At 43.6% G+C, this 58757-nt stretch overlaps 1 pseudogene; it reads left to right on the top strand.

Moving 5' to 3' along the window:
* Positions 1 to 424: 424 nt before the first annotated feature.
* LOC135549934 (protein MTSS 1-like) lies at positions 425 to 57060 on the top strand (annotated as a pseudogene).
* Positions 57061 to 58757: the final 1697 nt, after the last annotated feature.

Below are 58757 nucleotides of genomic sequence, written 5' to 3'. Positions count from 1 at the left end.
AAATGTAAGCAAGGTTAAAATTATTATGTTTTAGTCAAATATTATATCTATCGGTGTTTATTGCGGTCAATTTGCAGTCTACAAATTATTTGTAATTATGTTCTGGCACCTGAACATCCGCTGAAGAAAAAATAGGGCACGACTTAATCTACTGTATTTCATGAACCCTGATGTACACAGGCCTACTATGCGTTTATGACATGTGAAATCTAAATCTCACATGACATCTATGGATTACTGACTGTATTAGATGTGATATAAAACATATATACTGTTTAGTTTTTTCCACACCCTTTGTATTTTATTATGATCCACTCACCACCATGCATGGAAGTACAGTAGCCTAGTAGACTGCTAGCCTCAAAAGGAGGGGCGACGCGGACGCGCGCCCAAGTTTCGCATGCTCACGCGCATGGGTAAAACACTTGCAATTCGTATGTCAGCTGTGGCAAGAAACTTCATGAACCCTCGAATATGCCGTGATAATCCTCGAATTGTTTTCGTTTTTGTCTCACGTTTTTCAACACCTGGTGTTTTCTCTGAGTTCATATTTTTATTATTCTTTCAGTATGGTCTTAAACGCAAAAACATGGAATTTATCTCTGTGTGGAAACTAACGTGGGGTTTATATCTCATCGCTGTTTTGCTTTCCATCGTTCGGGAGTGCGGCATACAGGATACTGCAGCAAGTCTTTGAAAGGATATTTGCCATTAAAAGAGACTTGACCATTGAGTTTCTTTTTCAGTCAGTATTGGAGAACAGAAAACACATTTTCACTACAGTTTTGGCAAGATAAACAGTCCATACAGTGCTGAAAATGGAGACTGTCATTGAAAGAGAATGCAGTGCACTCGGAGGACTTTTTCAAACAGTGATAGGCGACATGAAGGTAACACCTTGGGGACTAATTCATGAATTGTGTATTTTAATATTTATTTAGGCTTCGTAGGGTATTGTTTGTCTTTTTTATGTTCTATAGAATAATACGTTTTGTTATGGCAGTACGTGCCCTTATATGTTGACACCTACTGTAATCGGTGTGACATTGACTGTGATAGATAAATGGCATGCAATTACATTTGATGTTGCAGATAACCATATAAATTCAAAGAGTGTCAGTCTGGGAAATTATTGTGTACAGCCTAGGATGCATGCTTTGCTAATTGTACATTTAGGCTAGCTATTAAATTGCGCTCACTGAGGGACTGCATAGAATATAGGTCCGTCCGCATGGTGGGTGTGTTCTGATTCATTGACATTGAGCGGGTGCATATAAACGGCTAAATGATCCAGGACATGGATTAGAATAGAACGCTCTAATCCACGCCAAGCAAGTAGCAGAAAATGCATGTCCTACGAAGGTTTGTTTCCCCTTGACTCTTGTTCTGGGGAAAGCAAGAAAATATGTATCACTGTTGAGATCAGGAACTAATTTAGGCTACGCACCTCTTTTATTTAGCTTCCTCATAAACTCAACAGTTAGAAATTAAATACGTAATATTTTTGTCACAATGTCATCTCAGAAGAAAGCATGACAATTGGTATTTTCTATGCTTAGCCTATTAATCAGTGATAAAAATAAATAAATTAATGAGCAGATTGGCGATTGTGCACCCAGTCGAGTGCCTATTCACACCTGTTCCCACCTGTTCCTCTGATAACGGAATGCGGGGAAATGGTGGCAGATGACTTCAAAAGGGTGTGAACTGTGAAGTTTTGCTGAGTACAACAGAGAGCCACCATTTGGGTTTGTGGTAGAAACATGTTTGATGTAGGATAATAGAGTTTTAGATTGGGAATCCAACCAACTGAAAACCATGATGTCCATGATCTGGTTTGAGACATTTTTGCAAAGCCATGTAATCAAGTCTGCTTAACAAAAAATTACTTCTGAGAAATTAAGGGCAGACCATTTGAGAAATAGGCTACTTTTGTAGATTTTGATGACAACAAATGTTTTTCAATTGTCTAACATTAGGCTGAAATACAGTGCATTCGGAAAGTATTCAGACCTTATTCTAAAATGGATTAAAGTCATGTTTTTCCTCATCAATCTACACACAATACCCATAATGACAAAGCAAAAACAGGTTTTTAGAATTTTTTTCAGATATATAAAAATACAAAACAGAAATACCTTATTTACATAAGTATTCAGACCCTTTGCTATGAGACTCGAAATTGAGCTCAGATGCATCCGGTTTCAATTGATCATCCTTGAGATATTTCTACAACTTGATTGGAGTCCACCTGTTGTAAATGTAATTGATTGGACAGGATTTGTAAAGGCACACACCTGTCTATATAAGGTCCCACATTTGACAGTGCATGTCAGAGCAAAGACCACGCCATGAGGTCAAAGGAATTGTCAGTAGAGCTTCGAGACAGGATTGTGCCGAGGCACAGATCTGTGGAAGGGTACCAAAAAATGTCTGCAGCCTTTAAGGTCCCCAAGGACACAGTGGCCTCCATCATTCTTAAATTTAAGAAGTTTGGAACCACCAAGACTCTTCCGAGAGATGGCCGCCCAGCCAAACTGAGCAAAAGGGAGAACCTTCCAGAAGGACAACCATCTCTGCAGCACTCCACCAATCAGGCCTTTATGGTAGATTGGCCAGACGGAAGCCACAGCCCAGTAAAAGGCACATGACAGACCACTTGGAGTTTGCCAAAAAGGACCTAAAGGACTCTCAGACCATGAGAAACAAGATTCTCTAGTCTGAATGAATCCCAGATGTAACTCTTTGGCCTGAATGCCAAGCGTCACGTCTGGAGGAAACCTGGCACCATCCCTACGGTAAAGCATGGTGGTGGCAGCATCATGCTGTGGGGATGTTTTTTAGCAGCAAGGACTGGGAGACTAGTCAGGATCGAGGCAAAGATGAACAAAGAAAATTAGAGAGAGAGCCTTGATGATACCTGCTCCAGAGCGCTCAGGACCTCAGACTGGAGTGAGGTTCACCTTCCAACAGGGCAACAACCCTAAGCACACAGCCAAGATGACGCAGGATTTGCTTTGGGACAAGTCTCTAAATGTCCTTGAGTGGCCCAGCCAGAGCCTGGACTTGAACCCAGTTTACCAAATGTATTTCTGAACACATCAATGATGTTGCTCTTGCTGCTGGTGATTCTCTGATCCACCTCTATGCAGACGACATCATTCTGTATACTTCTGGCCCCTCCTTGGACACTGTGTTTAACCTCCAGACAAGCTTCAATGCGATACAATTCTCCTTCCATGGCCTCCAACTGCTCTTAAACGCAAGTAAAACTAAATGCATGCTATTCAATCAATCACTGCCCGCACCTGCTCGCCTGTCCAGCATCACTACTTTGGACGGCTCTGACTTAGAATACGTGGACAACTACAAATACCTGGGTGTCTGGTTAGACTGTAAACTCTCCTTCCAGACTCACATTAAGCATCTCCAATCCAAAATTAAATCTAGAATCAGCTTCCTATATCGCAACAAAGCATCCTATATCGCAACAAAGCTGCCAAACATACCCTCGTAAAACTGACCGTCCTACCGATCTTTGATTTCGGTGATGTCATCTATAAAATAGCCTCCAACACTCTACTCAACAAACTGGATGCAGTCTATCACAGTGCCATCCGTTTTGTCACAAAGCCCCATACACTACCCACCATTGCGACCTGTACGCTCTCGTTGGTTGGCCCTCGCTTCATACTCGTCGCCAAACCCACTGGCTACAGGTTATCTACAAGTCTCTGCTAGGTAAAGCCCCGCCTTATCTCAGCTCACTGGTCACCATAGCAGCACCCACTCGTAGAACGCGCTCCAGCAGGTATATCTCACTGGTCACCCCAAAGCCAATTTCTCCTTTGGTCGTCTTTCCTTCCAGTTCTCTGCTGCCCATGACTGGAACGAACTGCAAAAATCTCTGAAGCTGGAGACTCACATCTCCCTCACTAGCTTTAAGCACCAGCTGTCAGAGCAGCTTACAGATCCCTGCACCTGTACATAGCCCATCTGTAAACAGCCCATCTATCTACCTACCTCATCCCCATACTGGTATTTATTTATTTATTTTAAACCTGAAAATAGGTGTGCAGCGACGTTCCCCATCCAACCTGACAGAGCTTGAGAGGATCTGAAGAGAAGAATGGGAGAAACTCCCCAAATACAGGTGTGCCAAGCTTGTAGCGTCATACCCAAGATGACTCAAGGCTGTAATCGCTGCCAAAGGTGCTTCAACAAAGTACAGAGTAAAGGGTCTGAATACTTATGCATTTTTTATATATTTGCTCTAATAAAATAAACTGTTTTTGCTTTGTCCTTATTGGGTATTGTGTGTAGATTGAGGGGGGAAAAAACAATTGAAACCATTTTAGAATAAGAATATGGAACAAAATGTGTAAAAAGTGAAGGTGTCTGAATACTTTTCCTTAATGCACTGTATGTTCATTCATGATAGCCTTATATAGCCATTTCAGACATGTTTCTCTGGACCTGTCTAATAAACCATTTTTGTAGGTGGAGGGCTTTTCCAAAGGGCACCATGAATTACACTCTTGTCTACTGGCGCATGTTTACATGTGTGGGTGGGGATTGTCTGTGTGCCTATATTTGCTTGCCAATATTTGTGCTTAAATTGAATCAGCGTGCTGGTTGGTGTGTGTGTGAGTGTTAATACATAATTTAGATACTGTTAACACATCTCTTTGTGTAAGCAGACATATTACCATTCATTTGGTAAACTGGAACCAATTTCCCATGCTTTTTCTGAGCTCCAAGCGTATTTTAAACAGTATAAAAACTGCAGTATGAATGACAAAAATCATGGAATTCAGTGCTAATTGAATAATGTCCGAATATAAAGGTTCTATAAAGTTTGACATTTATGTTTTATTCATGAGTTATATGAACATGGGCTGGTTTCTGGACACAAATTAAGCCTATTCCATGACTAAAATACATAAGCTACTCAATGGACAGTCTATTTTTAGTCTAGGACTAGATTTAAAACGTGTCTGGGAAACCAGCCCATAATATGATATGATACGATACAATATACTTTATTGTCCATTTACATGGAAATTTAGTTTTTTGATGTCAGCGTACAAATACACTTGCAAATACGTACATGCAGTATGGAAAACTAGAAAGTTAATACACAAGTCACACACGAAAATTTCCACATATTCAAAGTCTCTGCAGCGTACTGTCCAACCGTGCATTGGGTCAACATCTGTCCTATGTCCCACTGTTCAGCAGCCTGATGGAATGAAACTTGCCCTGCTCCTATTCTTACTGAACAGTGGGGACTCTTAATCTCCTTCCGGAGGGCAGCAGCTCAAAATGTTTTATTCTCTATTACCCATTCAGTGTATACATGTTTGAGCACCATTACATTATTAATCTGTTGGCTCGAGGTTGAAGGTAATGCTATTGAAAGCATTGGATGAAGGCTTACTTTAGTTTATTAATCAGTATTTGACGGGTCATCATAATCACTCTGGCTAAAATAATCCTCTCACTGAGGGGGGATGAAATTACTAGATGAACCATAGAACGGAAATGGATAGAAGAGATACAAAGCAGAGCTCTATGGTTTATGACCATACGTTGATGGATCCATGAGAAGTCTTGTTGAATATGGAGCCATGTTCTTTCTACCCATTTCTGAGATGAGCACCATGCATCAGAAGTGCCTGAATCAAAGCCTGATCTTTTTGTTTGCATGATTCATGCGTTTAAATTCACTGCGTTTATACAGTCATTGCATTGAATCTGAAATGTCATATGCAATGCTAAAATGATCTCTCAGTAGGAAATCAACACATACTGTAAAAGCCATATTAAGTGGGTGGCATGGTGAATTCATGCAGTACGTATGTCATGGTATTCCTCGCCCGGTGATGTAAATGATGTCGGCGGGTGCCAGGGAGATTGAAGTGCAGCGTCATTGCCTCCGTCCTGTTGTCACGGTAACCACAGTGGAGGGCTAGTGCTGTGGAGGAACAAAAGGGGCCCGAGTGGGGCGCACGTCACACGTATTACTCCTCTCCGGGGGGTTGGGCTCGGGCACTAATCAATCACTCAAGAAATATCACCTTGACAATGACAAGTCTGACGGTGTTCTATCTGGTTAACCCCACCGCCCCATAATCTGATTGTTTGGCCCCATTATCAACTCATGTTTGCTATCCTGTCCGATCACAGTAAAAAGGCCTATAGTAAGCATTACCTACTGTGTTTTCTATGTTTAAAACCGTAGGGTTGGGGGCAGTTATTTGAATAATTCAGAAAATGAATTGAAATGCTGATCTTGAATGTAAAATTCGCCATGTTCATGTATTACTCAAAGAGTGGAGGAAATTGAGCTGGAATTGAATTAACCCACCTAAGTGGTTTAACCCCTGTCGTCCTGTGCAGATCTCTTCATCAGTCATGGACACACATACGTGCGTGCGCACGCACGCACACACACCTAAGAAGACACTTGTGTTTGCCCACTCAGCGAGCATGTCACTTCCAGATAGAGGTCGTTCGTTACCTGTTGACCTCCACAGCCTTCCAGCTGTAGTGAGGCCTTGTTTACCTAGACCCAGACTGCCCTGGTGAGATGTTTTCTACATGGCCCCCCAGACCATAGCTGGCTAGTGACCGCTCTGGCCTTTAACAACCACAGCCCTGCATTTAGATGTTAGAGGCCTGGGAAGAGAGGACTATGCGCTTTAACCGGAGGCCAACAGGTCTTTAAACAGGCAGGCTAACCTACTGGCAACCTCTGTGATGATGAAAAACTAAGAGAAGCGTCTTGAAGGCTTTTTATGATGTTTGAAGTCTATTCCACTTTTTAGAACTTTTCAGTTTACAGTAGTTCAACTTTGCTCATGGTAGCCTACATTCTCAACGGAGATACCGCAATGCAGTACTAGGACTTTCAATTGAACCCAATTTGATCCTTACTGTATCATATGCATGTGGGCTATTGTTTACGTGGAGTGAGAGTGGGGTATACAATCTCAGTATGGGTCTATGGATTCACTTTATTGATCTCTCCCATTGTTGCTCTTTTATCTGAGATTTGATCAGATATGAGCTTGCGGACATGTTGCATTATAAGTATGTTTGTGTGTACACTTCATCCTCACACTTTCTCCTTTTATCTCCACAGAGCAGTTACCCAGTGTGGGATGACTTCATCAGCAAGGCCGGGAAGCTACAATCACAGCTCAGGTAAACAAACAAACAAACAAACACATACTGTGTGTCTCTATTTTTCCGAATACACACACACGCATGCACACATTTACCCAACCTCCTCATAAAAAACCCAATCCCTCTTCAAATGTTCTTCGTTATCTGTCTAGAAGATTGTCACACACACCCCGGCCTGGTCTTGTCTGTGTGTTTCTGGATCATTGGGCTTGGCACCGGCTTACAGTTGTGCACAGTCACAGCTGAAGGTCATGCGAGAGAAAAAATAAATTAACCTTTCATCAACTTAGATTAATGATCAAATCATAAAGTCATTATCTCGGCACGCTAGATCAGCGCAGCGCGCCAGAAGCTTTTATTACAACCCAGGGTTACACCGGGTTAACCCGCTGAAAAACGTCTCTACTTCGTCGTCCCGCTGAGGTGTTGTGGGAAAAAAGTGTTCCTGAGAAATCCTACCATTTACTCTCCACAGGTAGAGCAAAATATTACAAACAGTACATGCATTTTTCTAGTTGAATATTCTTAACCACATGGTACACTTTTATTTGTTATTTTACTAGGCAAGGCAGTACTGCACCATGCATGTACGTGCTTACGTGACACCCACCTCTGCAATCTAAAACAGTAGCAGTGCACCAATTGCATGTGAAAGGAAGTTAGTTCCGGTGTGCCAAAGGGCAGATGTCCAAACGCTCTGCAGTTCCAATTGTGTGCGATCTAGTCTGGGTGTTTTCCTAACATCGCTTTAAAGGAGAATTTAGCTTTTTTAAATGGCATCTTATAAAAGGGTCCAGACACTTTTTTTTAGCGATTCACTTCCTCATCCTCGTTGTGCAGTACGGGGGTTCTGAAAAAAGCATGAATAAATGCTACAAAAACACCCACATATGTCCTTTTTAGTTTCTCAAAAACGAGTGCCTGGACCCTTCTACAACTTGCCATTTTCATCAACAATTTTAATTGGGTGTAAATAAAACCTAAATGATTTTTTATGTACCTCATCTGAATGTAGAATATACAAGCCTACACTTTAGGTTACCGTGCTCTGCTTTAAATAACTAAGAATTGCATGCCTCCACTTAGCCTTGTGTTTTTCTGAGCTCAAATGAGTCATTACTTCATTAAGAATGAGAGAAAAGCAACCTTTCGATTGCACATTGTACAAAAGAGTACCATCCTGCAGCATGTGGCTCAGTTGCATTTCCTGAAATGATTTATGACATCAAATTGGATGATGATACCTTGCCTACCTACTGAATTCAATTTCAGCTTAGTTTCTTGTCAACAAAGGTCAGTCTCTACTTGATACAATTTCAAGGTCTGGAACAGACGATTTACAAATGGATTTGTTTCTCTGACTGCATGATAATCTCAAAATACAGAAATGCAAGAGCATAGAGGTAAAAAGGCCCCAACAATAATCTAGGTTAAATCTATCGTGACCCCTTTATCCACACTTTTGTACCCCCATGCAGTGTGGTTGCTTTTGGTTACCACCTAAGGGGGTTTGAAATTGTGTAAATATGGGGATGGTTGAAGGTTAACATTTTCATATTGTTGGATGGTGAATACTCATAAAAGGTAAAGCAAGAAAGGAGAATCTAGGTGGATTCAACCCCAGTCTTTCCCCTAGTTCATTTTCCAGGCGGGGCGCAAAGACCCCCAAAGCAACATCCGTCCCGCCATCCTGGCCCTCTGGCATCAAATTGTAAATTGAAACCAATAGAAACCCATACTCTTTTAGGTGTGTGGGGGAAGGACCCACCCCACCTATACAATTATAGGGGAAACACTGACCCAACCATGACCAGCCTACTAACCCTTTCCCTGAGCGTATGGGGCTACTAGTGAAGTGATTCAAATATGAGTGTTGTATGTTTGTTGGCCTATATTGTACATATGGTATGTTCTGCTGTCAATAACAATCAGAATGGTGACCAGCTGTGTCTATGTCATCTTCCAGGACGACAGTTGTCGCGGTAGCCGCCTTCCTGGACGCCTTTCAGAAAGTGGCTGATCTGGCAACCGGCAGCAGAGGTAAGCAGATGTGCCTCATAGCCGGGGGGCAATGAAGTGTGTGTGGTTTGGAGGGCGAATGGCAGTGAGGTATTGTGGGGGCTGCTTGTGATGCTAAGGACACGTGTTGCCAGAGGAAATCATGTTTTCTCCGTGTTGCTGTTGTAGTCTTTCATGTTCTATACATGAGTCTGGTTGTCTTGATCATTTAGAATGATTTCCAAAGATTCACATCACAAGATCCATGTCCCTCTTTAGCCAGCTCTCTACTTGGCCTTTCATTTGGACTTAAAAGAGCAGAGCCACTAAGAGTCATGCTCACTCACCCTCCTGTTAACCTCTTAACCTCTAACCTGACATGCTGGCAGACACTTGAACCCTGAGGCGTCCACATCATTGATGGATGCATGTACATTATATCAAGGTTTTGGAAACAGATGTGTACATACCCAGTATCCTAATACACTATGGAAGCGTTTTTGTCAACAAACAGCTAAATGTCAACATAACTGGAGCTGCCTTGTCATTTCTGAAGGCATGATACTACCTAACTGATGATGTGGTGAATATTTTGGCCATACACACTTTTATGTGGTAATAGTGAGCGTATTACATTTATGACAGGCTTACGAATGCTTTATGAATGTCTTCTTAAGGAGTAGCCTCGCTCACTTTCAACAATCTGAACTGTCAAGCTTCCATCAGCAGGAATGGTGGTTATAAGGTGGTTGACAGAGTGGTTGTAACATGCAGGAAGGGGTGGTTTGTGGCTAGGTCAGGGTTGGTCTGTCTGCCTGCCCACTACCAGAGCCCTGTCATGATCACTGACTGTCACAGTGAGAAAGCGAGCCACAATCAGGCAGTCACTCATCACTTAGCTAATTTAAGGGCCAGTAGGTCAGTGGAGCGTTGTCATGTAATGTGAAGGGTGTCACATTTTAAATTGGCGCCGAGAACTGTCATGTTCCCTCAAACACTTTAACTTTTTCCAGTGTAAACATGAGAAAATGGTACAAAAACACGACCGCACCTTCCTGGGCGGTTGAACCGCGAACTGTGGTTGTCGTCTCTTCTGTGACGGTGCAGGTTTGTTTTGAGACCACTTTTATGTGTTGATACTGAGCGCCTCAAGAGAGGGTTTACAGTTGAAGTCGACAGAGAGTGCATGTCCTGAATAGAATGGACATCCTTTGGAGACTTTTGTCACTTTAAGTGGTAAGGTGGGATACACGACAATGGACAGAGTGAAGTGTGAATGGTGACCTCCTTTTCCACTCCTCTCCTCCTTTTTCCCCCTCCTTTCTCTGTCAGAGCCCAGGCTGTTTCAATAACATGTAGACAGACTCATACCCGCAGCGATTAGTAAAGTTTTAGGCCATAACAAAGGAAATACATTGGCCGTTAATATCAATATGTAAAAGAAATCATTTCATTATTAAAACCCCTCTGATTCTTCTGTAATATGATCTCATCCCTTCCGATCCAAATACATGCTTTTCAATACCTCACTCACTTTATTCAGTCCTATAATGTTTATTGGTTCTGGCTGCCATAGTTTTAGTTTAATCCTACATAAGCTACATAACCCTATTTATACATGTCCACGTATTTATATCCTCTACTGTGTATTATCACAGCCAGTCAGTCAGACGCTCACAAGTCAAAAGCCACAGTTGGAGGCCTTTCAACACAAAGGATGAAAGGTCAACATCTGACAATACCTTTCAACTGTGTAGGTGTACGGGGATATCAACCCAGCGCAGGGAGGAGTCACAGCGGAAATAGCCAGCAGTAATGAATAAAGCATTTTCTTATACGGAGCACCTCAATCCAGTTTGTCTATGTGATTTCTTTCAAAACTCATTTTTTAATAGGCTATTGTAAGTCTATTGTGTAGTATTGCCTAGGAGAGAGATTCTGAACTGGTGGCTCAGAAAAAGGGTTTGAACGTGTCACGGTTGTCTGAGTAAAGAAATGACATAAACTAGGTAGGACGTGTGTAGGAATGTAACTTACGTTTTTAAAATCATTTCATCTCTGAACAATTTCTCTTCAATCACAGTATTTTCAAAATAGAGCTATTGTATTAGCAGCTCTGTTTTGGGTGATTTTGTGGTCTTTGTGGTTTATTAACGTTCTTCGTCAAGAATATGGGCAAAATTGTATTATTGACAATGAGAGGTGGGGATGTTGTTCCCTTGTCATATAATACCAATAGAGCATAAAGAATAGTTTTCCAGATTGCATTTAGGCGATTCTTTTTCGCGATGCGAACTTTGGGTCGCGACTGAGACAACCTGGTTCAATTTGGGTCCCGAGGCAAAACCAGTGGAGAACCACTGGCCTAGGAGAGTAGGTTGAAGAATGAGATTGTCTGCCACAGCGTAGTCCAAATGTGTAGTCGGCATGTGTATGTTTACAGATGTCTTTGTTGTGCGATAGGTCCGTCTTTGCTCCATGTCAACAGGCATTGTCATATGGACATGAAAACGTCATTATGGCAGGTTCCATAGATGCGTCACACTGCACCGTGATTAACCATTGGCTGTCTTTGTGTGCAAGTCCCTAGACGGGGGAGATAGACTGAGTGTAGGGAGGGCCATTTCTCAATCTAAAGTGGAGTACACCTAAAATAGCAGAGCCTTGCCCTCCTTCTTTTTTATTACTCGGTCTGACTGCCTGGGTGTGGTGTGAGACAGGCCATATTATGACCACGTACGGTCAGGGTGGTGACCGCGGTCAGGGCCCAACACAACGTCCAGTCACGGCTTTGTTGATGGGACACACAGGGCCACTAATGTTTGTCTTCTTTGTGCCCTTTGTTTGTGCCTTATGCGTCTTACATGGTCATTTGCTCCAATGCGTGTTACCTATTATCCACTTATGCAGTCACACAGCCTTTGAGTAACTATAAGGTTCCTAAAGGATAGGCCTACAATTGTCAGTGCCCAGCCCAGATGGTCTAAACTACCAGTTTAAACAGTCACACTACTCAAGTCCACACCTCTATCCTTTATCCTTTATCCAGGATGAACACTCCTTTAGTAAGCTACGCTATGCCCCAAACTCATTTTCATATCTATCTGCGTCTCAGAGGCCGTCACGAGCGGGTGGCCATATCTGCTTGGCTCCTGTCCTGTCCATCCACACAGCAGCTAGTCACAGCCAGACCGGTGCTCATGGCAACAAGTATGGAAATCAGGAGGGCTGGTCCCACCTCTGGAGCCATGCTGCAGGAGTACTTAGCTGCTCAGCAGTGGGATGCAGCATAAGCAATAGAAGTAGACCATTATGAAGTGTAGTGTATGACATAAGTGTGTTATGACACCTGACATAGGACTTTGTTTATGTTGATGAGCCCTTCAGTGTGATGGAAATGTGATTTCAATTTCCAATGGATCTGAACACCAATGTTTGTGGAGGTGATGATTTCTTGCACCAGATCATGTAATAAGCCCTTTGTGTTATTTAATGGACATTTGGCACTCAAATCGAATACTAAGTGCACCATAGAACTAGAAGTTATAGAACAGTCATCACTTCCAAAAGCAAGTATTAAACATATGTTTGCTACTCTAACACACTCACATTTGAAATTTCAGTTTGCATGCAACAAGCATTCAACAGCTAAATCTATCCTACTTCCTCTGACGCAGCACTGCTAATGCCTTTATATGAAAATCTGGAGACACAGTCATTCTGCCTGCTCTATTTCTATATCCACCTATTTGCTATGTACTGTGTGGGTGTGGTTGCCATGGCTCCCCACTGCCAGGAAGGATTCCTTTCTTGAAAGGCTCGGGGTGTTGTGGCAGCAGCCGCGCCAGATGTCAGCAACCATTCTGTGTTGCCTTTGAGAGGTTTAGATCATGCAGGTAAAAAGGCTAGCCTGGTCCCAGATCTGTTTCTGCTGCCTTGACAGCTCATACATGTGAAAAAGACTAGGAGTGGCCAAGACAGCACAAAGACAGTGGCGTAGCGCAGTTTCGCATGGCTCCCTGCAAGGTCCGAGCAAGGCCCCCCATGGGGCAGAGAAAAAACTGTGAAGTATTATAGATTATTTTATGCTATTTTACACATTTTGCCCTGAGGCTGAGAGAAAATGTTGCTGTTTTAGAGCTTAGAGGTCCTTGAAAGATGGAACAATCTCAAATTTTCCTACACAAATATTAGTCTTAGTATTACCAAAATGTTAAATTATATATTTTGATAGCTTATACTTTGGTCTATCACACCATGTAAAGGAACAACCTCCTAATTATTATACATTTTTCATCAAACGCAACTAACTGGATTTTTGTCAACTCCGGCAGACACCATGAAAGTCATTTCATTTTGACAATAATGGTCCAACAAGTGTTTAAAGGTCTTGATTGTTTAATTCTAAAATGAGATGATTGAAATAAGTAATAGAAATCTCCAAACATACTTCTATTTTGTAGTACTCTTAAATGTTCCAGGGCTAGTTACATTTAGAACATAAAACAACATTTATAAAGCAAACATTATCCCTTAGGTCTAGCATAGCAAATCGTTTAAGCATATGTTGCAGGACAGTGGTTACAATATTTTGAGTCTATCGGAGTTGACAACAGATACGGAAAACAGACATTTTTTACTCCAAAAATAAAAGTTCAATACAAACATCTGTAAAATATGGGAAATTATTCACCAATTATTCATTTGAAAATCCCCAATAAAAACTACCATTTTATCACATCTTTCAGCACTCTGACGGAGTTGACGTTAGACAAGAATCTGACAGAGTTTATGTTTTAGGGAGACAAAAATGTCTGTTTTCTTCTTCATTCAAGTGGTATACACAGTAGCAGTTGAATTGCTTTGTGGCTCTAAAACGTAATTAAAAGTAACATATCTTAACCAAAATTAATATTCTATCAGGCAGACAGTTTAGGATTGTGACCATGGTGATTTCAAAATTGTTTGTTTAAATCTATCAAAGCTAGAGAACTTTACAGACCATGAGTGGTCTTGTTGCACTACATGTAATGAGGACATGAATAAGGGGTCTTTATGGTATAGTTGACCCTGCTCATTCCTGATTCATTTAGGATTTTAGACAAATCTGACAGACTTGACCAAATCTCGGGACACATATTTTAGGAATCACAGTTTTGAGAAATATTATTTCAAGTCACAGAGGGCTATCGCAAGAAACTACATAAAATCATTTTCAGTTAATATCCATTATTGCCACTTTTTAGAATTTTAGTGAGAGAGGTGAAAAGGTTTGATGATTCACTAAGATATGTACTGTATGATGGGGGGTGTGGAGAAATTACTGTTGCAGCAGGACTTGCATCAACGTCACATGCAGTGGTTAAATTTGAAGGGAATGGAGTTCCACCTCCTTAGGTTTAGAGACAACCGTCAAAAATGGTAATTGAAAAACAAGGCCTACTGAGAATATGAAAATGTGAATATCCACATCAAACCATATGCTAGGCCCTAATTGATGATTGTAAAATGTACTACAACATACATAAAACCTTCAGACAGATGATATGTAGTCATTATGTAGATTAATTGGTGGACCACAGTTTCAACACCGGCCCATAAGCTGATTTGATGTGGCCGGCCAAGGCCTTTTTGTTTATGTCCCCTGGAGGACATGCAAGTGGGCAGATCACCGGAGGGTGCACAGTGAGTGGTCCCCATACAGACAGAAGGACAGGCATGCCAGTCAGTACGAAAGGCCTTGGTGTCATCAACAGTACAGATGGACTCCTTTGGCAGCTTCTGCTTTTATGATTTCATCTCTGCAAAAGAGAGAGATCAAATTCACTGCATTGCGAAAGACAAAGCATTGTTATCTCAAGAGATTTTCATTGCAAATGTTCACTGTAAAGGGGTAGATTTGTTGAATTGTTTGTGCTAGTGCAAAGGTAGAACCAATTATTTTCCAAAGGGTTAATCAAAGGGTTTACGATAATATCAAAGGCTTACTAAGGGAATGCCGGAGACCTAAAGGTAAAATGTAAGTAGAGGCAACCTCATGTTTTAGCTTTGTGCTTTGTTTTTGTTCGATTTTTTTAGGCCCTTTTGAAAATATCAGTGCAAATTTTGACCAGGTAAATCACATACTAAACTTAGCAAAAAAAGAAACGTCCTCTCACTGTCAAGTGCGTTTATTTTCAGCAAACTTAACATGTGTAAATATTTGTATGAACATAACAAGATTCAACAACTGAGACATAAACTGAACAAGTTCCACAGACATGTGACGAACTGAAATGGAATAATGTGTCCCTGAACAAAGGGGGGTCAAAATCAAAAGTAACAGTCAGTATCTGGTGTGGCCACCAGCTGCATTAAGTACTGCAGTGCATCTCCTCCTCATAGACTGCACCAGATTTGCCAGGTCTTGCTGTGAGATGTTACCCCACTCTTCCACCAAGGCACCTGCAAGTTCCCGGACATTTCTAGGGGGAATGGCCCTAGCCCTCACCCTCCGATCCAACAGGTCCCAGATGTGCTCAATGGTATTGAGATCAGGGCTCTTCGTTGGCCATGGTAGAACACTGACATTCTTGTCGTGCAAGAAATCACGCACAGAATGAGCAGTATGGCTGGTGGCATTGTCATGCTGGAGGGTCATGTTAGGATGAGCCTGCAGGAAGGGTACCACTTGAGGGAGGAGGATGTCTTCCCTGTAACGCACAGCTTTGAGATTGCCTGCAATGACAACAAGCTCAGTCCGATGATGCTGTGACACACCGCCCCAGACCGTGACGGACCCTCCACCTCCAAATCGATTCCGCTCCAGAGTACCGTCCTCGGCGTAACACTCATTCCTTCGACGATAAATGCGAATCCGACCATCACCCCTGGTGAGACAAAACCGCGACTCGTCAGTGAAGAGCACATCTTGCCATTCCTGTCGGATGTGCCAATCCTGTGCAGGTGCTGTTACATGTGGTCTGCCACCGCGAGGACGATCAGCTGTCCCTCCTGTCTCCCTGTAGCACTGTCTTAGGCGTCTCACAGTACGGACATTGCAATTTATTGCCCTGGCCACATCTGCAGTCCTCATGCCTCCTTGCAGCATGCCTAAGGCATGTTCACGCAGAGGAGCAGGGACCCTGGGCATCTTTCTTTTGGTGTTTTTCAGAGTCAGTAGAAAGGCCTCTTTAGTGTCCTAAGTTTTCATAACTGTGACCTTAATTGCCTACCGTCTGATAACTGTTAGTGTCTTAAGGTGCATGTTCATTAATTGTTTATGGTTCATTGAACAAGCATGGGAAACAGTGTTTAAACCCTTTACAATGAAGATCTGTGAAGTTATTTGGATTTTTACTAATTATCTTTGAAAGAGTTTAGTAAATCACTTTTTGTTAATTAATTCAATTTTTGGGTTAGCTTTTGCTGAATCTACTTTCCTTAGTAGCTATGCCTGACAGTCTTACCTGGCAGTTTTGGCCACTGTCCAGTTTTAACAACATTCAACCTAGCAGCTCACCCTCAAAGTAAACTTCCCTGTAGTCCCTGCAGTCTCTCTTTCTAAGCCCATAGCTTCACCTCAAATCTTTGTAGCTCTATGAAGCTCTACTCCTGACCCACCCACCGCTACCCTGTGGGTGAGATCTACAGCAAAGGGTATGTTTCTTCCAAATAATTTTACATGAGTTGTTTGCCACAAGATCATAATTTATTCAATTAGAGAAACCTCAGTCGATTCCATTAGATAATTAAGTAATGGTTGAGGGATAAATCCTAGGCGTTGCACTCGACCTAAAAGTTTATTCTCCCTGCAGTTCACGGAAAAGTCGGTTTGTGGCAATGGTGTGGCCAGGTCTCTTCCTGTTACGTGCCTAAACTGCCCTATAGTGTCATGGCTGGCTCGTTCCCCCCTGAACCCATGTCCCATAATGTACTCTGGGAAACAGGAGACCACTATGTATCTACTCTACTCTCAACTCAGTGGCCACGTTCCAACAATCTCATATCCTCCTAACCTCATCTCTTCTTCTTCAGTGCCACTGATCTGAAAGGACTTCAAATGTCTCAAATGTCTCAAATGTCCTCCTACCCTTGTCTCCTTTCCTCTACTTCCACTGATCTGAAAGGACTTGTTTCAAATATCCTCCTTCCGTCTTCTCCCATCCTTCACACCTTCTGGTCTGAAAGGACTTCATATGGGAATGTATCAAGGCAAAATCAAATTCCATGCATTCACATGTCGGAGGCCACGAATGAAAGGACATGAGGAAAGGAAAGTCGAATGTGTTCCAATGTGTGTGGTCTGGCAGAGTTGATAGGGAAACAAGCCCCACCTGTCCCCCTCCATATAGATTATACTGGCATTAATTGAGTGTGTAATAATGTAAATACAGGCAGGCTGATGTGGTCTGTAGCATAGCAACAGCAGGCGGAGTTCCTGACGTCACTGGGCACTTGATCAACTGTCAGTATGTTTGGAGGGGAGGGAATGTGCTCTGCTTCTCTAGATGCATACATGAAATGCCTCCTGCAGATTCAGTGCTATGTGTGTGATGCAATTTACATGGTTGGCTAGGCTAGTAGAAGGATCTGAGGCATAAATGACAAGTATTCTCAGACTGCCTGTGATGTGTGAAGTGGTCAGTGGTAGCCTGTATGAAAGATAGAAGTGTTGACATAAACCCATAGCTTATGGCACCATATCATATACTGTAAGAAGGTGGTATAACGACTTCTCTCTCTCTCTCTCTCTCTCTCTCTCTCTCTCTCTCTCTCTCTCTCTCTCTCTCTCTCTCTCTCTCTCACACACACACACTTTCTCTCTCTCTCATCCATGCATGCATTTTGTTTAATCCAGTTGTTATCATTCAACACCCTCAATTGTGGCATTCTCAAACATTTTGCTATCTAATTCTGATGCATGCAGTGTGTGATAGCTGGGTAGCTGGCGAAGCACGCTCAATCGATGTAATAAAACAGTGACTGTCATTTTTTGTTACCAAGATGATCGTGGAAATAGCTAAATACCTGCATCCAACTATCCACGTTGCCCTTTCTCCTGTAGCGTGTTTGGCTATGTTCTCCCCCAGCTGACCGTACAGCCAGAGTACATGCTTGAATTATTAACTAGGATCGCCCAGCAGGTGAGTCTCTGTGTTCTTTCATGTACTTCACATCACCGCCACCCCCGTTTAATTAGTTATGAAGCCCTGCTCGCCTCTGCTCGTTAGTGTGAATCAAACAGCATAATTTACCGACCTTACGTCTGTTGATATCTACAATAAAAAATGTACTTACTATGAATGTGATGTGGTTGTCTCACTTAGCTATCTTCAGATAGAATAAGAGCATCTGGTAAATGACTAAAATGTAAATGTAAAAATGTTGGTCTGTTACCAAGGCCCAGTATAGCCCGATAGTTGTAGCCACAATGGAGTAGATGGTAGAAGTTGGTGATAGAACTGGTCCAGGGTCAGATATTGTATTTTGCTTCCTAATGGTTAAGGTTGGTGTAGGGGAATCTGATCTGTGGTTAGAGGTGTAGATGTATGAGGATCTCCATGGTAAAAACCTCCTAAGAATCAAATAAAAAATCAAATTTTATTTATCACATACACATGATTAGCAGATGTTATTGTGAGTGTAGTGAAATGCTTGTGCTTCTAGTTCCAACAGTGCAGTAATATGTAACAGCAATCTAACAATTCCACAACAACTAATACAGACAAATCTAAGTAAGGGGATGGAATAAGAATATATACATATAAAGATATGGATGAGAGATGACTGGGCGGCATAGGCAAGATGCAATAGATCGTATCGTATAAAATATATATATATATATATATATATATATATATATATATATATATATATATATATATATGAGTAATGCAAGATATGTAAACATTTATTAAAGTGGGATTATTAAAGTGACTAGTGATCCATTTATTAAAGTGCCAAATGATTTCAAGTCTGTGTGTAGGCAGCAGCCTCTCTGTGCTGGTGATGGCTGTTTCACAGTCTGATGGCCTTGAGATAGAAGCTGTTTTTCAGTCCCTCTGTCCCAGCATTGATGCACCTGTACTGACCTTGACTTCCGGATGGTAGCGGGGTGAACAGGCAGTGGCTCGGGTGGTTGTTGTCCTTGATGATATTTTTGGCCTTCCTGTGACATCTGGTGCTGTAGTTGTCCTGGAGGGCAGGTCATTTGTCCCCGGGGACGGGTTGTGCATACCGCACCACCCTCTGGAGAGCCTTGCGGTTGTGGGCAGTGCAGTTGCCATACCAGGCGGTGATACAGCCCAACAGGATGCTCTCAACTCTCTACAAGATCTTTCAATCGCCAAGGGCACTTGTCATTGTCATGAAATGTGAAGCCCACGTTATGAGATACTACTCTACTTGTTTATACACTATTGTCCATTGTCTGAAGCATGTCGTCAAAAACAAATCAGCAGTCGACTGGTGGAGTCCAACTGTGAGAGCCCACAGGGAGAAGAGATGCCAGGGAGAGTTTAGTGGTCACCAGGGGAGCAGAGCATCTAGTAAAGGTTGAACAGCTCTTCAATAATTCACACTCAATAATTCAATAATTCACACTTGGTTGTAACTTTTGAGTTGCGGGATTAAAAATAAAAAAGAATGTTGAATTTAGGTCAAAACAAAGTTGATAGGTCACTGATCTCTTGATCGACTCCCAGTTTCACCTATCTTTTTGCCAAAACATGTTGTCATTGAACATGAACCGGATGCTCGGCTAGCCAATGCTGGTAGCAACAGAAGTAGTCTTTGTGTGGAGTGTAAAAGAGAGCAGCTACCCTCTCCTACCTCAGAAACACTATGTTCCATTTAGAATATGTGGGATTCGAATCCCGCATTGTGACAGTTTACAGTAAACTCGGTAGTGTTTGTGTTAACTCTCACTGTGTACCTATTTCCATAAATGCACTGTTGTTGTCTCACATTAGCCTAAATATACAATGTTCCTAGAACACTGCAGCATAGCATTTTAAAATGAGAGTACCTCAGGAAGGGACACGGTTACTGTATGGAAGGGGGTAGGGTTGTCTGACAACCTTTTCTCAGTGCTTTGTTGCACACCACAGTTAGAATACATCCATCACTGCTTTTGTGGTACTTGGTGCACAAACAACACACACCTCGTCCGACACAATTTCCACAAACAGCGCCACTCACATGTTGGCAAGCCTTCAGGCAGCTAGCTAGAGAGAGCATGATTCTATAGATACTGCAGATTGCCCTAGATCCAATATATACTAGATAGATAGATCGCTATACTAGATGCTATCGTCAGATCAAAGCCACAGGTTAGGCAGCGGAGGCCCAAACATAGAGTGGCGCTTTGCCTGAAGCAGGCTCTGTGTGGTAAACATGATGGAACGGTAATATGAATCACAGTGTGCACATTCTGGGACAGTCAATGAAGACGTGTGCGTTAGTATTATATTAAGTGCTTTCTCTGGTTGCTGGGAATTCAGAAATCAGTTGAGTTACTTTGTATGCATTTAGTTTTCTTCTTTGATGGGACTACATATAGGGAAACATGTTCTATTGCTTCAGAAACACTGTAGTGGGATGAATTGGGTACTTCTAAAGAGGAGTAACTGAGTTCATTTGATCCTAGGAGTAGCCGTAACCTATCAGGGCGTAGATGTTGCACTGTCATACTCCCAATGTTCTTCATTTCCAAGTTTTATCCAATGTTTATTGAAGTGTTATAGAGCATGGCCTCAACAGGCTTCAACCATGCAGACCACGCACACTTTGGCTGTGGCCCAATTCTCTTAATAGACATAAAATAACTTGAATACAAAACACCCCTCTCTCTCTCTCTCTCTGGTCTGATATGATGAATTCATGGCTGGTTTGTTTAGTAGGTGTTTCGAGGCTAACCAGGGATCCAGAAGCCAGCCAGTCAGAAGAGTTCAGTCCCGCTCCGGAAATTGGGCCTCATTAAATCCATGCTACCCTGAGGGCACGATCACAATGCACGATCGACCCCGATGCGCTAGCCTGATATTTCCATATCAGACACACATGAGCACATGCATGTGTATGAGAAAAGACATGACGATAGGGCAGGAACTGATTAGGAATCTATCAGGGCTGAGTGAGAGTGAGTGAGCGCAAGCAAGCACACTGGATAGCAGGATGTGACCTACATCCTCCTCCATCCTGCTTCTCTGTCTAATTTCAAAGCCCCAACCGAATTTATGAAACAGACAGGATGATATCTTGCTGCACTAGAGGATGTAGGAGGGAACTAGGAGGACGAGGACAGTGCCACATTCAAAGGATCCTCTAATAGAACCGTTTCCATTGGGATCATTTTTGGTGTGAAACGAGTTGGCTGTTGTCTTCATTGTGTCGGAGGGCCTTTTAATTTCTACCTCTCTAAGAATTACCTCAATGTTTTTTTCAATAAATGAAAGCTAATTAAAGGCGAGTGGGGTACGGGAAGTGGTCCCGTCGGTAACGTTACCCCCACCGCCTCACTCGCGTTTCAAAGTGAATAAACACCAATTAACCGTCTACCCAAAATAAGCGTGCCACACACCAGCCCCTCGTATGGGGAGATAAGGTGGGTAACAAAGCGAGCGGCGCCTCACCAAATAACTATGCTAATCACAGCTGATTACGAAGGCTAGGTACAGTACAGTGGAATTGTCTAGGTTTTAAGAAGAACAACCTACGTTTTAAGCGCTCTCCTTTCTTACCTCCATTACTCCCTGGTCGTCAAGGTTGTAGACGCTTTATTTTGTCCTTCATTTCATCATGGCTCTGTTTTCTCCTGCCCATGAACTTTTACCTGACGATAGCTCAACATAGGCTTATCATCATAACGGTGTCCCTTCTTGTTCAGATTTGGCCTGGTTATGTGGGTAGGCCATAAAAGACTTGAGTAAAATGGGGATTAGGACCACATTTATTTTAGCCCTAGATTTCTTTCAGCCGCGGTCCGGGTCATCTCGCAACTAGGACTAGACGGTGTCACATTGTCGCTCATTAAATCCGGTGAATAATCCCAGACCCGGACCCAGATATGTGTGTCAAAGACTGAGGGATGAAAAGAAGAGAACTAGGCCTCTGTGGCAGGGGGCTGGAAGACGACAAATGGAGTGAGAACCAAATGAAGAGATTGAAGAGAGAGGTGTGTGTGTGTGTGTGTGTGTGTGTGTGTGTGTGTGTGTGTGTGTGTGTGTGATGGATACTCTGGGGCTTATTCTTTCAGCATTCAGCTGCAGTACACACACAGGAAACAGAGCCATGAGTGTAATGCCAATGGGTAGTAGTGACTGAGGCTGCCAGTGGAAAAGTGTTTTCCTTTCCTCACTGGTGGCTTTAGCTACAGATTACTGCTCCAATGAGGGAATTGATTTTGGTTAGAGACTACTGACAAGAACTGGGTCATATTCATCTGGCCATACCGTAGCAAAACATTTTTGCAACAGAAAACAAAACAAAAACTAGTCTTTCTTATTGGGCAAGTTCAGGTAGTCCCTCCCTGTTTCAGTCCATTTTCTTCTATTTGATGTGTAGTTAATACAACCCTGGAGTGGAATACAATGATGGGAGGGATGTACTGGATTAATACATAATGCTGTCTTGATTGTTTGACCTGCATAGTTATACTGCAATTAAGAAAAAGAAAACAGAATCCTGTCAAACTGAATGTTATTTGAAACCACACCCTAACTGCTGCACTAAACATCAGTTGAATTTCATATTATATTTCATATTAGTCCAACAGTCTTCCATGTGGCCTGCTTTGGTTTTCACAAGATGTGCCCTCAGTTTGTCTTAACCTCACAGTTTGCGAGACACTTTCTCTCTCCCAGTCGTCTCTTAGTAAATAGAGCCATCCTCAAAAGCCCTTATGAGGAAATACCAAGAGGCTGTGATGTCTCTTCGAACTCCTTGGCCCAGCCAGCCCTACCCGTCCTCTAGGGCTTTATGTCTGCCTGCATTCCTATAGCCGTCCTGTCTACCATCCCTACTCTCAGCTGTCAGTAAGTAGTCCAGTCTCCATGCCCCTCCCCCAGCCCCAGGCAGCTACAGGACCACCAGGTGCCAATGTACCTAATATAGAAGGGAGAGTCTTCTTCAATCTGATAGTCTGCACAGTTGCATAGAGACCAAAACCTGGGTTCAAATAGCCTAATATTTGTTTTCTTTTCAAATACGTTTAGGATTTGATTGAACCTGTTGGCAGGGTTTGCAATTTTGCACTTTTGGGACTAAGTACCATTGGTTCCCTTGTGCCAGGTGAGCTCAATCAAGCTCAGCTTAAAAGCTCAGCTTAAGTATATGAAAGAATATTTATATTATTTGAACCCAGGTCTGATACAGACTGCACTGCAGTCTATCTTGTAGAGTCTGCACAGTCATACAGACACCACCTGCTATGGTATGAAGGTTGACTGGACTCTACAGGGCTATAAACTGGGCTAATGGGGTGATAGGATGAGTGGGAGGGAAGGAGGTTAGGGGGTTCTTTGGGATCTTATTTAAAGAATCTTGGAGGAATGTGAAGACTGTACCCCCACCCTTGAAGCTGTTCGGAATGTGCGGTTCATTAGTTTCCGCCCTCACTGTCTTGATGAGGAACACCACGGGTTAAGATGACCTTGTCGGCTGTAACGAACTGACGTAACACCATCCAAGACTGTCAGAGGGATTTGATATTGACAGCTTTCAGATATTCCACCGTGTCATGATTGGACCTGGCCATCGTCTCTCAGCCAATCAGAGCTTCCTCAGCAGTAATTGTGACATGATCACAATTAGGTGTTTTTGTTGACTTCACAGGTTGTCACGACTGTTAGCATAGTGGTGTCGCTGGTGATTTTGCAGTAGAATTTGCTAACTTTAACCACAACCTTTTCCTCAAATGTGAGCTTCTTTTAGAAAAATAGTTCTGTTTAGCTAAAAACATCGGACCTTGGGTGACTTTTCTCTATTACAAGGCAGCGGCTTATACTCCTTACTTTCTTAATAAAGTTAATAAAATGTCAGATTTGGTGGAGGAAGGGATTAGTACCACATTGCTCTATCCATTTCCCTGGCTACAATAGGCCTCATGACAATTGCCTCGATTTAAAAAACAAAGCCAAAGCCCAGACACATAAAATCTAAAAGAGTTAGCTTCATGGTGGTGCACTGAATGAAACCACTGCCACGTTGTACCATCCTCATCATTTCCATTGTAAGCATGGGGTCTATGGCTCCGTCTGGCCCCATCTCTCAGCCTCGGCCATGTTCTCATCTGCTCCAATTCCTCGTCCCAGTTCTCTGCCACCGCTATAGTCCCCTGCGGCGCTGTGGCTGGGATGGCGCTAGCACTAGCGTAGCGTCACACGTTAACACAGGCTAACACAGAGGGACAGGGACAGTTCCGCCTGCCTTCCCAGACTCCCGTCTTATGAAAGGGCCATTGTAGGACACTGCTGTATCTAAGCAGATATATAGGCAGTGTTGTGTTTCACGATCAAGAAAAGCTGGGTTGTTGGTAGCTTAAATATGGTGCTCAGCCGAGCTAGGGTTAATTTAGTCTCAGTTTCAGTTTCCCTCCCATCAGGGCCTTCCCACGTTTACACCGACAACAATCCATTCAAAACAAACCACAGACAAAACAAAGTCTACACGACTGTTTCTCATCTCCAGTTTGTATTTTCCTCCCTGAGTGGGCGTCTGACTACCAGTAGCAGTGTGGTGAGTCTTCATGCCTGCGGTCTGTGCTTGTTTGCGGCCCTGCCTTGCCCATCCCAGGCCACACACACACACACACTCCACACCACAGCATCCTTGAGAGACACCACACATTCCTCATGCCCTGTCACGTTGTGTGAGCGTCAGTGGGAGAGGGAAAGAACAGCTCCGTCCCTGTTAGCCACTCAGGAGGAGGCTGATGCACTGAAATATAGAGGCAGGTGGTTGAATGGGCTTTCAGAGTAACCTAAGGAAATACACAGCAGATAGAACAACATTCGAAATAGCTAGAAGAAGAATGTGCCGTAAAGCATCACTCTCTGATTGTCCCACTGATCTTGATATAGTAGTCAGTGACATACTATGTAGATTTTGTTCAATTATTTTTTATTTTTTCCCTCACATTACCACCCATCCCCTAATTGTAGTAAACTAATGGACAATAACACTTAGGCTTCTACTTCCAGCTATACATACTATATATATTTTACGGACACAATGCCTTTTACAATAGTTATCTTTTGTTTGTTTTTAATCCCATTCTTCAGCTACCCTCAACCCCTCCCATCTATCTCCTGAAGACCGTCTAGTTTTGATTTGTCATATATTTGTAACTCGGCTGTTTCACAAAAGTTCTGAATCTCTATACATATCTTTACGGACACAGCTAGCTAACTAGCTAACTATTGCGCTTGACAACTTTGGTCCCTGGGCCAAAAACATACATTGACATCTACATTTGGCTGTCTTGTCTGGACCAGACAGAATTTTGGCGACACAGGTTGGTAAACACACTAAACTGTTGGCTCTGGTCTGGACAAAGAGGTGAATCGATCAGGCTGATTGTCAATAAAATGCCACCAACTCTGCTGTGATCAATACGTGTGTGTCAGATGTGGCCTGTTTGGCCAGAGGGCGTTGGCCAGCCTGCAAAGTCAGCACAGCGTGGCAGCACTAAACTACATCCTAAATGGCACCCTATTCCCTATATAGTGCACCACTTTCCACAGGGCCCTGGTCAAAAGTAGTGCACTATATAGAAAATAGGGTGCCATTTCACACAAACCCTACCAGCTTCCATTGCTCTGTATATTTCAAGCACTCTGAGAGCCTATGCTGTAGCTAGCTATGTAGGTTCCTTTCTGGTTTGTAGTATATTGGAGTCATGCTTTCTCTAGGTCCCTTTCAAACTATTCTGGGCCGATTGTTCCGCAACTAGATCCAAACCCTTGTAGATATTTTACGACAAAGCTCATAAAAAGGATTTGTGTTAGTGTTGTTAGTGTCTGTCGATCAAGTTCATTAGCACTCAGTGAATAATTTGTCATCTACAAATGATACATCAGCATAGACAGGTACTAGTTGTCTTCAATATGAATGGGCTATGTCTATATGTTTCTACTGAAATGCTCTGTCATACTACAACGACCATACTGACAGATAGAGACATCAGAGGCAATCTTCCTCCTGCATCAAAGAGGAGGAGAGGAGAGAGGAGGAGAGAAGAGGTAACTCACTGAAGGTGAGAGAAGGGGAGAGGGAAGGGGGGGGAGAGGGCGTGAGGAGAGGGTGAGAAAGAAGGAAGGTGTTGCTGCAATGCAGTGCTCATCATGCCACAGGGCCCCCATGTCACAGCTATTAATAAGGAGTGCTATTCCATACATCAGCTATTCAGGAGGGATCCTGGCAACCAGAGCCCCCGCGCCAACCAACCAGGTTATTTATAGATTTGGGGGTCAGGAGATTTTTCTGAGACTGGTAGTGTAGGGGCAAGACTTCACATACTAGGAGTAGGAGACAGTATGTGCGTGTGTGGAGGGGATGTGAGGAGATGGGGGGGTGTGTGTGTGTGCCTGCATGCCCATGTGTGTGTGTGTTTTGTGTGCGTGGTGCAGGAAATATGTCCGGAATTTTCCAAAGGTCTTCTGGATTTCAATTAGATGTAAACACACCACCACCAAAGTACTGTAGCATATAAACACTGCTCACTATGTAAGATTGTGAGCGTAAGACTGTGTTGAGAAAGAGTTGAATTGTCAGAGCTGTGGTATAATGCATTAGGGAGGAGCTGGAGCTTTATTACAGATGGATGCCGTTCAGCAGAGGAAGTCCGATACATTTGTTCTGTATGTAGAGAGCGATAAGGAGTAAGATGGAGAGAGATTTATGTTTACTGCTACGGTCTCCATGGCAACCCTCGAGCATCCTGGGGTGGAAAAATTGTATTTTCCCCGTCGTTGCTGTCTGGCCTTTTGCTGGAGACCTGTCATATTGACAAGGCACTGAAGAGCTCATGTTAGAAAAACATAACTTTTCACTGCTTCTACAGAAATGCAGAGATTTGAATGGCAGTGGAGCGAGTGATAGGATAGGATGCAACAGTATTAATCCATCTGCAGCTAACTTCTGAGTTTGGCAGCATAAGCTCCTATAAGAGACAAACCTTACAGTTATAGATCTGGATGACCAGTGGGTACTTGAAAATAAAGAGCTCCATGTTACACACAGATACATAATAGGACAGGAGTCATTATCCCCCGAACAGTTGTTGAACTGAAGGAGCACTTTACAGATGTAGGATCCTAATTTGAGCCAGTTTGCTACATCAGGAAAATAATCCTACAGCAACAAGAACTGTGAATTATTATGTGGATTATAATTCATGGACATTTTTATAGGCGTTGATCCATTCTTTCGTAAGGGGAAATCAAGTCTGACATTTCGAGGTGGAAATTACAAACTTCAGAAGTGGTTTAAACCTCAAATACACAACATGTTTTAAAAGTTCTCCTGCAACAGGAGGATCAAATTAAGATCCTATCTTTACATAATACTGTAACATCTGCTTCCAACTCACACCCACACACACGCAGATCCCCGGAACGCAGTTCACACTCTCAAACACCCAGATCCCCTGAAAGAAGCTCACTCTCCAGATCCCAATCACCTGAATTCTAATCACCTGTTCACACACCTGTATGTCATTATCTCACACTTTTCTGTTCTTCGCACCCCATCACTGTGAGGTATTGTTTGTTTTGTGACACATCTTTCGGAGCTCTGTTTTTCCTGTGATGTACTCCTCCAGTGTATGATGTTTTTTTGCCTGCCTCACTAACGACGCCTTTTGCCTATTCCCTGCCTGTCGGATTTCCTGTTATCTAGCTATTGCCTGATCTCCCGGACTATGTTACTAGCCTTTTCCCTGCCTGTACTGTTGCCCTTTTGGACCCCCTGTGTATGACCTTCTGCCTTCCCTTAGACCCAGCTACCTGCCTCCTCCTGTGGTCCTTTGCAATAAACACCTGCTGCGCCCTGCGCTTGAAACCAGCTCTCTGTCTCCCTTCGTGTTCATTACAGTAACACAATATCCCAACCCCCTTAAAACATGTAACTCCACCATTCATTTTTAATAGCTTTACATGGCCAATCTCGGCAGATGGAAATATCGGTAAGAAATACCACACCATACAATAACATATGGAAATATCAAACCACAGCACATTATTACAGTTCTGTTAATGCAATAGTAGATGGATGATGGAGTGGTCATGCAAACAGAGTGACGACAGTCAGACAACCAATACACAGAAACCTACTGAATGATAGATGAGGAAGATATGGAAAGGAGCTTAGAATGTGAACCATGGCCACTAATTATTGTGAGCACCAGTTCATGGTTGGATGAATTGACATGAATGGTATTTTAATAATTCATCGACTTAAACCCCAGCTATGGATATTGAAATATATCACGGTACTTCCTAGGCGATCAGTGACAGTCCGCTGAAATGTATTTCGTGTATGAAATGGATTTGGTTTGAGAAACATCATAAGAGCATGTACTGAATTGGGTAAAATACTGTTGAAAAACGATTTTCTTTTACAGTAATGACTAAATGCACAAGCTATTTTCTGCATTGCCCACGGTTTGAAATGATGTCCATCAGCAAGTGCAGCAATACAATGCAGAACTCAATAAATTAGCTACAGTGTATCTGGCCATTCCATTGTCCACTGCACCATTGAATCACACACCCACTTGTTATAATGGAATGTTTTTGAAGAACTTCCTCCTCCCATAGAGCAGCCTGGGTAAGGCCTGAAGTCTATGGAACAATAACCCAGGAGGGAGTCTCTGTCTGGGGGAGAGAGTGGCCATCTGTCCCATGGTGCCTGTATAGCTATTAGCTACTACTAGTCTGCTACTGTTGAGTCCTAGTCAGTCAGTACAGGGGGGGTTGGGAAGAGGTGGGGCTTTTTTTTTTTTACTGTCAAGGGAAACCAGAGGAGCTTTGTGGAAGATGACATTACTTTTTCTTCTGGCGAGGAATCTTTCAACACTTCACACCCTCCTCTACTCTCTCCTTTTTATCCGGAGAGGTGAGGTCATAGGCTTTGTTTGCTTTTCACAAAAAACACAAACGGTCACACTTAAGTGATTAGGGCTCTGTGTGTGTGTAAGTGAGTGACGCAATGAACAGTGTCCTACCTTTTCCCCCAGCAAGCTCCTCCTGATAGTCCTAGACTTAGACAGACCAGGCCAAATGGGACGGGTGTGTTAAAAGTAGTAGCATTTTGAGAAACCACCATGTCAGCTAAGTGATGTGCTCTGCCTGTCTTTTGACCCCTGTCAAAGGGACCTCTGTTGCTTCAGCCCTCCACTGTGAAACTAACTCTCATGTTCATTTACATATAACGACACTATGAGTCATAGATGTTGACCTGAGGGATAAAGCATATGAGATATTTGTAGTATTTTGCTTACTGCAGTTTTCACTGTTGCGCTCTTACTTCTCTATCAGTTCTTTGAAGCTGTAACACAAAGCGATTGACAATGGAATCGGCTGTAAAAGGTTCATATCAGTGACTAAGCTTGGAATAAATGGTGATATCATAGTTTAATATGAAAGGACTTCTATGCATCCTCTGAATGTTTGTGATTTTGCTCATGGATACATTTGTGAACCTGTTCAATAACGACAACAACCTTCAATCATTTGTCTAGGGAATAGCAAATCGTTACAAAACATAACGTGAGATGAGATCCCTCTTCAACCATCTCTGTCTGACAGATTGTGTTGTTGGTCTGGTTTCAGGCGGCACCAGAGACATCGGTTCAGCCCTCACCAGGATGTGTATGAGGCACCGGAGCATCGAGGCCAAGCTCAGGCAGTTCTCCATGTGAGTCACCGTCATCTCCGCCTCTCCGTTCTGCCTTTTCTCTCTCTATTCCATCCTTCTATCTGTCTGAATGCGCTCATTAGCTCATATTGTGCAGAGAGTGAAATAAGATAAGCAGAGTGAAATGAGGAGATTAAATTGCCTTACAGTGCCTACACACACCAGACGCCTAGAGGAACACAACCCCAAAAATGTATTTTGTACATTATCTCTGCTAAGGATCGTTATTCTCCACTCTGTTTGATTTGAGTTGTAATCCCCACCCAAGGGTTTTCATCGACTGCTTGATTAACCCTCTGCAAGACCAGATGGAGGAGTGGAAGAGAGTGGCCAACACTCTGGACAAGGACCACGCCAAAGGTAGGGGTTACACACACACACAGTAAACTACCTCTACCACATACACTTTCTCAAACCTCTCCACACTACACTCTACTCCTTCACCCCATTATTGCCTGCAGTCGTACAGTATAATTCGCATACACTAATCACCTCCATCTACTACAGTAGCACTCTGGTTAGCTAGATATCGCACTTCATACTCCCTTGTGTTTAAAGGAATTACTTTACTTAGTCTGTAGTTCAACAGTGCTTTTATGTGCTTCGACTAACCACTTCAAACCCAATCCCCCTCTCCGCTCAATAATACCCAACCTGGGAGTTCAGTTCTCCCCCGTAGAGAAAAAAAAGAGCAGTCCCTCGTTGCAGGGTTTGATTCCAGCCACCACTTGTCATACTGATGTTACGACAGGAAGTGAGTCCCTCAGAACAAAGATCAATGAGATGTTTCTTTTTTTTTTTAGGAGTCGCCCTCGTTTCGGTTGTTCGCCGCACTTCAAAGCACTGACAATGGCAATGTGCGACACGTTGTGTCCACTGTGTTTCCCTTCCTTCCGCAGAGTACAAGAAAGCCCGTCAGGAGATCAAAAAGAAATCCTCAGACACCCTCAAGCTGCAGAAGAAGGCAAAGAAAGGTAGGGTGACTGAGGATGCCTGGTGTCTGGTTTGGACTGCTTTATGGTGACTGAGGATGCCTGGTGTCTGGTTTGGACTGCTTATGGTGACTGAGGATGCCTGGTGTCTGGTTTGGACTGCTTATGGTGACTGAGGATGCCTGGTGTCTGGTTTGGACTGCTTTATGGTGACTGAGGATGCCTGGTGTCTGGTTTGGACTGCTTATGGTGACTGAGGATGCCTGGTGTCTGGTTTGGACTGCTTATGGTGACTCTGAGGATTCCTGGGGTCTGGTTTGGACTGCTTATGGTGACTGAGGATGCCTGGTGTCTGGTTTGGACTGCTTATGGTGACTATGAGGGTGCCTGGTGTCTGGTTTGGACTGCTTATGATGACTGAGGATGCCTGGTGTCTGGTTTGGACTGTTTATGGTGACTGAGGATGCCTGGTGTCTGGTTTGGACTGCTTATGGTGACTGAGGATGCCTGGTGTCTGGTTTTGACTGCTTATGGTGACTATGAGGATGCCTGGTGTCTGGTTAGGACTGCTTATGGTGACTGAGGATGCCTGGTGTCTGGGTTGGACTGCTTATGGTGATTCTGAGGATGCCTGGTGTCTGGTTTGGACTGCTTATGGTGACTATGAGGATGCCAGGTGTCTGGTTTGGGCTGCTTATGGTGACTATGAGGGTGCCTGGTGTCTGGTTTGGACTGCTTGTGGTGACTGAGGATGCCTGGTGTCTGGTTTGGACTGTTTATGGTGACTGAGGATGCCTGGTGTCTGGTTTGGACTGCTTATGGTGACTGAGGATGCCTGGTGTCTGGTTTGGACTGCTTATGGTGACTCTGAGGATGCCTGGTGTCTGGTTAGGACTGCTTATTGTGACTATGAGGATGCCTGGTGTCTGGTTTGGACTGCGTATGGTGACTATGAGGGTGCCTGGTGTCTGGTTTGGACTGCTTATGGTGACTGAGGATGCCTGGTGTCTGGTTTGGACTGTTTATGGTGACTGAGGATGCCTGGTGTCTGGTTTGGACTGCTTATGGTGACTGAGGATGCCTGGTGTCTGGTTTGGACTGCTTATGGTGACTATGAGGATGCCTGGTGTCTGGTTAGGACTGCTTATGGTGACTATGAGGATGCCTGGTGTCTGGTTTGGACTGCTTATGGTGACTATGAGGATGCCTGGTGTCTGGTTTGGACTGCTTATGGTGACTGAGGATGCCTGGTGTCTGGTTTGGACTGCTTATGGTGACTATGAGGGTGCCTGGTGTCTGGTTTGGACTGCTTGTGGTGACTGAGGATGCCTGGTGTCTGGTTTGGACTGTTTATGGTGACTGAGGATGCCTGGTGTCTGGTTTGGACTGCTTATGGTGACTGAGGATGCCTGGTGTCTGGTTTGGACTGCTTATGGTGACTGAGGATGCCTGGTGTCTGGTTTGGACTGCTTATGGTGACTGAGGATGCCTGGTGTCTGGTTTGGACTGCCTTATGGTGACTGAGGATGCCTGGTGTCTGGTTTGGACTGCTTATGGTGACTCTGAGGATGCCTGGTGTCTGGTTTGGACTGCTTATGGTGACTGAGGATGCGTGGTGTCTGGTTTGGACTGCTTATGGTGACTGAGGATGCCTGGTGTCTGGTTTGGCCTGCTTATGGTGACTGAGGATGCCTGGTGTCTGGTTTGGACTGCTTGTGGTGACTGAGGATGCCTGGTGTCTGGTTTGGACTGCTTGTGGTGACTCTGAGGATGCCTGGTGTCTGGTTTGGACTGCTTGTGGTGACTGAGGATGCCTGGTGTCTGGTTTGGACTGCTTATGGTGACTCTGAGGATGCCTGGTGTCTGGTTTGGACTGCTTATGGTGACTGAGGATGCCTGGTGTTGGGTTTGGCCTGCTTATGGTGACTGAGGATGCCTGGTGTCTGGTTTGGACTGCTTATTGTGACTGAGGATGCCTGGTGTCTGGTTTGGACTGCTTATGGTGACTCTGAGTATGCCTGGTGTTGGGTTTGGCCTGCTTATGGTGACTGAGGATGCCTGGTGTCTGGTTTGGACTGCTTATGGTGACTATGAGGATGCCTGGTGTCTGGTTTGGACTGCATATGGTGATTCTGAGGATGCCTGGTATCTGGTTTGGACTGCTTATGGTGATTCTGAGGATGCCTGGTGTCTGGTTTGGACTGCTTATGGTGACTATGAGGATGCCTGGTGTCTGGTTTGGACTGCTTATGATGACTCTGAGGATGCCTGGTGTCTGGTTTGGACTGCTTATGGTGACTGAGGATGCCTGGTGTCTGGTTTGGACTGCTTATGGTGACTATGAGGGTGCCTGGTGTCTGGTTTGGACTGCTTGTGGTGACTGAGGATGCCTGGTGTCTGGTTTGGACTGTTTATGGTGACTGAGGATGCCTGGTGTCTGGTTTGGACTGCTTATGGTGACTGAGGATGCCTGGTGTCTGGTTTGGACTGCTTATGGTGACTGAGGATGCCTGGTGTCTGGTTTGGACTGCTTATGGTGACTGAGGATGCCTGGTGTCTGGTTTGGACTGCTTATGGTAACTGAGGATGCCTGGTGTCTGGTTTGGACTGCTTATGGTGACTGAGGATGCCTGGTGTCTGGTTTGGACTGCTTGTGGTGACTATGAGGATGTGTGGTGTCTGGTTTGGACTGCTTATGGTGACTGAGGATGCCTGGTGTCTGGTTTGGCCTGCTTATGGTGACTGAGGATGCCTGGTGTCTGGTTTGGACTGCTTGTGGTGACTGAGGATGCCTGGTGTCTGGTTTGGACTGCTTGTGGTGACTCTGAGGATGCCTGGTGTCTGGTTTGGACTGCTTGTGGTGACTGAGGATGCCTGGTGTCTGGTTTGGACTGCTTATGGTGACTCTGAGGATGCCTGGTGTCTGGTTTGGACTGCTTATGGTGACTGAGGATGCCTGGTGTTGGGTTTGGCCTGCTTATGGTGACTGAGGATGCCTGGTGTTGGGTTTGGCCTGCTTATGGTGACTGAGGATGACTGGTGTTTGGTTTGGCCTGCTTATGGTGACTGAGGATGCCTGGTGTTGGGTTTGGCCTGCTTATGGTGACTGAGGATGCCTGGTGTCTGGTTTGGACTGCTTATGGTGACTATGAGGATGCCTGGTGTCTGGTTTGGACTGCATATGGTGATTCTGAGGATGCCTGGTATCTGGTTTGGACTGCTTATGGTGATTCTGAGGATGCCTGGTGTCTGGTTTGGACTGCTTATGGTGACTATGAGGATGCCTGGTGTCTGGTTTGGACTGCATATGGTGATTCTGAGGATGCCTGGTATCTGGTTTGGACTGCTTATGGTGACTGAGGATGCCTGGTGTCTGGTTTGGACTGCTTATGGTGACTCTGAGGATGCCTGGTGTCTGGTTTGGACTGCTTATGGTGACTCTGAGGATGCCTGGTGTCTGGTTTGGACTGCTTATGATGACTGAGGATGCCTGGTGTCTTGTTTGGACTGCTTATGATGACTAATGATGCCTGCTGTCTGGTTTGGACTGCTTATGGTGACTGAGGATGCCTGGTGTCTGGTTTGGACTGCTTATGGTGACTCTGAGGATGCCTGGTGTCTGGTTTGGACTGCTTATGGTGACTCTGAGGATGCCTGGTGTCTGGTTTGGACTGCTTATGATGACTGAGGATGCCTGGTGTCTTGTTTGGACTGCTTATGATGACTAATGATGCCTGCTGTCTGGTTTGGACTGCTTATGGTGACTGAGGATGCCTGGTGTCTGGGTTGGACTGCTTATGGTGATTCTGAGGATGCCTGGTGTCTGGTTTGGACTGCTTATGGTGACTGAGGATGCCTGGTGTCTGGTTTGGACTGCTTATGGTGACTCTGAGGATGCCTGGTGTCTGGTTTGGACTGCTTATGATGACTGAGGATGCCTGGTGTCTTGTTTGGGATGCTTATGATGACTAATGATGTCTGGTGTCTGGTTTGGACTGTGTATGGTGACTGAGGATGCCTGGTGTCTGGTTTGGACTGCTTATGGTGACTGAGGATGCCTGGTGTCTGGTTTGGACTGCTTATGGTGACTATGAGGATGTCTGGTGTCTGGTTTGGACTGCTTATGGTTGACTGAGGATGCCTGGTGTCTGGTTTGGACTGCTTATGATGACTATGAGGATGCCTGGTGTCTGGTTTGGACTGCTTATGGTGACTGAGGATTCCTGGGGTCTGGTTTGGACTGCTTATCGTGATTCTGAGGATGCCTGGTGTCTGGTTTGGACTGCTTATGGTGACTCTGAGGATGCCTGGTGTCTGGTTTGGACTGCTTATGATGACTGAGGATGCCTGGTGTCTTGTTTGGACTGCTTATGATGACTAATGATGTCTGGTGTCTGGTTTGGACTGTGTATGGTGACTGAGGATGCCTGGTGTCTGGTTTGGACTGCTTATGGTGACTATGAGGATGCCTGGTGTCTGGTTTGGACTGCTTATGGTGACTAAGGATGCCTGGTGTCTGGTTTGGACTGCTTATGGTGACTATGAGGATGCCTGGTGTCTGGTTTGGACTGCTTATGATGACTATGAGGATGCCTGGTGTCTGGTTTGGACTGCTTATGGTGACTGAGGATTCCTGGGGTCTGGTTTGGACTGCTTATCGTGATTCTGAGGATGCCTGGTGTCTGGTTTGGACTGCTTATGGTGACGGAGGATGCCTGGTGTCTGGTTTGGACTGCTTATGATGACTGAGGATGCCTGGTGTCTTGTTTGGACTGCTTATAATGGCTAATGAAGCCTGGTGTCTGGTTTGGACTTCTTATGGTGACTGAGGATGCCTGGTATTGGGTTTGGACTGCTTATGGTGACTGAGGATGCCTCGTGTCTGGTTTGGACTGCTTATGGTGACTGAGGATGCCTGGTGTCTGGTTTGGACTGCTTATGGTGACTCTGAGGATGCCTGGTGTCTGGTTTGGACTGCTTATGATGACTGAGGATGCCTGGTGTCTTGTTTGGACTGCTTATGATGACTAATGATGTCTGGTGTCTGGTTTGGACTGTGTATGGTGACTGAGGATGCCTGGTGTCTGGTTTGGACTGCTTATGGTGACTATGAGGATGCCTGGTGTCTGGTTTGGACTGGTTATGGTGACTGAGGATGCCTGGTGTCTGGTTTGGACTGCTTATGGTGACTATGAGGATGTCTGGTGTCTGGTTTGGACTGCTTATGGTTGACTGAGGATGCCTGGTGTCTGGTTTGGACTGCTTATGATGACTATGAGGATGCCTGGTGTCTGGTTTGGACTGCTTATGGTGACTGAGGATTCCTGGGGTCTGGTTTGGACTGCTTATTGTGATTCTGAGGATGCCTGGTGTCTGGTTTGGACTGCTTATGGTGACGGAGGATGCCTGGTGTCTGGTTTGGATTGCTTATGATGACTGAGGATGCCTGGTGTCTTGTTTGGACTGCATATGATGACTAATGATGCCTGCTGTCTGGTTTGGACTGCTTATGGTGACTGAGGATGCCTGGTGTCTGGTTTGGACTGCTTATGGTGACTCTGAGGATGCCTGGTGTCTGGTTTGGACTGCTTATGATGACTGAGGATGCCTGGTGTCTTGTTTGGACTGCTTATGATGACTAATGATGTCTGGTGTCTGGTTTGGACTGCTTATGGTGACTATGAGGATGCCTGGTGTCTGGTTTGGACTGCTTATGGTGACTGAGGATGCCTGGTGTCTGGTTTGGACTGCTTATGGTGACTATGAGGATGTCTGGTGTCTGGTTTGGACTGCTTATGGTTGACTGAGGATGCCTGGTATTGGGTTTGGACTGCTTATGGTGACTGAGGATGCCTCGTGTCTGGTTTGGACTGCTTATGGTGACTATGAGGATGCCTGGTGTCTGGTTTGAACTGCTTATGGTGACTGAGGATGCCTGGTGTCTGGTTTGGCCTGCTTATGGTGACTGAGGATGCCTGGTGTCTGGTTTGGACTGCTTATGGTGACTATGAGGATAACTGGTGTCTGGTTTGGACTGCTTATGCTGACTGAGGATGCCTGGTGTCTGGTTTGGACTGCTTATGGTGACTATGAGGATGCCTGGTGTCTGGTTTGTACTGCTTATGGTGACTGAGGATTCCTGGTGTCTGGTTTGGACTGCTTATGGTGATTCTGAGGATGCCTGGTGTCTGGTTTGGACTGCTTATGGTGATTCTGAGGATGCCTGGTGTCTGGTTTGGACTGCTTATGATGACTCTGAGGATGCCTGGTGTCTGGTTTGGACTGCTTATGGTGACTGAGGATGCCAGGTGTCTGGTTTGGACTGCTTATGGTGACTATGAGGATGCCTGTTGTTGGGTGTGGACTGCTTATGGTGACTGAGGATGCCTGGTGTCTGGTTTGGACTGCTTATGATGACTGAGGATGCCTGGTGTCTTGTTTGGACTGCTTATGATGACTAATGATGCCTGGTGTCTGGTTTGAACTGCTTATGGTGACTGAGGATGCCTGGTGTTGGGTTTGGGCTGCTTATGGTTACTGAGGATGCCTGGTGTCTGGTTTTGGACTGCTTATGAGGATCTAGGATGCCCGGTGTCTTGTTTGTACTGCTTAAGATGACTAATGATGCCTGGTGTCTGGTTTGGACTGCTTATGGTGACTATGAGGATGCCTGGTGTCTGGTTTGGCCTGCTTATGGTGACTGAGGATGCCTGGTGTCTGGTTAGGACTGCTTATGGTGACTCTGAGGATGCCTGGTGTCTGGTTTGGACTGCTTATGGTGACTGAGTACGCCTGGTGTCTGGTTTGGACTGCTTATGGTGATTCTGAGAATGCCTGGTGTCTGGTTTGGACTGCTTATGATGACTAATGATGCCTGGTGTCTGGTTTGGACTGCTTATGGTGACTGAGGATGCCTGGTGTTGGGTTTGGACTGCTTATGGTGACTGAGGATGCCTGGTGTCTGGTTTGGACTGCTTATGGTGACTATGAGGATAACTGGTGTCTGGTTTGGACTGCTTATGCTGACTGAGGATGCCCGGTGTCTTGTTTGTACTGCTTAAGATGACTAATGATGCCTGGTGTCTGGTTTGGACTGCTTATGGTGACTATGAGGATGCCTGGTGTCTGGTTTGGACTGCTTATGGTGACTGAGGATGCCTGGTGTCTGGTTTGGACTGCTTATGGTGACTATGAGGATGCCTGGTGTCTGGTTTGGACTTCTGATGGTGACTATGAGGATGCCTGTTGTCTGGTTTGGACTGCTTATGGTGACTATGAGGATGCCTGGTGTCTGGTTTGGACTGCTGATGGTGACTATGAGGATGCCTGGTGTCTGGTTTGGACTGCTTATGACTGGAACCAGGCTCTCTGTGACTTTGACTTTGAAGGTAAATCCGATATGGTGGTGGAGGGAGGAGACAAAAGTGTTGATACTGAATTCTACCAAGACACATCTCATACTGTCCCAGGTGACAGGGCAAAGTGTCAGAATAGTTATGGGATGAGAGGCAGAAGAGACAGTTATTTTTGGGAAGTTATCTGTCTGGATTTAGGGAGGGACTATATTGTGCAAATAACAATCCATTCGATTTTATTACAGACCTTATATCTTTACGATTTTGGGCCAAACGTCTAATATATTCTGCAATGCATAAGTTAATTAGGATATGTGACAATTCTGCAACCTGTAGCTATTTAAGAACAGGTCTCCTTTTGCTGGGTCTAAACTGACTGAGATTTTTCCTTTCTACTCCAACTGCCATTGTTGCATCTGATCACGCCCCTGTTCTTTCCAGCTGATGTGTTCGGTAAGTCGCTGCCCCCTGTAGCACCCTTTGTGTCACGGTTCTCTGTTGACCTGTTGACCGCCGTTGACCTTTCCCACCTGTGTGTGGTCTCGTCACCGTTCCCTGTCACATTGTCTACTGCTCTGTTTCATATTGTGAGGTCACATTCCTCACTCAAGGGTTAAAAATCTCCTGAATGCCCAAAATAGTTCCTCGTCCCTACTTCTCTTCTTCTTCCGGTCTCCCCTGAGGTCCCCCCCCCCCCCACAACCCTCACTGTGTCATGAGTTTGGTCTGCTTCCAAATATACCTCACTGACTCCCTTTGGCTTTTCGCTGCAGCTTAATTTTGTATCATCAGGGGAGATCAGGAATGGGGCAGCATCACTAAATAATTGTGGAATTCATTATCTGTCTGGCTCCAACATACAGGTAACTGCCAAAATAAAGTAAACACCAACATAGTGTCTTAATAGGGCGTTGGGCCACCACAAGCTGCCTAAACAGCGCCAATGCACATTGGCAAAGACTCTACAAGTGTCTGGAACTCTATTGGAGGGATGCGACACCATTCTTTCATGAGAAATTCCATCATTTGGGGTTTTGTTGATGGTGGTGAAAAAAATGTCTAAGGCACAGCTCCAGAATATTGCATAAGGTTTCAATTGGGTTGAGATCTTGTGACTGACACACACACACACACACACACACACATATTCTCAAAACGGTCCTTCGCTCACTATCTTACATAGTGAGCAGTGTTTATATGCTACATTACTTTGGTGGTGGTGTGTTTACATCTAATTGAAATCCAGAAGACCTTTGGAAAATTCCAGACATATTTCCTGCTACGCACACACGTATGCTACGCATGCTCCTTTGAGACCCCTCTTTCAAAGTCTCTGAGATCTCTTCTTCTAGCCATGCTAGCCAAAATAATGGGCAACTGACAATTTTTATACACCCTAAGCATGATGGGATGTTAATTGCTTAATTACCTCAGGAGCCACACCTGTTTGGGAGCACCTGCTTTCAATATACTTTGTGTCCCTCATTTACTCAAGTGTTTATTTTGGAAGTTACCTGTAGATCTCCACTAAAACCACTTTTAAAGGAGCCATTTCTGTATTGCACAGTCACCGCCAACAATCAGGGCCTCTTCTCTGACAGCTCTGATATGATATAGACTTGTGAGCACTTTTCAACCTCTTGTTGTTTAGAGAAATGTTTTGATCTGACTCCTGCACTATGTCTCACCCTCACCATGTTATGAAACCAAGTACCGCTTGTATTGTGATATACCTGTTTACAGAATTTGTAGATTTTAGACATATATCGTTCATGTTTGTAGAGGTTTCCAATGTTGTTATATTCAATGTGATAGAATGCTAAAACATTATGAATGGTACTCCCTGGCATGCATTCACCATACACATGAAAAAACGAGACATCTGCCTCATGAACCAGTCTGTTTTAGTTGCATAAAATGCCTGTTATGATTGTATACAAGACCATATTATCCTGACCGTCAAAATAGTTTGATTTCCACCTTCAAACCCGTCCGTAAGACAAAACAAACAGGACCGAGAACTGACCCCTGAGGAACCTCAAATGTGGTCAGAGCACTCTGGTCCAATAGTCTCCTTAGCCTATTATATGGTGCAGGGAAACTCCCCCAGTGCATTCCAATGAGTGTAATGAGAGCAATGGAGAGCATCAACATGCCGAATGTGATCCAAATGTTGGTTCTGTGTCCCTTTAAGGAATTCCGTTGCAGTGCTTTCCCTGGAAAATAAGAAGGGCCTCCATCTATCTAGCCGTAACCACATAACTAGTACTGGCTCTTCTGAGAAATGTAACATTTTAATTGCATGTTTACGTCCCTAAAACCTACAGAGGAGATTACTGAACGTTTCTTTACTAGTTCAGACAACAGTTGTATTCTTTTAGCACACCATGATACTTAATCTACATTGATTGTGCATTTTACATTAGTTAATAGACCAATAAGAAAGAGAATTCCAACACTTTTTTTATTCATTGATATGACTCATCTAAATTTTAGAATGTCAGTAAAACCAAAGACAGGTTTGATACAATTAAGTGGTTAAGTTTGAGAGGGTAAAATGCCCAAACTCAGAACAATGCACTGTTTTGCGTTACACAAGTGCACGTCAATGGGGGGGGGGGGACAATATCCTGCTTTAACTCTGTGTACCTTGCCTAGGGCTGTGGTTCTTCACTGTGTTCCTGAATGCTGAGCTTGTGTAATATTGTGAGGGTGTGACCCTGATGTAAACACTAACCGGTTCCACAGCTTGATTTGATTGGTGCTTGAGATAGCACTGTGAGGATTGCGCTCATAGATATAAATTAGTGATCAAAAGATTAAGCGTGATGTAGTACAAGGGATTGGTTGGAATTGTAATTACAAAGATGGTTGGGACTGTGGTGATGGTTATATCTATATAACTATATATCTGAGGATGATGGTGACAACTGAAAACCACAACAATTGAATTAAAACATATCTATAAGAGACATTGGTGACTTTTCGTCCTGTTTTCACCTCAGAATTCTTTCGGTCATAAACATCTGGCTTGAGACTGAAAATAGTTTATTTTGCTGTGTACTCAGATAGACCTCAAACTAACAAAGTGTGTGTGTGTGTGTGTGTGTGTGTGTGTGTGTGTGTGTGTGTGTGTGCATGCCGCAGGCCGGGGGGACATCCAGCCCCAGCTGGACAATGCCATGCAGGACATCAGTGATAAGTACCTGCTTCTGGAGGAGACAGAGAAGCAGGCGGTCAGGAAGGCCCTGGTGGAGGAGCGGAGCCGCTTCTGCACCTTCGTCTCCATGCTGAGGCCCGTCGTGGTGAGTCCCCACCAACAGCCTGTGTTGTCAAACACAGGTCATTATTTAGGGTTTGCTGGGCCGAAGAAAATATGTAGAAATTAAGTAGAATCTGCGAACACAATTGTTTCAACACATTCTAACCAATCATGTTGTTCTAACATATGAGTTCCAGCCAATAGCATCTTTGTTATGGATGTTAATATACAGTGCACTTCGACGGTCCAAACAACCATCTCATCCTTTTAAAGTGAACTATTTGGAGATTTCTTTTAATGAAGGTGTTTGTGTACCCAAGTGTTGCATTTCTTAGTAAATGTTTATTCTGTAAGTATACACAATCTGTGCTAGTCCATGCTGGTCAGTTTACTTCTCCTCTGCACCTGTGAACGTGATTAATGTAATCTATTTTAAGTTGTTCTATTGCCATTGAATATTGCTCTCCAAAGAGATTCAGAAAAATCCCATTAGAGGGATGACCTGCTTCAATTCACTGAAGTCTAAAAGTAGAACTATTGAGTCGATGGAGAACAAGCTCAAATTTGAAGTGTATACCACAATTCTAAGTTAGCACAAGCCCTTACACCAACCTACCTTTCTTGTCCATCAGGAAGAGGAGATGTCCATGTTGGGGGAGATCACTCACCTGCAGACCCTCACTGACGACCTGAAGGCTCTGACCATGGACCCACACAAGCTGCCCCCCGCCAGCGAGCAGGTCAGTGATTTGGTCCGCACTCTCAGGACAGGGCTAATAGTCCTCTTTTTGCATGTTACACTCGTGTTCTGGATATCTGTAAGTGTTCCTGTGTTACTGATTCACATGATTGGAGGGTCATTGGTAAATACCTCTATTTCCCTGTAGAAATAGGGCTGTCAAGAGCTTTTTTTTACAAGATGTTTGGTTTATAAATTGTCTTGTTGTGATGTTTTTCCTCCCAGGTCATTCTGGACCTAAAGGGATCTGAGAGCAGCTGGTCCTACCATACCCCTCCTTCCTCCCCCAGCACCATAGCATCCAGGAAGTCCAGCATGTGCAGGTTAGTGAGCATGCCCAATAATCACCACTACACCAAAAACCTCTCCGCTGATAGTAGTGACTGGGAGTGACGCATCAGCCGAGCATCAGTCCTCCTCCGTCATATGATGGATCGGAGCTGGAACTGAAGCTTTGGCATTATTGCCATAATTGGGATGTTTACAAATGTGAGGCCGCAGTGGCCTCTCTGAAATGAACGAGTTAATGATCAATGATTTTTGAGGAGGCCTGTTATGTGAGGCACTAGGGCCAGAGAGACCATCCAATTTGTTTTCCAGGCAAGCTTGTTAGCAACCTCTGCTTGTGACTGGCGCTGTAACATATTCAAACGGTAGCTGTTTGCAATGTGCCTAGTAACAGTCTTTCAGTAGAAAACCATTGGCTCTCCTGGAAGGTTGGATACATTTTAGCTGGTTTGTAAACCGATAAAAAAACAAAAAGCTGTGAATATTGTTTTGACTCAATATTTATTTATCTATTTACTTAGTTAAGACAGTTGAGAACCAGTTACCAATATACAAATGACTGTGTTCTCTCCTCATCTCTCGCAGTAGTCTGAACAGCGTCAACAGCAGCGACTCTCGCTCCAGCGGCTCTCACTGCCACTCCCCCACCTCCCACTACCGCTACCGGAGCTCCGCCCTCCCTCAGCAAGGCCCCGCCCGCCTCTCCAGTGTCTCCTCCCATGACTCTGGCTTCATCTCCCAGGATGCCTATCAGTCCAAGTCTCCCTCGCCGATGCCCTCTGACACCAACCCACAGGTACTACAGAGAGACGAGCCTGAGAACAGGAACTTATGGTGACAATAATTATGGCTCTGGTCATATTCAAATCAAATCAACTTGTATTTGTCTACAGGTGTAGAACGTACCGTGAAAAGCTTACTTACAAGCCCTTAACCTTTCTAGGGCGGAACCCCTCGACAACATTCCGCTGAAAAGGCAGTGCGCGAAATTCAAAAATATTTTTTAGAAATATGTAACTTTCACACATTAACAAGTCCAATACAGCAAATGAACGATAAACATCTTGTTAATCTACCCATCTTGTCTGATTTCAAAAATGCTTTACAGCAAAAGCACAACATATGATTATGTTAGGTCATAGCCAAGTCAAAAAAACACGCATCCATTTTCCCAGCCAAAGATAGGAGTCACAAAAAGCAGAAATATAGATAAAATGAATCACTAACCTTTGATGATCTTCATCAGATGACACTCATAGGACATCATGTTACACAATACATGTATGTTTTGTTCGATAATGTGCATATTTATATCCAAAAATCTCAGTTTACATTGGCGCCTTACGTGCAGTAATGTTTTGATTCCAAAAAATCTGGTGATTTTGCAGAAATACTCATAATAAACATTGATGAAAGATACAAGTGTTATTCACAGAATTAAAGATAGACTTTTCCTTAATGCAACCGCTGTGTCAGATTTAACTTCTTGCGTCTCGCAATCCCGGATCCGGGATTCTATTTATAGCCTCAAGCTCATTAGCATAACGCAACGTTAACTATTCATGAAAATCGCAAATGAAATGAAATAAATATATTTGCTCTCAAGCTTAGACTTTTGTTTACAACACAGTCATCTCAGATTTTCAAAATATGCTTTTCAACCATAGCTAAACAAGCATTTGTGTAAGAGTATTGAGCGCTAACATAGCTATAAGCCTAGAATTCAGCCAGCAACATTTTCACAAAAACAAGAAAATCATTCAAATAAAATCATTTACCTTTGAAGAACTTCAGATGTTTTCAATGAGGAGACTCTCAGTTAGATAGCAAATGTTCAGTTTTTCAAAAAAATATTATTTGTGTAGGACAAATTGCTTCGTTTTGTTCACGTTTGGCTATGGAAAAAACCTGTATCCAGTTATAGCCTCAAGCTCATTAGCATAACGTAACGTTAACGATTTCTGAAAATCGCAAATAAAATGAAAATAATGCGCCTGCTCTCAAGCTTAGCCTTTTCTTAACAACACTGTCATCTCAGATTTTCAAAATATGCTTTTGAACCATAGCAAATCACTAATTTGTGTAAGAGTATGCTAAGCTAGCTTAGCATTTTGAGTAGCATTTAGCACGCAACATTTTCACAAAAACCAGATAACCAAATAAATAAAATCATTTACCTTTGAAGAGCTTCGGATGTTTTCAATGAGGAGACTCTCAGTTACATAGCAAATGTTCAGTTTTTCCTGAAAGAATCTTTGTGTAGGAGAAATCGCTCCGTTTTGTACATCACACACAAATTCAGTCACCAACAACGTCAAACTTTTTCCGAATTAACTCCATAATATCGACCGAAACATGGCAAACAAATCCTCAAGGTGCTTTTTCACATATCTCTTCATTGATATATCGTTCGTGGAAGCCTGCTTTCTTCTCTGAATTCCATGGAAAAATACTTGCAGCTGAGGTTTGCGCATCAATTTCGGCACAGGACACCGGGCGGACACCTGGTAAATGTGGTCTCTTATGGTCAATCTTCCAATGATATGCCTACAAATACGTCACAATGCTGCAGACACCTTGGGGAAACGACAGAAAGGGCAGGCTCATTCCTCTCGCATTCACAGCCATATAAGGAGACAATGGAAAACGGAGCCTCAAAAATCCTGCTGATTTCCTGGATGCCGTTTCATCTTGGTTTTCCCTGTAGCTCACGTTCTAGGGCACGCACAGAGAATATCTTTGCAGTTCTGGAAACGTCAGTGTTTTCTTTCCAAAGCTATAAATTATATGCATAAGTCGAGCATCTTTTTGTGACAAAATATTGCGCTTAAAATGGGCATGTCTTTTTATCCAAAAATGATATAGCGCCCCCAGAGTTTCAAGAGGTTAAAAAAAAAACATCATCTGAGAACGGCGCTCAGAACCCAAAACAGCCAGAGGAATATCCGCCAATTTTGGAGTCAACAAAGTTAGAAACAACACCATAAATATTCACTTACCTTTGATGATCTTCATTAGAATGCACTCCCAGGAATCCCAGTTCGACAATAAATGACTGATTTGTTCCATAAAGTTCCATCATTTATGTCCAAATAGCCACTTGTTGTTAGCGTGTTCAGCCCAGTAATCCATCTTCATGATGTGCAGGCACTTCGTCCAGATAAAAACTCGAAATGTTCCGTTACAGTCCTTTAGAAACATGTCAAACGATGTATGGAATCAATCTTTAGGATGTGTTTAACATAAAACATCAATAATGTTCCAACCGGAGAATTCCTTTGTCTTCGGAAAAGCACTGGAACGAGAGGTAACTCTGTCGGGAGCGCGTGTCATGAGACCAAGACTCTCTGCCAGACCACTGACTCAAAAAGGTCTCTTGAGCACCTCCTTTATAGTAGAATCCTCATTCAAGTTTCTAAAGACGGTTGACATCTAGTGGAAGCCGTAGGAAGTGCAACTTTGTCCATATCTCAATGTGTATTCGGTAGGTCAAGCTTTGAAAAACTACAAACCTCAGATGTCCCACTTCCTGGTTGGATTTTTCTCAGGTTTTCGCCTGCCATATGAGTTCTGTTATATTCACAGACATCATTCAAACAGTTTTAGAAACTGCAGAGTGTTTTCTATCCAATACTAATAATAACATGCATATATTAGCATCTGGGACAGAGTAGGAGGCAGTTTACTCTGGGCCCCCTATTCATCCAAAAGTGAAAATGCTGCCCCCTATCCCAAAAAGGTTAACCAACAATGCAGTTCAAGAAATAAAGTAAATATTATTTACTTAATATTATTTATTTAAATAATATTTACTCATTACATTTTTTTTTAAGTAACACAATAAAATAACAATAACGAGGCTATATACAGGGGGTACCGGTTAGTCGAGGTAATTTGTTAATGTAGGTAGGGGTAAAGTGACCATGGGGGAATAGGCGTTGTCATGCTCTCTTCACAACTTTCTTGGTGTTTTTGGACCATGATAGTTTGTTGGTGAGGTGGACACCAAGGAACTTGAAACTCTCGACCCGTTCCCGTCGATGTAAATGGGGGTGTGGTCGACCCTACTTTTGATGTTATGACTGCTTTATCAACACCCCTCAAACAGACATATTACAGAAACCCTAAACCCACTCTGAAGAAGTAACATATGAACTAAAACATATGCACACACACACAGACGGTAACAGAGACATTGTATTCCAACCGACACTTCACTCTCTCCACCTGGGCTTTGTTACTGGTCAGAAGAGAATCCTCCCAGGTTGCTAGGTAACGGGGATCATTAGAGACAGCAGTGGTGGCGTCGCTGTGGGAGACTGTGCAGATAGATCTCAATGAGTCATCCTCAGTCACACCCCCATTACATTACATTAGACCAGCAGAGCCACAGGGGTGAGCAGCTGGGAGCTAGCCCAACAGACAGCTGGGTCTGATTGATTACACACAGACACACACGCGCACACACACACACACAAAGTGTGTTTAGTCACTGTACATAGATCATGTAAAGGCCTTATGTACTGTATACCTGTATGACAACTACAGTGTTAGGTCAGGCTTGTGTGGTCTCAGGTGGCTGGAGATATGCCTGCTTTGTAGCTGCTCAACTCAAACAATGCCCAATGTAGTTCTAATTACCATTAAAATGCTGTGCTATTTGGAAGGCTTTTAATGGCTGAAAAGCGCAGTTGTTGTTTTAAGTGACAGTTTAAACAGTGGCCAAGTCAAATACTGTGGCTATTTGATTATAATGTAGGCCTACCAGTGGCCTGCCATCAAAAACAATGGAGAAAATGCATCCCATAACATTTTGAAAAATCCCTCCTGCAGCAAAGCACCCGCACAACATGATGCTGCCACCCCTGTGCTTCACGGATGGGATGGTGTTCTTTGGCTTGCAAGCCTCCCCTTTTTCCTCCAAACATAACGATGGTCATTATGGCCAAACAGTTCTATTTTTGTTTCATCAGACCAGAGGACATTTCTCCAAAAAGTTGGATCTTTGTCCACATGTACAGTTGCAAACCGTAGTCTGGCTTTTTTATGGTGGTTTTGGAGCAGTGGCTTCTTCCTTGCTGAGCGGACTTTCAGGTTATTTTGATACAGGACTTGTTTTACTGTGGATATAGATAATTTTGTACCTGTTTCCTCCAGCAACTTAGTGTATGTAAGTAAACTTCTGACCCACTGGAAATGTCATACAGTGAATTATAAGTAAAATAATCTGTCTGTAAACAATTTTTGGAATAATTACTTGTGTCATGCACAAAGTAGATGTCCTAACCGACTAGCCAAAACTGTAGTTTGTTAACAAGACATTTGTGGAGTGGTTGAAAAACGAGTGTTAATGACTCCAACCTAAGTGTATGTAAACTTCCGACTTCAACTGTATGGCAATGATCTATTTGCATATAGGTCTACTGCAGCTCTGATAGCTTATGCCGTCAATGTAATAGAATCCTACTCCGATGTGTTCTGCCTACAACATCTCTTGCATAGTTTGTTTTGTTTCGGTATGTGTTATTGAAAGTGGCAAATATTGAGTCAATTCGATCACAATTGCCACAGTAAAGGGAACCGTTGATAGTGTTAACTAACAGGGGAAAAGTTCAGTGAAGTTCAGTCACGTGCTTCTCTCCTGTGCAGCAGTCCTGGGGAAGCTGCTCAGGAGTCTCGGCGCTACTGTGCTCAGCTTGGAGGGAACATTGCTAAGCACCTATGACTATACAATGGACTTTATTAATAATAGTAATCTCTGCATCTGCATATTGTTAGCCGTTTAGTGTGTAACAAGTCACAGCTATATGCAGAACTTTCATGCTTTGCTGTAGTGCTTATAGTTTTTATATGATACAGTATGATATGTTTTCCTTCTTGTCGAGGTTGCAAATCCATAACGTTTTTCTTCTGTTCTTTTTTCTCTGTCCTTCCGTCTGTGCATCTTGTCTTTTTTACGCGTCTCTTCGTGGCTGGTCTGTTTTGAACTGCTTCTTTATATATTTGTGTGTGTGTGTGTCCCTCTCTGTCCTGCTGCACGGCTTTGCTGTAGACCTCTGGCTCTTCATCCTCGGCCACCTCTGAGACTTGCCAGCCTGTCAGTGAGGGCAGCTGCTCCTCCTCCTCGTCCTCTTCCTCACCTGCCTCCTCTAAGGAGACCTGCTCCAGCACTAGGGTGGAACAGGTGAACACACACACGCTTAGACACTCAGATACGTACATACTCCCCTAAACATGAGCAGTATTATTAAGTACACTGTTTTGCTGGTTGATCAAACCTCCCTCATTCCTGTCACATAGACAACAGGGTCATGTTCAGTCGGCCTTAAACACGGGAGCATTCTGATTGGTTAAGTTCAGGTAGTAGCCTACCTTCTCCGTTTCACTTTGGTTCAAAATGTGCCTACTGAACGTGACACAGGTGTCTGCTACCATGATTTGTTATTATAATTATATTCCATCTGATTTCAGACGTGTGCATTATTTTCACCTTATTGTTTAATTCCCAGCAGCCGCCCCTTTGAATTATCATTTCTCATTGTTGTGTCACTTTGTCCTCCATTCACATTCAGCTGTCAAACGGGCACGATCATCAACATCACGGGCCATCCACCGCCCTCTATCTGTCAGGCGGGGGCATGCAGGAGGTCTACCCCGACCTCCCTCCATCCTCCCCCTCCACCCCCCTCGCCTCGCCCTCCTACTCTCCCACCTCCCCCGTGTGGGCATGGTCGAGACCAGGTTCTGCCCTCCTGGTCGACTACCCCCCCCTATTGCGCCCTGGGTCCGGGCATGATCCCCTCCTCCAAGGTCCCCACCTGGAAGGTGCGTCCATTCTATCATCAACCGCCTCCTCTTTCTCCTTCTTTTTCTCCTCTTCCAGTCTCCCCTGTGGGTGATCAGACACTGATACACGTTTCGAATCACAGAGAGATTGCAAACACTCTGGTAACATTATGCTAGTATTTATAAGTGGAGTCAGTCATACAGCATAAAGTCATATGTCATTCATAAAGGCATGATTGCTATACAATCAGTTTGTCCTTTTTCTTCAGTTTCCTGCTTAATGAACACAACAGAGCAAAACTATTCTTTGTAGGCTTTGCTCAAGAGCTTTGTCTTTCTGTGTTGTGCAGGACTGGGCCAAGCCAGGGCCCTATGACCAGCCCATGGTGAACACCCTGAGGAGGACCAAGGAGAAGAGGGAGACTCCAAATCCCAGCAGCCCCCAGGCCACCACACCAGGGGACGAGCCCCAGAGAGCCAAGGGAACCAACGCAGTCACAACAGCCAAGGTAAAATATACAAAGATATAGCTACACCCATAATTTCAGATACATGTGGATACCAATACCCCAAATGTAGAGCTGTACAGTATATATGACCATTCATTAGAATGCGATGTATGTGTTTATATTGTACAACAGACCTGGGCTCTATACATGTCAAATATGTGCTGTATACTATAGGAAAAACTCAATCAAGCACAGCTTAAGTTTAAAAAATATATTTACATAGTATTCATGTAGTATTTAACCTAGGTCTATTGTACTGTTAAATGCAGTTGTCTGTATGGTGTGAAATATGCTTTTAGTATATACAGTGCATTCAGAAAGTTTTCAGACCCCTTGACTTTTTCCACATTTTGTTGCATTACAGCCTTATTCTAAAATGGATTATATAGTTTTTTTCCCTCACCAATTTACACACAATACTCCATAATGACAAAGCAAAAACAGATATTTAGACATTTTTGCAAATGTATTACAAATAAAACACAGATATCAAATTTACTCAGTACTTTGTTGAAGCACATTTGACACCATTCTGTATACTTCTGGCCCTTCTTTGGACACTGTGTTAACAACCCTCCAGGCAAGCTTCAATGCCATACAACTCTCCTTCCGTGGCCTCCAATTGCTCTTAAATACAAGTAAAACTAAATGCATGCTCTTCAACCGATCGCTACCCGCACCTACCCGCCTGTCCAACATTACTACTCTGGACGGCTCTGACGTAGAATACGTGGACAACTACAAATACTTAGGTGTCTGGTTAGACTGTAAACTCTCCTTCCAGACCCATATCAAATATCTCCAATCCAAAGTTAAATCTAGAATTGGCTTCCTATTTCGCAACAAAGCATCCTTCACTCATGCTGCCAAACATACCCTTGTAAAACTGACCATCCTACCAATCCTCGACTTTGGCGATGTCATTTACAAAATAGCCTCCAATACCCTACTCAACAAATTGGATGCAGTCTATCACAGTGCAATCCGTTTTGTCACTAAAGCCCCATATACTACCCACCATTGCGACCTGTACGCTCTCGTTGGCTGGCCCTCGCTTCATACTCGTCGCCAAACCCACTGGCTCCATGTCATCTACAAGACCCTGCTAGGTAAAGTCCCCCCTTATCTCAGCTTGCTGGTCACCATAGCATCTCCCACCTGTAGCACATGCTCCAACAGGTACAGTGCCTTGCGGAAGTATTCGGCCCCCTTGAACTTTGCAAACTTTTGCCACATTTCAGGCTTCAAACATAAAGATATAAAACTGTATTTTTTTGTGAAGAATCAACAACAAGTGGGACGACATTTATTGGATATTTCAAACTTTTTTAACAAATCAAAAACTGAAAAATTGGGCGTGCAAAATTATTCAGCCCCTTTACTTTCAGTGCAGCAAACTCTCTCCAGAAGTTCAGTGAGGATCTCTGAATGATCCAATGTTGACCTAAATGACTAATGATGATAAATACAATCCACCTGTGTGATCACTCTGGATGAACTGCAGAGATCTACAGCTGAGGTGGGAGACTCTGTCCATAGGACAACAATCAGTCGTATATTGCACAAATCTGGCCTTTATGGAAGAGTGGCAAGAAGAAAGCCATTTCTTAAAGATATCCATAAAAAGTGTCGTTTAAAGTTTGCCACAAGCCACCTGGGAGACACACCAAAGATGTGGAAGAAGGTGCTCTGGTCAGATGAAACCAAAATTGAACTTTTTGGCAACAATGCAAAACGTTATGTTTGGCGTAAAAGCAACACAGCTCATCACCTTGAACACACCATCCCCACTGTCAAACATGGTGGTGGCAGCATCATGGTTTGGGCCTGCTTTTCTTCAGCAGGGACAGGGAAGATGGTTAAAATTGATGGGAAGATGGATGGAGCCAAATACAGGACCATTCTGGAAGAAAACCTGATGGAGTCTGCAAAAGACCTGAGACTGGGACGGAGATTTGTCTTCCAACAAGACAATGATCCAAAACATAAAGCTAAATCTACAATGGAATGGTTCAAAAATAAACATATCCAGGTGTTAGAATGGCCAAGTCAAAGTCCAGACCTGAATCCAATCGAGAATCTGTGGAAAGAACTGAAAACTGCTGTTCACAAATGCTCTCCATCCAACCTCACTGAGCTCGAGCTGTTTTGCAAGGAGGAATGGGAAAAAATTTCAGTCTCTCGATGTGCAAAACTGAGAGAGACATACCCCAAGCGACTTACAGCTGTAATCGCAGCAAAAGGTGGCGCTACAAAGTATTAACTTAAGGGGGCTGAATAATTTTGCACGCCCAATTTTTCAGTTTTTGATTTGTTAAAAAAGTTTGAAATATCCAATAAATGTCGTTCCACTTCATGATTGTGTCCCACTTGTTGTTCATTCTTCACAAAGAAATACAGTTTTATATCTTTATGTTTGAAGCCTGAAATGTGGCAAAAGGTCGCAAAGTTCAAGGGGGCCGAATACTTTCGCAAGGCACTGTGTATCTCTCTAGTCACCCCCAAAACCAATTCTTTCTTTGGCCGCCTCTCCTTCCAGTTCTCTGCTGCCAATGACTGGAACGAACTACAAAAATCTCTGAAACTGGAAACACTTATCTCCCTCACTAGCTTTAAGCACCAACTGTTAGAGCAGCTCACAGATTACTGCACCTGTACATAGCCCACCTATATTTTAGCCCTAACAACTACCTCTTTCCCTACTGTATTTAATTAATTAATTAATTTTGCTCCTTTGCACCCCATTATTTTTATTACATTACAAATCTACCATTCCAGTGTTTTACTTGCTATATTGTATTTACTTTGCCACCATGGCCTTTTTTTGCCTTTACCTCCCTTATCTCACCTCATTTGCTCACATCGTATATAGACTTGTTTATACTGTATTATTGACTGTATGTTTGTTTTACTCCATGTGTAACTCTGTGTTGTTGTATGTGTCGAACTGCTTTGCTTTATCCTGGCCAGGTCGCAATTGTAAATGAGAACTTGTTCTCAACTTGCCTACCTGGTTAAATAAAGGTGAAAAAAAACAAAAAAACATTTGGCAGCGATTACAGCCTTGAGTCTTCTTTGGTATGAAGCTACAAGCTTGGCACACCTGTATTTTGGGAGTTGCTCCCATTCTTCTCTACAAATCTTCACAAGCTCTGTCAGGTTGGATGGGAAGAGTCGCTGCGCAGCTATTTTCAGGTCTCTCCAGAGATGTTTGATCGGGTTCAAGTCCGGGCTCTGGTTGGGCCACTCAAGGACATTCAGAGACTTTTCCCAAAGCCACACCTGCATCGTCTTGGCTGTGTGCTTAGTGTCATTGTCCTGTTGGAAGGTGAACCTTCGCCCCCAGTCTGAGGTCTTTAGCGTTCTGGAGCAGGTTTTCATCAAGGATTTCTCTGTACTTTGCTCCGTTCATCTTTCCCTCAATCCTGACTAGTCTCCCAGTCCCTGCCACTGTAAAACATCCCCACAGCATGATGCTGCCACCACCATGCTTCACCGTAGGGATGGTGCAGGTTTCCTTCAGAGATGACGCTTGGCATTCAGGCCAAAGAGTTCAATCTTGTTTCTGTCATGTGCCTTTTCCTGAGGAGTGGCTTATGTCTGGCCACTCTAACATGACAGCCTGATCGGTGGAGTGCTGCAGAGACGGTTGTCCTTCTGGAAGGTTCTCCCATCTCCACAGAGGAACTCTGGAGGTCTGTCAGAGTAACCATCGGGTTCCTTGTCACCTTCCTGACCAAGGCCCTTTCCCCCGATTGCTCAGTTTGGCCGGGCGGCCAACTCTAGGAATAATATTGGTGGTTACAAACTTCTTCCATTTAAGAATGATGGAGCCACTGTTCTTGGGGACCTTTATTGCTGCAGACATTTTTTGATACCCTTCCCCAGGTCTGTGCCTCGACACAATCCTGTCTCGGTTTTTGCTCTGACATTCTCTAATAAGGCTGTAACGTAACAAAATGTGGATAAGTCAAGGGCTCTGAATACTTTCCGAATGCACTGTATATTGCTGTATGCTTGCTGTTATGTGAATTTATATAGGGTTGAATTCTGACATGAGAAGAAGATTTAACATGGATTTAAGTCAATAAAACATGGACTTACTGTACATCATTTAAATTATTATTATATATATATTTTTTTTACTTTTGTTATCTCCTGCAAAATACCATTGTCTACATATGTGAAAATGGCATATTTCTAAGTTTGAAGTTAAAAAGTTCTATCCGATGACATCATTAAAAGTTAAACTTTTTAACCACAGATCATAGAAACGCGCTGTTTTCAGACATGTAGACAGTGGTATGGTGTTAGAGATTATGAACATGAGGTTGAAAAGTGGCGGAATTGTTCTTTTAAGGCAACTTATCTCAAGTCTGAATAGGGCCCATATTGCATGTATAAGCTATATGTCTTAATGTATGTGTGTCAGCAGGAGGAGGCGGAGGCCCATGAGGAGCTGGCCCTGGCTCTGGCCCGCGGGTTGCAGCTGGATATCCAGCACTCCAGCAGGGACTCCCTGCAGTGCTCCAGTGGCTACAGCACCCAGAACACCACACCCTGCTGCTCTGAGGACACCATACCCTCACAAGGTACTGTAGTGTGTATGTGTGTGTCTCCCACCTCATGTTAGGGGTAATCAACATCAGTTCTTAATATATACAGTATAAAGTCAATGTATGGGATATTTGATAGGGATCCACTCACTTTGAATTATAGTGAGCAATAGTAGGTAATAGTCATGTTTTGACTTCAGGATCTGAACCTCTGTCTAATGGCATTTTGTTATCAGCGTCTATACAGAGGAAAAATGTGCATTTGAAGTGTACTGCATGTTAAAAGTGTAAGTGACAATGATCCTCATATCATCTCACCAGTGTCCGACTATGACTACTTCTCCGTGGGTGGCGACCAGGAGACGGACCAGCCCGACTTCAACAAGTTCTCCACCATCCCCCGCAACAGTGACATCAGCCAGTCCTACCGCCGCATGTTCCAGGCCAAGCGGCCGGCCTCCACCGCGGGCATCCCCCCCACAGCCCCATCCCCCGGCAGTATTGTCACCCCCGGGGTGGCCACTATCCGCCGCACGCCCTCCTCCAAGCCCAACCTGCGACGTTCCTCCGGAGGCCTGGGTCTGGGCCCCATCCCCATCAAGCCCCCCATGATCCCTGTCAAAACGCCCACTGTTCCCGAGCACCCCGGGTTGTTCTTCAGAGGAGAGAGCGAGGGAGGGGGACCGCTGAGCCCACTCTCTTCAGCGGGGGACAACGGCTTGGTGTCTCCCAAGGCACCCTGGGATGCTCAGGCCTCCTCCGATCCACCCACTCCCCCACCTCAGCCTGGTAGCAGGTTGTCAGAGTGGGACCGTGAGGCCTTGCCGGAGGTTCAGGAGGAGGAGCCTGGCTGCGGTGAGGGGGAAGATGTGCTCTTGGCCATACGGCGAGGGGTCAAGCTGAAGAAGACTATGTCCAACGACCGGTCAGCACCGCGGATAGTGTGAGAGTGCGAGGTTGGGCTTCCGCTCAATGTAGCAGATTGAATCACCTACATACAGTAACTCAGTGTCTTCACCCTATAGGTTTAAGAAAAGGGTGGAAGTCTGGATGCGTGAAAATATGCACGAAAGGAAGGGAGGAGGGAACGGACTGACAACTGCTTTGACTATTTTCAAATTACGAAAAATATCAAATATTTTATTTGTATGTACATATTTATATTTTGATGCGTTTGTATGTTTTGCGTTCGATGCTCCTCTTAGTACATTCTCCTTTTGCCTGTACATTGTCATGAAAGGTGCCAAAAGGCTTCAAGCTGAATTAACTTAAATGACTTTATTTTACTGAATAGGATTAATAATTTCTGTGAAAACACATAAAGGTATAGCAACAACAACAAACATTCATGGAGATAGAAATACATAAAGGTAAGATTGTGTGCAGGAAAGGAGTACATAAGAAAATAACCACAATGGAAAGCGGTATTTTACTTTTCTGTAATAGATCAAATATTTGCATGTTCTACCGCAATTAATTGCACACCAATAAATTAGACTCCAAAAAGAATGAGAACAAATATGTTGAAATGCATCCCACTATCAATAGGAAGCTTCTTAGTCAACAAAGGACACAAGGACCCGCAATCCTTAATCTACTCAGTGGTTGTCAACGGGTGTGACATCATTTGTCAATAGTAATATGTTGCACAGGTTTCTACCTTGAATGCAACTCAGGTGTCAGTGGAAGCACTCATTGATTGGTGGTTATAGAATAGAAGTCTTTAATTTCATGTTTTTCTCTATAATTAGAGAAGAAAGTTCCCATTACGCAGAGATTGATCATTTATTTCAATATAAGTGATGCTGTGCTAAATGTCATACAGAGGATTCATACGCAAATGTAAATGGAAAACGTAAAAAGTGCTCGTCCTGCTGTGAAAATACTAGTACTCTGTGAAAGCTATTCTAGTGGTGATCACTGGTAACTACATCACAATAAACTAATCGTATTAGTAAATGTAAAAAAAAAAAAATTAAAATAAAAAAAGAGTTGGAAAGGTTACAAAGTCGAGTTTGTGTTAGCTTGTGTTCAGCACCGTCAGCTGAATGATGTCAGAATTCACTTTTGCGACTACCTAAAGTATTTCACAAGATGACATGGCCTAATATGTAGACATCCAAAACATTCTTTTTCCCACTATTTTTCACGAACGCCATACTTTAGTTAGTGGTGTGTAAGTTGTAGCACAGGGGTATTGTCAAACATAATTTCAAGACAACCCATTAACCTAAATAGAGTAATGCATGTTATTTTACATTTTTTACTCTTAAGTGTCAAAGCTCGTTTTTATACTGAACCTACCTATTTATCCCAACACATTTCCCCCATTTAAGAACAGTTGGACTTTCTGCATAACGACTGAAGCCTGATTATTATTCCATTCAAGACAGGGGAAACTAAAGTGTGGCCGATGCAACAATATGCTCATGACGCTAAAAATCCTGTATACAGTGCCTTGCGAAAGTATTCGGCCCCCTTGAACTTTGCGAACTTTTGCCACATTTCAGGCTTCAAACATAAAGATATAAAACTATTTTTTTGTGAAGAATCAACAACAAGTGGGATACAATCATGAAGTGGAACGACATTTATTGGATATTTCAAACCTTTTTAACAAATCAAAAACTGAAAAATTGGGCGTGCAAAATTATTCAGCCCCTTTACTTTCAGTGCAGCAAACTCTCTCCAGGCGTTCAGTGAGGATCTCTGAATGATCCAATGTTGACCTAAATGACTAATGATGATAAATACAATCCACCTGTGTTTAATCAAGTCTCCGTATAAATGCACCTGCACTGTGATAGTCTCAGAGGTCCGTTAAAAGCGCAGAGAGCATCATGAAGAACAAGGAACACACCAGGCAGGTCCGAGATACTGTTGTGAAGAAGTTTAAAGCCGGGTTTGGATACAAAAAGATTTCCCAAGCTTTAAACATCCCAAGGAGCACTGTGCAAGCGATAATGTTGAAATGGAAGGAGTATCAGACCACTGCAAATCTATCAATACCTGGCCGTCCCTCTAAACTTTCAGCTCATACAAGGAGAAGACTGATCAGAGATGCAGCCAAGAGGCCCATGATCACTCTGGATGAACTGCAGAGATCTACAGCTGAGGTGGGAGACTCTGTCCATAGGACAACAATCAGTCGTATATTGCACAAATCTGGCCTTTATGGAAGAGTGGCAAGAAGAAAGCCATTTCTTAAAGATATCCATAAAAAGTGTCGTTTAAAGTTTGCCACAAGCCACCTGGGAGACACACCAAAGATGTGGAAGAAGGTGCTCTGGTCAGATGAAACCAAAATTGAACTTTTTGGCAACAATGCAAAACGTTATGTTTGGCATAAAAGCAACACAGCTCATCACCTTGAACACACCATCCCCACTGTCAAACATGGTGGTGGCAGCATCATGGTTTGGGCCTGCTTTTCTTCAGCAGGGACAGGGAAGATGGTTAAAATTGATGGGAAGATGGATGGAGCCAAATACAGGACCATTCTGGAAGAAAACCTGATGGAGTCTGCAAAAGACCTGAGACTGGGACGGAGATTTGTCTTCCAACAAGACAATGATCCAAAACATAAAGCAAAATCTACAATGGAATGGTTCAAAAATAAACATATCCAGGTGTTAGAATGGCCAAGTCAAAGTCCAGACCTGAATCCAATTGAGAATCTGTGGAAAGAACTGAAAACTGCTGTTCACAAATGCTCTCCATCCAACCTCACTGAGCTCGAGCTGTTTTGCAAGGAGGAATGGGAAAAAAATTTCAGTCTCTCGATGTGCAAAACTGAGAGAGACATACCCCAAGCGACTTACAGCTGTAATCGCAGCAAAAGGTGGCGCTACAAAGTATTAACTTAAGGGGGCTGAATAATTTTGCACGCCCAATTTTTCAGTTTTTGATTTGTTAAAAAAGTTTGAAATATCCAATAAATGTCGTTCCACTTCATGATTGTGTCCCACTTGTTGTTGATTCTTCACAAAAAAATACAGTTTTATATCTTTGTTTGAAGCCTGAAATGTGGCAAAAGGTCGCAAAGTTCAAGGGGGCTGAATACTTTCGCAAGGCACTGTAGCTCCTGACTCAATTATTCTATACAATGGTCTGATAGTCCATGTAATATACTGTAGTTCCCCCGTTGATGTAGCGATACGTTGCTAAATGGTTAAAAGTAATACGTTTGTTTTTGGTCATGGTAAAAGACTCACACCTTGTAAATACAAGGTTTTGTCCCAAT

Source organism: Oncorhynchus masou, chromosome 12 (assembly GCF_036934945.1).
Source record: "Oncorhynchus masou masou isolate Uvic2021 chromosome 12, UVic_Omas_1.1, whole genome shotgun sequence".
Taxonomy (NCBI): domain Eukaryota; kingdom Metazoa; phylum Chordata; class Actinopteri; order Salmoniformes; family Salmonidae; genus Oncorhynchus; species Oncorhynchus masou.
This window is presented reverse-complemented; position numbering and strand designations above follow the sequence as displayed.